This window comes from Myotis daubentonii, chromosome 5, assembly GCF_963259705.1.
Source record: "Myotis daubentonii chromosome 5, mMyoDau2.1, whole genome shotgun sequence".
Classification (NCBI taxonomy): domain Eukaryota; kingdom Metazoa; phylum Chordata; class Mammalia; order Chiroptera; family Vespertilionidae; genus Myotis; species Myotis daubentonii.
Window position 1 is genome coordinate 77,688,063 of NC_081844.1, and position 60,948 is coordinate 77,749,010.

Sequence of the window (60,948 nt, forward strand, 5' to 3'; positions counted from 1 at the left end):
CCACTGGATCTAGCATTTCCTGTTTTGTAGACCAAATACTGTATTAGTATGCTGCCCGGTTACTGCATCCCTCACAGCATTGTGATGCAGTAGTGATCACCCCAAATGTCCATGGTCCCAACACCCTGATTAACACACTGAATACGTGGGAAGGAGGAGGGAGAAGGGAAGAGGACAGGCACAATATTATTTGATTGTCACCAGTGTCACCTGACACTGGCATTTTCTGCCCATAACTGATGTTGAAAGCTGGTTTTCTCTAGACTTAACCTTCCTCTCATGAGTACTTCTTTGGATTCTTTAGAGACCCCCAACTTTGGAGCATTTGGTTGCATTTTCCTCTGGATGGTTATCTATTTCCTCTCTCCTTCAGTCTCTGGGAACTTGGGGGTCTGTCTGTCTGTAGGGTTGCCTCCCTCTTCTGGGCTATCTTTTTAGGCCAGTCCTCTGACCCTTGTGGTCCATATGTGGTCTATAAGAAAATCTATGTATCAGTGGCCTTGCTTTTGGCAAGAGCATGGTTTGGCTCCAAATGTCTCCTCTCTTCTCTTCTCCTCTCCTCTCTTCTCCTCTCCTCTCCTCTCCTGTCCTCTCCTCTCCTCTCCTCTCCTCTCCTCTCCTCTTCTCTCTCTCTCTCTCTTCCTGTCCTCTCCTCTCCAATCTTCTTCTCTCCTCTTCTCTTCCCACCCACCCCACTGCATCTCATGTTTACACTCTTCAGGTATATATCTGACACCAGCCCCCCAACTCCAGAGCCTCATCCAAGCCATCTTCCTGACACTCCTCTTGCTAGACTTGCATTTTTGGAGACCTCAGATGAAACGTGGGTAGAGAGCCCCCTTTCAACAACGTGTCACATTTGCATTTATGATCTACATGCACGAACTGTCGCTGGAAGGATACACAGAACAGTGCTTGTATCAGGGGAGAGGAAGTGGGATGCAGGCTTGGTTTTCACCATTTACTATTTTTGTACTGTTTGAATTAATTTCTCATGCATATGAGAAATTATGCTTTAGCAATTCAAAAAGCACAAATCAATTCACATTTTAAGTTAGATATGTTTGTAAGGTGACCTCCTTGGTTCTGATATCACTGGACTGTTCTCTCAAATATTTTCAGAGTCCCAGTTCAGAGGCTGTGTGGTCTTGCAGAAGGTGCTAGTGAACTATACTAGACACTATGGACTCGTTGTGAGACCCTGAGCAGATCCCTACACTTTCTGGCCTCAGTTTCCCCACCTGCTAGACATCTGCTTTGCCATCATCCTGCAATTCCAAGGACTCAATCTATCTGTCAGATCAAAGTGTGGTAGAACAGCTTGCTCAAGTCTGAAGGACAAAGCCATTCCTTCTTGTTCCTAAGACTGTGCAGGGTGGGTCGTGCTAGGTCCCTCCAATCAGGTGGGAGCCAGAGCTGGGCAGCAGATCAGAAACTGTCTCCAGCTCCTGAGCCAGCCTCTCCTGTGCCCCTTCCCCAAGTTTCTGGCTCAGCAACTTCCTCCCTGAAAGACCTTTGATTTAACCTCTCTATACCTCAAGTTCCCCATACATATGGGGGCATTATATACAGTATGTAAAATATATATAATATTACATATTATATACAGCAGTTACATAATGGGATCCTTATGGAAATTAAATTGGATAATCCACATAAAGAACCTAGCTAGTGTTAAAGCACTCAAAACTGCCAGTTTGTTTATTTGTTGTTGTTTTTTAATAATTGCTTTTATTTATTTATTTTTATTGATTTCAGAGAGAGGAAGGGAGAAGGAGAGAGATAGAAAAATCACTGATGAGAGAAAATCACTGATCGGCTGCCTCCTGCACACACACTCCCCATTGGGGACTGAGCCCGCAACCCAGGCATGTGCCCTTGACCAGAATTGAACCCGGAACCCTTCAGTCTGCAGGCCGACGCTCTATCCACTGAGCAAACCAGCGAGGGCTTGTTTGTTTTTTAACCAAAGCACACAAATGGCCCCAACTGACCTTCCAGGTCAGGAATCGGGGAACGTGGCCTCCTGGGCTGCAGCTCAGGCTCTGAGAGGCAAACTACTCAGAATGGATTCGGGGTGAGCGTGCACACACACGCACAGCTGCCTTGAACTTGGGAACTTTGTGCAGCGATGGTGGAGGCCTGGTTATGGGGGGGAGAGGCCTTGGATGGGGCATTGCCTTGGATGCGCAGACAACGGCTGACCCCTTCCCACTGGCTGCAGCGGGTGTATGGTTGGGAGGGCAGGGAATTAGTAGTCAGCAGCAGGATAGCGATTTCCTTTCTCAGGGGCCTAGAGAATGGGGGTGGGCTTTGGAGAAGCTACAAAGATAACTCGGAGCTGCTTTGAACATCTGAACCTAAAGCACTTCTGAAGCAGAGAGGCTGGGCGGCACCATCGATCTTTAGGTTCGTCAGAACTAATGCCTCCGACGGGGCTGTGCTGAGGACCCAGGATCTGCGCTCCTCACAGGAGTTCATCATGGAGATCTCTCAGCCTATCCTCTGGGGACCAGACACCAAAACTCCCCCCTAAAGTGAAGCATCAGCCTCAGAGTCCTGTTTTGGGGGTCATCTGTGTCTCTCAAAGGAAACCAGGTGCTAAGCTCCTGCGTGGAATCAGTGTGGTTAACTGCAGCCAAAACCATTTCTGCAAGTCATGCCTGCCCTTTGCCCTCCATGGAGTCAGTAAGTCATGCCTGCCCTTTGCCCTCCATGGAGTCAGTGGAACCCAGACTGAACATAGAGTGACTTTGAAGTTGGGACTGATGGACCCCAAGTGCCCGAGGCTGTGAGGAGGAGGGGCGATAGTTGTGCATCCTTTCACCCTCACTGTCTGTGGGGGCCTTGGACCCACTGTCCAAGCCAGAACCCTTCTTCCAGGATCCGCTGAAACGCCAAAGCTTCACGTTGTCTGAGAACATGGCTGGAGGAGGGTGCCCTTTATGGTGTAGTCACACTACCCCCTGCTGGCCAGAAGGCAGCATGACGGGGAGGCCAGCTGTGGCCAGCACTGGTAGACACTTGCCAAGAGCCTGCTGTGGGCAAGGCACCAGGCATACAGTAAGCGCTCAATACATGTTAGTTTTTGTGACTGTTTAGGTCAGTGATGGTGAACCTTTTGAGCTTGGCGTGTCAGCATTTTGAAAAACCCTAACTTAACTCTGGTGCCGTGTCACATATAGAAATTTTTTGATATTTGCAACCATAGTAAAACAAAGATTTATATTTTTGATATTTATTTTATATATTTAAATGCCATTTAACAAAGAAAAATCAACCAAAAAAATGAGTTCGCTTGTCACCTCTCACACGCGTGTCATAGGTTCACCATCACTGGTTTAGGTGGTGTCGGTGTTGTCATGCAGTTAGTATCACAGGAGGACATGTGGGCTGAGAAGAGTCAGGGAAGAAAGGAGTCTGAGACAGCACCAGGGGGTGATGAGCCGGAGCAGAACTGGGACATATGGAGGGGGGTAGTGGGACACACCCCACTTCCTGACTCTGCCTGGGGCTCGCTGTCTCCCAGGAAAATCACTTCTCAAAGTGTGAGCCGTGAGCAGAGGGTCCTTCTTCAAGGTCAGAGGGAAAGAAGCCACAGCAGCCCACCTCCTCCTTCCACAGAGGCCTGGCCCCAGCTGCCCAGGACAAGCCCCTGCAGGTCCCAGGTTCTCTCAGCCTGGGCTCCACTGGCACCGTCCGCGAACCTGCCCTTCCCGCACGCACACAGATGCGGGGCTGACCCAGCTTAACCAAGCCGCGCAGACCAAAACCTCAATCAGCTCACATGGCCTCACTCTTTTCATTTTCATCAAGATAGGAAAATGCCAAGATAAGTAATTGTCCGAGTTAATAATTTAACAATGCAATCGGCCTTATAATTAAAAATAAGCTGCAAGGGGGCCACAGAGTGATTGTAATAATGTCTCAAGAGCCAATTATAGAAAAGCTTCCTCTCACTGTGCCAGGAGAACAAAAGGAAGGAGTCAAACTCAGTGGGGCTTAGAGCAGTTCACGCATCACAAAACCCTCCTTCCAAGTCTGGGCTGTCGGGGGCTTTCGATACATATGGCCAATGCTGGCTCCCATCTCCATGTATTTTCCCTCTTTATCTGTCTGGGGGCCTTTGTTTGTTTGGTTTGCTTGATTCAGAAGTAACTATGAAGTCCTCCTTCTCTCCCTGCCCCTGCTCCTGGTCCTTCCGGTACATCCTGGAGAGTCCAAAGCTCCATTTCTCAGCCTTGGTCCCACTTCTCCCTGGTGAGCCTTGGTGAGCACTTGTTTTGTACGATAGCGCAGTTCATAGAAAAGTTTCCCCTTTCCTGACCAGCATTCACACCTGCTCTCCAGAGCACTGTAACCACCACCTGGGAACATCAGCTCTGATTTCTGACAGCCACTAATAGAGGTGACTAGGCTCCCCTCTGCTTCCGCTGGCTCAGCCTCCTGACTCGGCAATCCCATTCCAGCCCCAGAACACAGCATCCTACGTGGTCCACATATTTCCACGTACAGAACCTCTTCCAGGGTATCTTTTCCAGACCTAACTGTTTTCTTTTCTTTCTTTCTTTCTTTTAATATATTGTTATTGATTTCAGAGAGGAAGGGAGAGGGAGAGATAGAAACATCAATGATGAGAGCGTATCATTGATCGGCTACCTCCTGCATGCTCCCCACTGGGGATCAAATCCACAACCCAGACAAGTGCCCTTGGCTGGAATCGAACCCAAGACCCTTCAGTCTGCAGGCCGGTGCTCTATCTACTGAGCCAACCCAGCTAGGGCTGTTTTTTGTGTGTGTGTTTTTAATCAATAAGTAAATTCTGATCATACTATCATAGACTTTTCCTCCCTTAAGTGAAAATCTGTTTCCTCAAAAATCTAAGCATGTCCATGGAAGGACACGGTCATGTGAACATCCCCACCAAGCCAGTGACCATGGATAAAAGGAAGGAAGGGCTATGCGGCCTGATGGGCAGGTCAGAGGGGTTGGTGAAAGCAGGACAAGGAATGTGTTTCACACAAATGGCCTGAGGCCGAACCTGACCCCAAACTGGAGGCTTTATCCAGTGTGACAAAGAGGGCCCCAAACTATACCCAGCAGGGAACAGCCTGCCTGCCTTGGCTTATTCTAGGCCCCTAAACAGGAGGGCTCACGAGAACATGACTGAGAAAAGAAATCAGAGGTGAAACTAACAGAAAGGAAACCAGATACCATCTTTGAAAACCTAGAAGGTCTCTGAAGTCTTAGGACCATTATTAGGCCCTGCAGAGACCCTTCAACAGAAACTGGGTTTTCAGAGAAAACCCCGAGACTTTATTTGAGGGAGGTAGACTCACTTATCGGAAGAACACACAGCCCCAAATGTTCCCCAGCCATCAGTCTCCCTGCTGGAGAGTCCACTGCACCCCAAGCAGAAATTCCCCTTTTCTGCCTCCCAGGCTGAGGTGCCAGCACAAGGAGAGGTCCAGTCCGGGACCCCGGCCTGGAGGCCTGCCGTGTGGGGCAGGCGGCCTCACGCTCAGACATCCACCTCTTGGAGGAGGAGGAGGAAACCAGGAGCTCAGCCTCGAGGCCAGCACCACTCACGCCTCCGCTGTGGAGACACAACTAGGTATGTGTGGGTGTGGGAGACAGGCCAGCGGCTCCCCTGGAAGCAGTGCCCCAGCCTCCAAAAGGAAACCTCTGGGTCCTTTTCCAGAAAATACGTTCAGTTTGTAGGTTCTTATAGCCTAATAAAAATATGGAAAAATGAGCTCAGCGAAATTTTTTTCCTCAGTTTTCTTTGGAACCAAGATCCAACCCTAGGAGCCAACTCAAACATCATGCCTTTAATGACTCTTCCCCTCACCCCGCATCCCCAGAACCCAACAGGGCCTCCCTCAGTACCGGTAATCATTCAATGTCTGCTGAATGAATGAGTTGCCTGTGGGCTCCTGGAACGGGTGAGAGGCCAAGCTTCATATTCCTTTATAGGCGCAGCATATCTCAGAGTAACTTCTCTGTTTGGGTGTTTGGCTTGGCCGTGCCTCCTTCCTAATGGGGTGAAAGACAAAGACATCTCTTGTGTGTCTCCTCTGCTGGAACATGGCTTACTACATGGCTTTCTGCCAGCAGGCCCAAGGCCAGGAGTCTGGTCCATGCACTAGTGACTTACAGCAGCAAGGAATCCAAATAGACCTTTGAAAGTGTTATTTCCCACCCAATAACAACCAGGTAACATGACAACCATTTTAACTTCCTTGATGCAAGAGAGCAGGCTAATACAAGTAAGTCTGGGTTTTTAATGACAAATTCTCTATTTGTCAGCAACAATAAGGTGAATGACTTCCATGATCCAAGAGAATCAATGCTCATGTAGAAAAAGTCCCTTCGTTTGGAGTATACTAAGAACAGGGGGGTGCAAGGCATCACATCTATGCACTTGCAGAGCCTAACAAGTGATTTCTCTATTGCTAAAAGCAGGACTCAGAGTGGCTGGCTCCACCTGGCATCTGTTCCAACATCTTTGCCAACACATAATCCACTTCATCAAGATAGAAAGAGGGAAACTTCTGCCTCTAACTATGATGGAGTAGCTGGCACCAGTCTGGCTCTCCCATCATAAACAACTAAAAGCTAAAATACACACACATCTACATATGTACACATATACATATATGTGTACATTTACATGTGGCAACTTTTCAGGCAAGGGCAGTGGGCAGTATAAGACTATGATCCCTGAGAGAAGGGAAATTCATGAGGTAAGCTGCACAATCACTCAACCATCCAGCTCTCTGATTGAGGACAATTTCACACAATATATAAAGATGTTATTTGTAAAAGCAACAACATAAAGGAGAAGAGAATGGAGTTGTATAAGAGCAGAGTTTTAAAACAAACTGTTATAAGTGCAGGGTGTTAAATGTAACCCCATGGTAATCAAAAAGAAAATACCTATTGTGGGGAAGCACAGGACTTGGTTGGAAAGTTTGTAAGGTGGAATCTCCGAAAGGTCGGGGCCTCCAGAGTGAGCTGACTGAAGGCGGCCACCCCTGCCTTGACTTTTCCAAACAAGTCTGAGCCCCTGGGTGTTTTACTGGAATCTTTATGTTTAGTCTTTAGTCGCCCTTGCTTAAGGGACGCTGCAGATGCATGTGTCTTCTCAAGGATACTTACCCTGCTGATAGTATCTAGAAGTTAATTTTAGTTCAAGCTGTTATTACAATAAAAGCCTAAGGAGGCAGGCAAATGGGGTTGTTTGGTTTCTCAAGCCAAGCAGTCTCTTAGCCCTGTTTCACAGAAACATGTGTCAGAGTAATCATTCATCTGTCGCTCGGGGTCTGCTGGTCAGCCACGGCAATCTATAGAATGTATGCAGAAGGAAATGAGAATGGAATCAAGATGGTTCACTACAAAAACAAAAAACAAAAAAAAAACTAAACTAAACTCAAAAGATGGCAATAATGGAGGAATAATGGACAAAGAAAGTATAAAACATACAGAAAACTGATCACAAAATGGCAGAAGTCTTTTCTTATCAGTAATTATTTTAAATGTAAATGGATGAAACTCTCCAAGTAAGTGAAAAGGCAGATATTGACAGAATGGATTTTTAAAAGCATGATCTAATTATAGCTGCCCCTTGAATAACATGGGTTTGAACTTCATAGGTCCACTTATACACAGATTTTTTTCAATAAATACTATAAATTTATTTTCTCTTCCTTGTGATTTTCTTAATAAGACTTTCTTTTTCTAGATTACTTTAAGACTACAGTAGCAATAAGTCTAACATACAAGTAAAGAGATTGAATCAGTAATCAAAACCTCCAAACAAAAGTTCAGGACCAGACTTTACTGGTGAATTCAACCAAACAATTAAAGACTAATTAACATCAGTCCTTCTCAAACTCTTCCCAAAATAGAAGAGGTGATTGTAAAGCACATGAGAAATTAGTCACTAAGGAAATGCAAATGAAAACCACAGTAAGATACCACTTCACACCTTTTAGGATATAAATGAATGAATGAGTGAAAATAAGTGTTAGCAAAGATGTGGCATTAAAACCCTCTTAATGGTGCATTGGTGGTGGGAATATAAAAATGATGCGGTTGCTATGGTAGTTTGACAATTCCTCAAAAGCTAAACACAGCATTACTATATGACAAGTTCACTCCTAGGTATATACCCAAAATAACTGAAAATGAGGACTGGAACAGATATTTGTATGCCAATGTTAATTGCAGCAATATTTATAATAGCCAAAAAGGAAACAACCTACATGACCATATACTATAAGTAAATGGATAAACAAAATGTGGGTATAACAATGGAATATTACTCATCCATAAAAAAGGAATTAATTTCTGATACATGCTACAATATGAAACTATTATGCTAAGTGAAATAAGCCAGACACAAAACAAATATTGCCTGATTCCATTTATGCAAAATATTTACAATAGGCAAATTCATAGAGACAGAAAGATTAGAGGTTACAAAGTATGGGTAAGGAGGTTATTGCTTAATTATTGCAGGGTTTCTGTTGAAATGAAGTAAAAGTTTAGGAAACAGTGGCGATGGTTGCACAAGTGTGAATGCAATTAATGCCACTGAAGTGTACACTACAAATGGCTATAAGGTTAATTTTTATGTTATATTTTACCACAAAAAAGTCTTTTAAAAAACAATAGCAAAAAAGCAAACATTCCAATTACATTATAAGCAAAAAACATGGAGGTTCCACCAGAGGATATACAGATGACAAGTTTATGAAAAATATGTTAACCATCGTTATATATTATGGAAATACAAATTCAAACCATAATAAGACACCGCTATATATTTATCAAAATGGCTAAAGTGAAAAAAAATGACAGCAGTACATATTAGCAAATATGCAGGGAAACTGGATCACTCATATGTTGCTCATAGGAATGTAAAATAGTACAGTCACTCTGGAAAACACTTCAGCACTTCCTTAAAAAGTAAATATGCAACTACCGTAAAATCTAGCATCTGTACTCCTGGACATTTATCCCAGAGAAATGAAGATGTTCATACAAAAATCAGCCCACAAATGTTTGTAGATTTACTCATAATAGTTAAAAACTGGAGATAACCCCCAGACACCCCTGAAGAAGTAAGTGGTTAAAGAATATGTGGTCCGTCAGCACTCTGAATACCACTCAGCAATAAAAAGGAAGGAACTACTGACATTTGCAGCAACCTGTATGAAAAACTGATTGAACTTCAGAGGATTATGCTAAATGAAAAAAAAAAAACACTCTCAAAAGGTTATGTGCTGTATGATTCCATTTATATAACACTCTTGAAATGACCAAATAATACAAATGGAGAACAGATTAGCGATTTCCAAGGATTAAAGAGGGACTGAGGTGGGAGGGGAGTAGGCGACTAGTGGGTCCCTGTGTGATGGAAATGCTCTCCTGGTTTTAATATTGTACTATAGCCTTGCAAAATGTTATCAGTGGAAACTGGGTAAAGGATCTCTATATTATTTCCTATAGTTACATATTCTACAATCATCTTAAAATTAAAAATTTAATATATACTTAATATATTACTTATAAAATAGTATTAAATTATCAAAATGTATAATTAATGTATTTAATATATGTGTAAGACATTAAATCCATATATATGTCCATCAATAGAATGAATAAATTGTGGTCTATTAGGTCAATGAATACAAATGTCCATCAATAGAATGAATAAATTGTGGTCTATTAGGTCAATGAATATTGTTAAGCAATAGAAAGTAATGAACTGCTGATAATGCAACAATACAGGTGAATCTAGAAACAAAATATAAAAGCATATGTTGACCAAAAGAAGTCAGACACAAGAGAATTTATACAATGCACACTATGATTCAATTTGCATGAAAACTTACTAAATGATAGTGTTAGAGATATATACTTAGGTGGTAAATCTAAGAAGAAAAGTGAGGTAGTGATTACCATAAAGGGAAAATAATCGTCCCTATGGTTGGGAAGGGGAGCTTAGAGTGCCAGCAAAGTTTGGTTTCTCTGCCTGGGCAATGGCTACACAACCATTTGCTTTGTAATAATTTGTTAAGCTGTACATTTGTTTGATGCATTTTCACATAGTGTGTTACGTTATATTCATAATAAAAGCAACTTTAAAGGAAGAAAAAGAGATACCCCTCAATGTTTAGGGCCTAAGGGGAGAGAATCTTTGGATAATTTTCCTGCTTACCTTTCTGTAGCTTTCTCATAAAGAACAGGAAGTCTGGTGTCAGACCTTACCTTAATTCAAATCCCAGCTCTCTCTTATCAGCTATACGACCTCAGGCAAGTTGATTAATGGGAAACTTCTATTTCCTTACCTGAGAAATGGGGTAATACAGATACTCCTCAACTTATGATGAGGTTACACCCAGTAAACCCATCATGTTAAAAATGTCATAAGTGGAAAATGCATTTAATACACCTGACCTACTAAACACCATAGCTTAGCCTCACCTACCTTAAACATGCTCACAATACTTTTATTCATCTGCAGTTGGGCAAAATCATCTCACACAATGAATACACTATAGGTATTGGTTGTTTACCCTGGTGATATCATATCTGAATAGGAACATCAGCTCACTGCACCTAGTCTGAGAAAACATCATAATTCAAAATTCAAAGTACGTCTTCTACCCAATTTGTATCACCTTCACACCATCATAAAGTCGAAAACCCGTAAGTTAAAGCATCTTAAGTCAGGGACCATCTATATTGAGCAGGTGGGCACACAGAACAGTAAGTGCCCGTCCATCCTAAGCCCTCATCCTGTGTTGGCTGCTGTTGTCGTAAGTTTAAATTACCTTTACCATGAAGAAACAAACGTGAAATCCAGTTTTGGCTTATAAACATTCATCACACTTCACTGTGATTGCTTCATTCTTTCTCTTCTCTGCCTGACAGTGGGCACCGGGGGGCAGTCTGTGTTGACTTGCTGCGATCCTTAGCTCGCAGCTCAGAGCCTGAGTGAAAGGAGCCCAGGTGTTTTGCTTTTAATGCAATGCTGCGGTCATGGCAGAATGTGAACACCTGGAAGTGGAACTCAGCACCCACGCCCTGCCTCTATCCTTGCTCCCCCAGAGGAGCGAGCCCTATTAGCTCGGGCATGCTAAGTAGCCTAAATGTAGCTCTCTCTTAAGTCCTGGGTCCCACTGCCTCTGGGAAACAGCCCACAGCATGATGGGAAGGACCCTTTGGCCTTGTTTCAGAGGAAGGATGAGAATGGGGAACAAAGAACGGGGTTGTAAGGCTCCAAGGAAGCCCCATCTGACACCTAGCAGGCTGTCCATGCCTGGCTGGTTCTGGGTAAACCCAACTCTGATAAGCTGCAACATCAAGGGAGCCCCGGGGGAGCCAGGAAAGCAGTCCCAGGCCTGGGGGCATTCCCTGGGCCCTATGAGAGGCGTGCAGGAAGTGAAGGATTCCCAGAACATGGCATCTCTGGATTCCCCAGCAGAGAAATGAGACAGTGTAGGGGTTGTGAGAGACAGCAGCATAGGGTTTCAGAGCTGACATATTAGGATGCTAGGTACAGAGAGGCTTCCAAGGAGCAAGGCTTTTAAATCTGGAGCGTCATCACAGCGGCCAAAGGCTCTGGGACGCCTTAGGAGGCAGCTAGAAGACAGGTGGGCTTGGGGTTCATGGGGTAGAAGCTGCTACTTACTGGTCCAAAATCAGGCTTCCTAGAGTCACTTCAGTAGCCTAGACAATAGGTCACCACTGCACAGAGCTACTGAGATGACAGTCAGAAATGGCCCCAGCTCCATTTCCAGAATCTGCCCCTGCAACTTCCCCTCGTGTCAAAGTAAGTAAATACAGGTGAACACAATCCAGCTACAGCCTGACCTCAAACCACAGGACAGCCTCCTTTTCTGTTTCCTTGGAAGACACCTGGCCCTTGGAATACTTTTAACATCTAAAACAGTGGTTCTCAACCTTGGCTGCACATTAGAATCACCTGGGAATCTTTTTAAAATCCTGATTTCTGGGCCTCATCCTCCGGAAATTCTGTTTGTCATGGGGTGAGGCCACAACATTAGTAACAAAGAAACAGAATTTCCGGAGGATGAGGCCTAGAAGTCAGGATTTTAAAAAAGATTCCCAGGTGATTCTAATGTGCAGTCAAAGTTGAGAACCACTGCTCTGAACCTCTGCCGGAAAGGATGAGACTGCTCACTACAGAACCCAGAAGAGAGGTAAACTTGCACCACCAGACCAGACAGGGCAAAAGGCAGGCAGCCAAATGCCAGAGACAAGGCTGAAACACTTCGGCAGCGGTGAGAGCAGTAGCCTTCTCCACTCCCTCTGCCTCATGGGCAGCAGCTGCTCTGATGGGAACCTGGATTTAGGGGAAGGATGAGATCTCACAATTAATGTGGTCATTCAGATAAAGGTAACTCACCACATCCTGCATGCAGTTCTAGGTCCCAGACCTTGGTAGAATTAACTACATATTTATAGAATAACAGCTCAGGTGCCTCTGCAAGACTCTGGGAGCATTTTTAATCAATGCATTTTCTAAAAATTAGAGGCTATTTGGTTTTAGCATTGGACTTGGTATCAAAGACTGTGCCATCAGGAAGAACCCCAGAACCCTAGATCCACTAAAGAGGGGATGGATCCTCAGGACAGGGGTGCCTTCATCAGGGAAATAGGGAAGCCAGCATGCTAGAAGGCACACGTTGATTTAGCTGCTTTACTTTTCTTTACAATACTACTTCAGTACTTTGTGGTAAATTGGACCTAAAGTAGGATTTAGAAGTTCAGTGGAATTCAGAGGCAGAATTCTACTGTTAAAAGGAGCAATGCTCGGTCCCCAGTGGGGGGCACGCAGGACGCAGCCAATCAATGATTCTCTCTCAACATTGATGTTTCTATCTCTCTCCCTCTCCCTTCCTCTCTGAAATCAATAAAAATATATATTTTTTGAAAAGGGTACAAAAGCAAGCTAGTCAGTTTAGCTTCCCCCAGACATAGCACTTACCCTCTGTGACCAACCAAATGAAGGACCCATGCCATCATTAAAATAAAACACACTTATAAAGTCATGGGTTGATATCTTTGCCATTTATTTTTTAAAATCTTATTCAAAATATTAAATAATACAATTTCAGATATGAAAAAAATTACTGCAATAAAACAGTCCAGGTGTATTTCCATTGTGCTTCCCTTCCTGATTAGGACCATAAATTGTCCACCACGAGAAATGATGGGCTGCCCTTCTCCTCCCATCTCTACACAAAGCACACACCCACCTGCTCACCGGGCTTTGTGAGTGGGCGTTTGATGTACATTAGGGGTTATATGTTCTAAAAAGTTGGTATTGACACTTGTAAGTCAACCATGGTTCAAATCATATATTTACACATTGATCAATTCTTTATGATAGGCTAAAATAAAATCCAGGATTAGTTTCCAGTTGCTGTTAAAAATAATACAGTGAGAGGAAACATCAGTGTACACATATATCCTTTATGTATACAACTTCATTCAGGTTTAATTTTAATTTGAAAGGCCTAGATATAATATTATTTAAGTAATAATGGCCCCTAAAATTGATTCAAACTTACTATAAGATAATAAACAATATGAAAAAATCTGATATAATTTTAAACTCTGCCCCCTGCTGGAAAGCTTGGAGGAACCCGTGCTATAATCAATTGCTAACTAAAAGCAATTGTACATGTATTTATTATTTTACCACAATTTCTACCTCTAAATTTAATTCAGTAATTCTAACCAAAAAATGGTATCTCTATAACATTTTACCAAAATCCACTGCAAACTGCAGCATCTCTACTGCCAGAATTTCTAGAAACATTTATTAACTGAGCTAAAATTGTGGTCATATTGAGTAATATTATTATCTTAAATTATGTTTAAATTATCCAAAACAATTTTCCTGGAGAAGAAAAATGTTACCTATATGCAAACCTATGTATGTATTATTACATACATCCTTGTAGATTACAGTTTGGGAGCACAAAGAAATGTGCTTTTAAAGGAGTATTTGGAGGGCAGGAAGAGAATCTGAATCAACAGTACCGGATATGTTAGAATTTAGTTACAAGTTTTGGATCTTTTTTAAAAGTAGCATCACTAATACTTCCAGAAGTACAATAAAGAAATCTAAAACAATAAAAGGTAATGCTTAGCTCCACATTTTAGACACCTGACTGAATTCACCTCTGAAAGTGTAAAAAAATTATATATTCCTTGTTTGTGATATTTAATTTCCAAAGCACCAAGGCAAAATAAAGAGAGACCCACCCTCTCATTTAAATATCAATTGCCTATGGCAAAAATCTTCACGATATCATATAAAAAGTCAAGCAAATAATATTACATAATAAGCAAACTCAAATCACAATGCTTTAAAAAATATAATCATTGGTAATCTTCAGAGAAGGCATTGCCTCATTAACATTCTGGTCTAGACGATGATATTCCACCGTTTTGGAACAAAGACCATCACGCCATTTCCTGCTTTGAACCAGAAGGAAAATCTGGAATAAGACAAAATAAATTAGACATACAGAAGAAAAAATGGAGGAGATGCTAAAAGTTTTTATAACAAGTGAAATACCTCTTTCCTAGGTTCCCAAATATGAAAAGTAAAATATCAAAAACAGCAAAAAGGCTATTTTGTTTTCCATTTTATTGTACATAGAGTGCTTGTTAGAAACAGATTCCTGGGCTCTCTCTTCTAAACTGAGTTAGTAGACTGCGGTGGAATCCAGGAACCCACCTGTTTAACACATCCCTTAGGTGTTTATAATAGAGATGACCCAAATTAAACACCGGGATACAATACCCCTGGCATTCAAACTTTTGTCCACCTACAAGCATTTACAAAGCTAGTGACAGACCACTAAACCACAAATAACCGAAAGGATTTTAGAATCACTGACTCTCAAATATGGAAGGCATTTTGACATTATCTGGTCGTTTTGTCATTTCTCAGGTAAAAAAATCAAGGTCCCAAAGGGAAAGGTGGTTTGCCAGGAATCACAAAGCAAGTTACAATAAAGTCAAAATCTGAGACTTCCTGACCAGTAAGTATTAAAAAGGGCATTGTGTGTTGGATCTCCCTTTAATAAAATATTTGAAAAGCTTAACTATTCAGCTCTGGGACTAAGAGTGCCAAAATGCACCCTCACACTAAATTATTTATCCAGTCCTTTTTTTCTTTCTTTCTTTTTTTTAAATCTTCACCCAAGGATATGTTTATTGATTTTTAGAGAGAATAAGGGGGAAAGGGAGAAGAGAGGGGGGAGAAACATCGAAGTGAGAGAGAAACATCGATCAGTTGCCTCCTGTACGCACCCGTCCTTGCCCCAACTGGGATCAAACCCGCATCCTAGGTATGTGCCCTGACCAGGAATTGAACCTGCCACCTTTTGGTGTACAGGATGACACAAGGGCCATTCAGTCCTCTTTAAACGCCCTTTGCCTCATGGAATCTAACAAACCAATTCCAGTGCAGAAATGTTCGTCACATTATTTCTGAACTAAAAATTGGAAGTCATCTAAATGTTCAACTAGAAAACAGCTAAATAAAATATGTAGCTATTAAATCATGTTTTTAAAGAATATTAATGATAATGGAAAATGCTCATGATTTGTTAGGTAGAAAGCACAATACAAAACTCTGTATGAGATCAAATTCATTTAAAAATTATAACATACACATATATGTCTGAATTATATATATGTATACATGTGTGTGCATGTGTGTATATATATGTATGTGTGTGTATGTGTGTGTGTGTGTGTGTATATATATATATATATATATATACACCAGAAATATACCAAAATGGTAATAATGCTCAGCTTTGAGTGGTAGCCAAAATGTTCATTTCTATATTTTTCCATATTTTCTGAATTCCCTAAACTTTTACAACCAGGGAAAAAAGTTATTAAAATATCACTAAGTTCAATGCTTAATTAATTAAAAGTACTAAATTAACCATCTTTCTCCACAAGTATTCCCATTGAAAAAGCAATGCTAAATTAAGATATAAAACCTTTTTACTTTTTTTAATCACATGGTTTTGGCCCTGGCAAGGTAGCTCAATTGGTTAGAGCAATGTCCCGATATGTCAAAGCTGTTAGTTCAATCTTCAGTCAAGGCACATTCAAGAAGCAACCAATAAATATACATCAATAAGTGAAACAACAAATGAATGTTTCTCTCTCTTTCTCGCTCCCATCCCCTCCCCTCAAATCAATTTTTTAAAAATTCTTTTTCTTAGAAACACATGTAGTAAAACATTCTGACTATAGCTGTTACAATATATCAGTGATGGCAAACCTATGACATGCGTGTCAGAGGTGACACGCGAACTCATTTTTTTGGTTGATTTTTCTTTGTTAAATGGCATTTAAATATATAAAATAAATATCAAAAATATAAGTCTTTGTTTTACTATGGTTGCAAATATCAAAAAATTTCTATATGTGACAAGGCACCAGAGTTAAGTTAGGGTTTTTCAAAATGCTGACACGCCAAGCTCAAAAGGTTCGCCATCACTGAAATATATCATAGATTTATAAACTGATTAGGCATGTCCATGTTTTACCATTTTAAACTTGACTAAAGAAAAAAATCCTGAATCACCAAAAGCATTGATAAGAAGTATGATTCAGCCCTAGCTGGTTTGGCTCAGTGAATAAGAGCGTCGGCCTGCGGACAGAAAGGTCCCAGGTTTGATTCCGGCCAAGGGCACATACCTAGGTTGCGGGCTCGACCCCCAGTGGGGGGCGTGCAGGAGGCAGCCGATCAATGATTCTCTCTCATCATTGATGTTTCTATCTATCTATCCCTCTCCCTTCCTCTCTAAAATCAATAAACATACATTTTTTTAAAAAAAGAATGGGGTCCATATTTAAAAAAAAAAAAAAGTATGATTCAGATATTAAAGGACAACTAGAGGGCTAAAAAACCCAAACTTACCTTCCTTTTGTTGTGATATGTAATATAAACAACAGCAATGCAAAAAGCAAAAATAATAAGATGAAAAAAGAAATGGCTATCTTCCTCTTCTATATTTGAGGATGGGGTCTTAAAAGATCTCACTGACTGTTCAATTTCCATGTAGCCCCTGTTTTCTTCCAACGCCTCACTGGACTCATCATCCCTGGGGTTGGTGGTCCAGTCATAGTCTGGTTCTCCGTACTCTCCATTGTCCAGAGTATCTTTGGCGGTGGATGGAGAACTATTCAGTGTGAGAAGATCCTCCTCTTCTATGCTAGGATCTTCATTGTTATCAGCTTCCTCTTGGGACAGAGTAGCAGTAGGTGAAGAATGAGGGGGGACAGACGCCCTTCCACTTTTCTCTGTACTAGTTGTGGGAGGGAGAGTGGTGCTGATTTGGGAAATAGAAGGTTTGGTTTGTTCTTCAGGTTTTAAAACAGCACTCATATTTGGAGTAGAAACATCCGGGAGTGCAGTCTGGTTCAGTGAATCAGCCAGTGGTAGAGCTAAAGTAAATGAATAAAGAACATTAAATGAAAGCTCTAACTTTATATCCATTAAGCTAGAAGCATATTAACCTAAATTTTTCACTAAGCATTTCTCTTTGCTAAATTCCTATTATCTTGCTCTTGAGAATTAGTAAGTCTCAATAGGCAGCAATCAGTTAGTTTTCTTCTTAGGTCAATTATGCATCAGATAACAACTGTCTTGCCAGACAGCAACAACTTAAGCAACAAAGAAGACCTAGCCTACCAACAGAAGGGAAAAAGAAAGAATAAAGAGGAGTTTGACTTTAGGTCACAAGGGTGAAGTCCACACACAGCTCTCACCCATCTCCTCTGTTTTCACTTCACAAAGGGGTTGGACTTCAGTAATCTGCCCAGCCAGACTCCATCCCATGCCCAGAACAGAAAAACAGACGCTGATCCTCGTTCAAGGTCACAAACTACATAAGAAATTTGAACTTAAGTACTTTCCTTTAATATATATATGTTTTATTGATTTTAGAGAGAGAGGAAGGGAGAGGGAGAGAGAAAGAAACATTTATGTGAAACAGAAACATCAATTAGTTGCCTCCACACACACCCCGACCATGGAGCGAACCTGCAACCTGTGCATGTGCCCTGACCAGAAATCCAACTAGCAACCTTTCAGCGTACAGGACGTTGCTCAACCAACTGAACCACACCGGCCAAGGCTGAACTTAAGTACTTCCAATGCAGTACAACAAATTCAAGAGAAGCTAATGTAGACAGCATTTCTAAGTGCTACTAGAACTGGCAGATACCCCCCTCCCAAATTAAAAAAAAAAAAAAGTATTCTTAGGAAGAAGAAAGGGAAAACTCCTAAAGGAAAAGAATTGGAAACTGGAGCTTAAAAACAAAGTGTGAACTAGACTATTTGAAAGATTAAAGAAGGCAATCTGGATACAGGAATGACACCAAATACATACAAGCTCTTAACTCAGTATGATTTACTAAAGTAAAAGTTAAATTATTCACATCAGTAAGTCTACATACCAAAAGTTCAGAGGCATACCTGCTGAAATTTAACAGTTTCTAACTTAAAACCTAATGTATCTGTTGAACAACTTCAAGAATATCCATTACACTTGTTAAAAAATGCTTTAAAATGTCACATGAGATTTAAAAATACATAATATTTTTAAGTCTATCACAGTAAAGAAAAATATTTTATAGGGCTAAGATTAAACCAAATTACTCTTGGGCTTTGCAAAAGCAGGTGTGCCTGAACACAAATGAACAACCTAACAGCCAACTCTTCGTCTATGTGAATTCACTCTGGCTTGTGCATCATAGTTGACATACACTTTGTATAGAAAAAAAATGGACTGAATAGACTCTCAGAAAAAATAATTTAGTAAAATAGTAAAAAAATTAGTAAAACTCTCCTATAACAGTTGCAACAGTTGGTTTTTTGATTTGTCACTAGAAGAAAAAAATAAACAGGGACTACAAAAGTGTAGTGGATATTCTTGAAGTTGTTCACAGATACTACATTAGACTGTAAATTAGTTATTCAGAAAATTATTAAGAGGAATTTCTTAAAAGAATTTTGACATCACCTCAACTTGGTTATGATTCAAGCATTTAAAAATTGCTATTTCTCTGATATATTTAATTCCTGACAAAGTGTGGGAAAACATGTTTTAAAAGAAAATTGTAAAGCTGGAAGCCAACAAGCTAAACTTGACTTTTTAAATTTTTATTTTTCCATGCTTGACCTTTGGAATAGTCATGTATATGTAAAGGGACACAAGCTGACAGGGGTGGGAATTATTATAATCTGTCCCCATCTCCAAGCCCCTCCATGTCCGAAAACCCTCCACCATGCACTCTAGAATCCAGTCACCAGCAAATCCTTTCTATGATCTTTCACTTTCTTGTTTAACTGAAACCTGAATCTCCCTTCAGGTCATACTTTTCCTGCAGCCTTTTTAATTAATAGCTCTTGTTTTCTCCCACATTCTTGTGCTGGAAAAGGGATAGAGCCCCTTCCAGACCATTCTCCCATTTCCTTCCCTAAATGCCCCCAGTCTTGATTCTCCTTGTCATCAGCTATCACCCACTAACCTTTGTCCCCGAACTCCCCGTTAGGATCCCTAATTCTCAATGATTTTAGCTTCTGGCTCGAGTTCACTCTACCCAAATACTCCTGTCTTGATTTCAAAAACCTTGACCCTCCTCTCTTCGGATGAGGCAGCCCTTAACTTCTCATTCCCATGGTCATTATCTACCATCACAACTCTTCCAGAATCTCAACTTCATGCATCCCACTCACTGACATGACCTCCTATCCTTTGAATTCATTCCCTGATATTCTGAATCCATCAGGACCATAATTCTCTGAACCTACCACTTTTTTACTCCCTCGCCCAATACACTCTCATCCCTCTTTACCCAGAGTCAAGTCTGTGGTCAGACACCATCCCTCTCACATATACCTCTAATTTCCTTCCCCCTTGCTCACTTTGTCCCACTTACATGAGGAGGCTATATCCCAAGTTAAATCAAACTCTCTGACTAGTCCCCATTTGCACCAAGCAGCTGAGCATGACTGAAAATAAATGTACAACCATGCCATTGTTTTTCTGTCATCTTAAATTTAATGCCAAAACTTCAGGTGTACATGTAATGCTGTTGGCAATTACATATTTTCCTAGTCCATCCACCCTCCTGCTCCCTTAGGAGACCATTCACATTTCCCTGTCCTCAAACTTCCAACACCTTCTCTATTGTACTCACTTTCAACTGATGGTATCACTTCCTAACTTCTCTGAGAAAAATGCAGTGATTAGAAGAGAACTTCCACGAATTACCAGAACTCTAGACTCATAAATCCAACTGCCTGCTTGAAATCTCTTAGATGTCTGACCTTCAAAGTAATATGTTCCAAATGAATTATGATTTTGGCCTCCAGGAAGATGAAGTAAACATACTTTTCCTTGTTCCTCCCTCTAAACACAACTAAAATCCTGCATAATATATATAACATAACACAAGAAGACTCCGCAAGGTGGAGAGAATAGGCAAAGCAGTTAGAGACCTTAGGACCTGAGAAATGACCCAGTGGTGACTTCCCTGAATTTTGTTTTGTATCTCAGGTGTTGCAAACTTGGAACTGAAGAAAGCAGCAATGGAAACACCAAAGGGTACAGACAGAAAGGGCTCCAGAAAAAGCCTGCTCTCTCTAGCTAAATCAAGAGAGAGGCAGCCTAGCAAGAAAGAAAGCTTTTAGACAATGGCTGCTCTTCTCCAGGCAAACACCACTCACATCCACACCAGCAAAGGCCATGTGGGGAGCCTACATTTCCACGCTTCCCAGCCTGTAACAAGGTGTCCCTGCCCCTTCAAATGGGATGATGTCAGAGGCGGCCCAGGGAAGAGTCAAGCAGTAACCAGGCTACCCCCACCACTATGTCAGTGGAGACCATGAGGGGAGCCAGAACTCCCACACTTGGCCAGAAGTAACAAATGGAGATTTCTATCTCTATATGGCAGTAATGTGCAGCAACCCTCTCCTACCCTGCCAGTGCAAAGTCATAAAAAGCCAAGTAAAAGAGCCCTAGCCGGTTTGGCTCAGTGGATAGAGCATCAGCCTGCAGATGGAAGGGTGCCATGTTCAATTCTAGTCAAGGCCACGTACCTCGGTTGCAGGCTTCTCCCCAGCCTGAGCCCTGGTTGGGGCTCATGCAGGAGGCAACCAATCAATGTGTTTCTCCCACATCAATATTTCTGTCTTTCCCTCTCTCTTCCACTCTCTAAAAATCAATGGAAAAATATCCTCAGATGAGGATTTTTTCTAAAAAGCCAAGTAAAAGAGAAAGTTTAAGACCAGAGTCTTAAAAACATAAACTACCACAGCTTACCCAATATGAAATACATTATCTGAAAAGCTCTATAACTATTAAAATTAAATTCTTGATTTTAAAACTCCCCAAAAATAAATCTCTTGGCCCAGATGGCTCACTAGCGAATCCTACCAAATGTTTAAAGAATTAACACCAGACCTCGCTGGTTTGGCTCAGTGGATAGAGCATCGGCCTGCGGACTAAAGGGTCCCGAGTTCGATTCCAGTCAAGGGAAACATGCCCGGGTTGCAGGCTCGATACCCAGTGGGGGGATGTGCAGGAGGCAGCCAATCAATGATTCTCTCTCATCATTGATGTTTCTTTCTCTCTCTCCCCCACTTCTTCTCTGAAATCAATAAAAAAAATATATTTTTTAAAAAAAGAATTAACACCAGTTCTACACAATCCCTTTCACAGAACAGAAAAAGAGGGAACATTTCTCAGTGCATTTTATGAAACTAATATTATCATCCTGATATCAAAACCAAAGATACTACAGAAAAAGAAAACTAAACACTGATATCTTTCATGAATATGGATGTAAAAATCCTTAACAAAATATTAGCAAATAGCATGGCCTGTGTGGCTCAGTGGTTCCATTCCTGGTCAGGGCACATGCTCAGGTTGCCTGGGTTGCAGGCTCGATCCCAGTAGGGGACATACAGGAGGCAGCTGATCAAGGATTCTCTCTCATCATTGATGTTTCTATCTCTCTCTCTCCCTTCCTATCTGAAATCAATGAAAATATATTTTTAAAAATAAATAAACAAAATATTAGCAAATAGAAAACAGCAATATATGCCCTGACCGATGTGGCTCAGTTGGTTGAGCATTGTCCCGTACACCAAAAAGTCAGAGCAGTTCAATTCCCAGTCAGGGCACATGTCCAGGTTATAGGTTCAGTCCCCAGTCAGGGTGTGTACGGGAGGCAACTGATTGATGTTTACCTCTCACATCAATATTTCTTTCTCTCTCTCCTGCTCCCCCCCACCTCTCTCCCAACCCCTTGCTCTCTCTCTCGCTCTCTCTCTCTTCTCTAAAATCAATAAAAACATTAAAACTATGAGCCCTTTAAAAAAACACACACAAGACAATACGAAATGCTGGCAAGGATGAAACTCACATATTGCTGGTGGTAATGTAAAATAGGACAGCTATGCCAGAAAACAGTTTGGCAATTTCTTAAAAAGCAAATGTGCCACTATCGTATAACCCAACAATTGCACTCCTGGGCATTTATCCCAGAGAAATCAAAACCTATGTTCACACAAAAATCTGAATGTTTGTAACAGCTTTATTCATAATAGCCAAAAACTGGAAACAACACAGATGTCCCTCAACAGATGAATGGTTGAACAAAGTGTAGTACACATCCATACCATAGAATATTATTCAGCAATAAAAAGGAACAAACTATTGAGATGAGAAACAACTTGGATGAATCTTCAAAGAATTATACTAGGTGAAAAAGCCAATCCCAAAAAATTATATACCATCTGATTCCATTTGTATCACAGTCTCAAAATGACAAAATTATAAAACTAAAAAACAGATTGCCAGGATTTCAGGAGGGAGTGTGGATAGAAGGGAAGTGGGGGGACAGTAAAGGACAACACAAAAGGTCCTAATGGTGATGAAAACACTCTGTATCTTGACTGTATCAATGTCAGTGTGCTGATTGTGGTATTATTCTACAGTTTTGCAAGATATTACCAATGGGGAAAACTGGGTAAATGGTTACACAGGAAATCTGTATTATTTCTTGCAACTGCAAGTGAATCTACAATTATTTCAAAATTAAAAGTTTAATTTAAAAATGCATTATTTCCTACTCCAAAAAGAAAAAACAGAAACTTGTTCTACCTACAGTTTCCCTCTTGCTTAATGGCAACTCCATTTTCATAGTTACTCAAGCCAAAAACCTTGGAATCATCTTCTTAATACCTACATCGAATCTGTTACTCTACCTTCAAAATATATGCAGAATTTGAAGACTTTTCACCCCTCCACTGCTACTGCCTAGTCCAAGTCACCATCATCTCATCTGGATTACTGGAGTGGCCTTCTAAATGATCTGCCTGCTTCTACCCTAACCCCTACTGTTCACTCCCCACAACAGCCAGAGTCACCGTGTACAAACTTAAGTAGGATGGTGTTACTCCTCTGCTTAAAGCCTTCTGGGAGCTCTCCTAGCACAGCATAGAGTATAGTCAATAATCCTATGTAATAAAAGCCTAATATGCTAAGTGTCCAATCGTCCGTTCAACCAAACAAAACGTAATATGCTAATGATATGCTAAGGCTGCTCAACCACTCGCTATGATGTGCACTGACCACCAGGGGTCAGGCACTCTGACCAGTAGGTTAGATTGGCTGGGGTCCGGCCAATCAGGACTGAGCGAGATGGGCCGGACACTCCCTGGAGCCCTCCCTCCTTCCTCCCAGGCCCCGATCATACACCAGTGGGGTCCCTCAGCCTAGTCTGCACCCTCTCACAATCTGGGACCCCTCGGGGGATGTCAGAGAGCCAATTTCAGCCCGATCCCACAGATCAGGCCAAGGGACCCCACTGGTGCATGAATTCATGCACTGGGCCTCCAGAAGTGTAATAACTATGTATGGTGCCAGATGGGTCCTGGAAATATCAGGGGCATCACTTTGTAAAGTATATGATTGTCTAACCACTATGCTGTACATCTGTAACTAATACAAAATAATACTGATTGTAAACTGTGTTTGGGAAAAAAATTTTAAACCCTCTGGGAGCTCTCCATTTCTCTCAAAAATAAAATTCCAAGTCTTTATAATATCCCACAAGATCCTATATGATCTGGTTCCGTTATTTCAATCTCATTATCTACTATCTCCCTAACTACTCTGTCCCCACTGCCTACTTAACAGATAGTCGGCATTGAATATTTAGTGACCACCTTCTTGACCCAACTCTCATCACACCACTCCCCAAGGTGCATCTTTGTACTGATTGTACCCTCTGAAAAACCTTTCCCAGAGTTCTCAGCCAGGCAAAAACTCACTCATTCTTCTAAGGATATTTCCATTGTCTCTCTATTTGTTGTTGCGACACCAAGTAGGAGGAGAATTAATAGGTATTGTTCAAGGACTAAAAACTTGTAATACACAAAACAACAAACTAAGAACTCATCTAAAACATTTTATGCAAATTAGATCAACCTCCTAGAATTCCACTCCTTCAAAATAGAGTTAATTCAATTAAATAAGAAGAGCATTCATAATAAATTGATAATTCTGACTTTATGGGTTTAATTGTTGAGCTTCTACAAACATATATATTACTTTAGACTTCTAAATGTTCCATTTCTACCCTTTCCTATTTGATATTACCTCTCTAGTTAAAATTTAACTTTTTTTTAAAAATATATTTCTTATTGATTTTTTTTTACAGAGAGGAAGGGAGAGAGATAGAGAGTCAGAAACATCGATGAGAGAGAAACATCGATCAGCTGCCTCCTGCACATCTCCTACTGGGGATGTGCCCACAACCCAGGTACATGCCCTTGACCGGAATCGAACCCGGGACCCTTCAGTCCGCAGGCCGACGCTCTATCCACTGAGCCAAACCGGTTTCGGCAAAATTTAACATTTTAAAAATAAAGCTTCCTAAATTTAATTCTCTTCTACTAGTCCCTTTTAAAAACTGATTAAAATAAACTATGTCATCCTGCCGGTAATTCAGTTGGTTAGAGTGTTGTCCCAATATGTCAAGGATATGGGCCCAATCCCTGGTCAGGGCATATGCAAGAAGCAACCAATGAATGAATAAATAAGTGGAACAATAAATCTCTCTCTCTCTTTCTCTCTCTTAAAATAAATAAGACTACCGCTAAAAATAATAATTTAAAAAAACAGAAAATAAACTATATCAACATTTTTCAAATAAGAATGCAGAGGACCTTGAGAATTCATTCACACACTTTACCTTAAAAATTTAAATACATTGCACGTTAAAGTTAGGTGATCATTTGGGGGCAATGAGGGAAAATGTAAAAAGCAGACACTTCTGAAATGGCATGGCAAGACTTGGTCATAAAGTGATCATCCATCCAGTGATCCAAAACAATGCTTATATATTAATATTTTAGACCTTATCAAAACATAAAACTTAAAAAATCTTACCAATTGCCAAGAATATATCCAAGCACTGAAATTTTAAGAAACTTAATATGGAATAAGTTCAAATAAATCTGATGTGGTAACTTTCTAACTTCCTATGCTTACTTGAAGTTTGGAACTCAATACATTCTATCTAGACTTTAATTCTCGTATTACAAGAGTAATACTTTGAAATAACTCTACCATTAGGCATGTTTATAAAAACACTAATATTTAGCTAAAGCTTTATAAATGCTACACTATACTGCAATCGAGCTGTTTCCCTATTAAAAGCATATATGTTAGTTTCATTTATTTTCAGTAGGGAATAATTTGAATTTAAAGTGTGTGGGGGGGGGGGGGGGAGAGAATATGCATTAAAAAAAAGAAGAAAAAGAATCCCTGAGATGTCCCAATATAGTTGGAGCAATAGTGTTGGGGTTCTAATAAATAAAAATCTACACCAAGGATACCTTACTTCTCGACACTCCCCCTCACATGATTTCCAGCTATCTCTTGGGGGGAAAGTTGGTTCTGAAACTAGTTACTAGCCATATATCTTAAGCATTCCAGCAAGAAATGTACATGTTTAGATGTCAGTTTTTTCTTAGATGACTAACTGATCAAAACCATCACGGCACTTAAGTGATTTCGGAGCACAACTATCTGCATCTGCCAAGGAAATCCTCATTATATTCTACTAATGATGAAAGGGCCTTGGGAAATGGGGCGTCCTCCCCACAGACTTACAAACACTTCAGGGGTTGGGGGTGTCCAGTGGCCCTACCCTCAGCGCTGCTGGGAACCCTCAGTCACCACAGCCCTTTAGGAGGAGAATGAATGACTACACAGCCCTCCTTGGCAAATAAGAGAACACTATCCCTTTCACGCTGTTTTTCACCTGAAAACTCAAAAAGATTTAGGGAGAAAAGCAGGACTGTTTCTTGGCCTGAAAGAAAAAGGGAACTACTACCAAAAAACTGCTTAATCATTGTAAGTTCTTATGAGTGGATTTGTTCGCCCTACGCCTCAGGCCCTGGTTTACAGATTTCCTCATTTCTCAATGACGCCTTCAGTAGCTTGATTCACGATGTAACATTTCTAAGAAAATCGATAGTTAATCATGCAGCATTATTTACAACAGCCAAAATATGGAAATGATGGGAGTACCCATCAATGGATGAGTGAATAAGGATGCTAGATATATAAACATGGAATGATACTCAGCCATAAAAAAGAATGGAATCTTGCATTTGGGACAGCATGTATGGACCTTGAGGGCTCTATGCAGAGAACGACAAATAACATATGATTTCACTTATATGTGGAATCTTAAAATAAAATAAATCAAAACAAGACAAAGAAAAAAGGCCAAACTGAAGATACAAGGAGCAGATGGCTGGTTTGTGGAGGGGGGGGCGAAGGATCGGTAAAGGGAGTCAAAAGGTACAAATTTCCAGTCACAAAATAAGTCACAGGGATGTGATGGACAGCATGGTGACTGTAGCTAATAAAACTGGATTGAATACTTGAAAGTTGTTAAGAGTACATTGTAAAAGTTCTCATTACAAGATAAAAAAAATTTTAACTATGTCTGAGAACATATGGTAACTAGACTTCTTGTGGTGATCAGTCTGCAGTGTATACAAATATCGAATCACTATGCTGTACGCCTGGAACTAATACAATATTATATGTCAATTTCACCTCCATAAAAATAATAACCATTTTTAAATGAAGTCCTTAAATCCTACGGATCCATGAAAATAAAGCAGGGGTGTCCTGTTAACCCAGGACACAGGGAAGGGGGCCACGCTTACAAAGACTCTCCTTGTCCCGGACTCCTCTCCTCTTCCCAGGCCCCTGTAAGCTGGCTCTTCACCAAACACAGAACCAGAACCGGACCTCCCGGACCCCAGCGCCGACGGCCGCTCTTTCGCCTTCACCTCGGAAATACCCCGCAGCTCAGTGCGGTCACGGCTCCTGCCCGCCCCGGTCTCTACCCTGGGTGCCCCCACCACCTCCCCCCGGGGACCCCGGTAGACACCACAGCTCCTAGCCGCGGCCGTCGCCTCAGCACCGGTCTCCTCCGCCTCCTCCTATGGCACAGAATCTACACCCTCCTGAGACCCTCGCCCCACCACCATTCCCCGGGCCACCCGTTCATGCCGACTCCGACCTCACCACCGCTCCCCCGCCCCGCCCCTCCAACCCCGCCCCCTGCTCCCCGCGTCGGCGCCTCTCAGGCCTCGCAGGGACCCCACTTCCTAGACCCCTTCAGACAGCCACTCTCTCCCTGACCAGCAGAGCCCCCGCCCCGTCTAGACCCTGGCTTCTCGGAGGCGCCCTTTCCCTGGCTCCGCCGGGCCCCCTCCCGGCCCGCGCCCGGGTCCTCGGGTCGCCCGCAACCGCCCCGCCGCCGCGCCCCTTTACCACTGGACACTGTGGCGCACGCAAGCAGGAGCGTCAGGACCAGCAGCCGCTCCAAACCCGCGGGGGCCTGGGTGCCCGGTCTGGGCGGCAGCTTCGCGCGCACAGCCCCACTCATCTTCCTCAGGGCGACAGCGGCCATAACGGACTCTGCCCGGAACCTGCGCGGTAGCTGGGCTCTGCGTCATGACGTCAGGCCCTGCGTCAGGCGTCAGGGCCCGGAGCCCCTGCGTCCCAGCGTGGTGACGTTGCAGCCGGCAGCCGGGCGCGGGCTCTGGAAAGGGAAATGAGGAGGAGGGGTGGTGGGAGCTGGGCAAAGGGGAGCCCCCGCCCCCGACTGGGCTGCGGGCCAAGGAGGTGATGGGTCCGGTGTGGGGAGGGTCAGGAGCGGGCCTCTGCCTGCCTCCCGGTGATGGGAAACGCACAGCTAATAAAAGCGCTTTAAAACGTCTGTGAATATATAATAACTTAATTAAAAAAATAAAGAAAACTTCAAAAACAAAAAGGTCTGTGAATGGAGGAGCCAACTGTGGCATAGGCTGGTCCCCAAAGGAAGGTAACTGCCTCTTCCCTCCCAAAGGCGAAGGAAACGGATGTGAACAGGGCAATGTCTGGGTGGAATTACAGGTAAATGCTTTTACCTTTCATCTGTACCCATAATCACTCACCACTTCCGCAAACATTTAGCCTCTGCATACTTCAGTATACAGCGGGGAACAGGACAAAACCCGACTTTTGTGGTGTTTATTTTCTTGTGAGGGAGACCATAGTGTAAAATATACACTGTATGCGATGGAAAAGGCAGTATGGAGGAAAGCCGGGAAGCGGGCTAAGAAATAGAGGGGCAAAGGGCTTCCACATTCCCTGCAATAAGCTGCCGTTACTTTTTAAATCTTGAAACTTCAAGTTCCCAGCATCTGAAAATGCAAACTTAGAAGCATCCACACAGGTCCCTTAAGGCAGCGGTTCTCAACCTGTGGGTCGCGACCCCTTTGGGGGTTGAACGACCCTTTCACAGGGGTCACCTAAGATCATCGGAAAACACATATATAATTACATATTGTTTTTGTGATTAATCACTATGCTTTAGTTATGTTCAATTTGTAACAATGAAAATACATCCTGCATATCAGATATTTACATTACAATTCATAACTAGCAAAATTAGTTATGAAGTAGCAACGAAAATAATTTTATGGCTGGGGGTCACCACCACATGAGGAACTGTATTAAAGGGTCGCGGCATTAGGAAGGTTGAGAACCACTGCCTTAAGGCCTTAGGCACAACGGTTTGATCTGTATGTTCTGTGAATGTTTCCTTAATAAACATCTATAGGCTTCAGATAAAAGTCCCATTGGGTCAGTTTTCAGGAAAATCAGCATGTCAGGAAAGATGTTTATTGTACCCACCACTTCCCCTCTCTGGGCTCCGAGATTCCCTCGGAAGATTGCTGCCACCCCACCCCCAAACACACACACACACACACACACACACACACACACACACACACACACACACAGCTGAGCTGCCTCTGAGAGAAGGGCCTGTGTTCTCCTGAATCTGGTTTCCCTTAACATTTATCTGGCCCTGGCGACAGCTCTGAGACACACACACTACGCGGTTAAGAAAACTGAGAAGTCATTCATCGGCTCACTTCCCTAAGCCCACCACAAGCCTACACAGACTGAATGGTGCCCTCATCGCAAAGCTTCCAGGGCAGCCAGGGCACACGTCTTCCCAAGTTCCCCTGGAGCTCCCCTCTGAATGCAGAAACCACCGCTCAGTTTCATGAATAAGCTTCATTCTAGCTTCTGCTTGTTGGGAGTGACTTAAACAGGCCTTTTTCTGTAACAAATACACTTCAACCCTCTCCTTTGTCTTTGTCCTGATTGTTTATTCTCTTACTGGTGAGCTGTTATGAACTCAAAGCACTTTACACAATCTTCTGTGATGCTGCATACAATAGGCACATATTTAACTTAAAATGGGGAGGAAAATAGTCCCTCATACTCCAAGGGCACTTTGTACATTTCAAAATACCAGTACTGTACCTGACATCTGACTGGTTGTACCCAGTATCCATTCTATGCCAAAACCTCTAGACCAGTGGTCGGCAAACTCATTAGTCAATAGAGCCAAATATCAACAGTACTTCTTCAAAATAGACTCGCCCTCATCGCTTCTCGGCCTTTTCGCTAAGATCAAGTGCAAAATAGACTCGCCCAGGCCAAAAACCGACTTCTGCACAAGGGCCACAAAGTTTCAATCGCACTGTACGTGCGCCTGCACGTGGTATTTTGTGGAAGAGCCACACTCAAGGGGCCAAAGAGCCGCATGTGGCTCGAGAGCCACAGTTTGCTGACCACGGCCCTAGACAAATCCAACAAAGTTCATTTTGAAATGGCTGCACATAATTATAAACCTGATGAAGACAGCATGGCAAATACTGAGGCCAGGAGGTATGGGGTGATCAGTTACACAAAACGCTAGAAATAAACCTGATACTTTGGAATTGTCACTTCCAGATATCCATAAAAAGAAATTTTGCCTAAAAATGTTATCATTGAGTGAGAAAAAATGTTCATGTTTGTTGATACTGGGTAATGTATATGTAGTTTGTTACTATTCTACTTTGTGAGTGTTGGAAGTTTTCACCGTTATTTTTAAAATTATAAACTTATGGCAGAATTCTAAAACAGCCCCAATGACCCATGCCTTTTTATGATTCCCTGCCCTTGAGTGTGGGAGAAATCAGTGAGTATATCACTTCTGTGATTAGGCTGTTATATGGCACAACTGACTTTGAAAATGGGAGATTATCCTCAGTGGGCCTGGCCTAATCAGGTGAGGCCTTGAAAGGGTGGAGCAGTTATCAATAAGTTATGGGGCCGAGACCGGTTTGGCTCAGTGGATAGAGCGTCGGCCTGCGGACTGAGAGGTCCCGGGTTCGATTCCGGTCAAGGGCATGTACCTGGGTTGCGGGCATATCCCCAGTGGGAGGTGTGCAGGAGGCAGCTGGTCGATGATTCTCTCATCGATGTTTCTAACTCTCTATCTCTCTCCCTTCCTCTCTGTAAAAAATCAATAAAAATATATATTTAAAAAAAAAAAAAAAAGTTATGGGGATGTAATATACAACATGGTGGCTACTAGGCTGTATATTTGAAAGTCGCTGCCAGAATAGATCTTAAAAGTTCTTATCAGAAGAAAAAGTTGTAACTACGTGTGGTGATAGGTGTTAACTACACTTATTGCAAATATTGAATCGTTATGTTGTACACTGAAACTATAAATATAATGTCAATTTTATCTCAAAAATAAAAATAATTTTAAAGCGAGGGTGGGTCTACTCCTGGAGATTTAAAGTGTGAAAGGGATTTGGCAGTGAATGTTCTGTCCCAGCTTTGAAGATGAAGGGGGCCACGTGGCAATGCATGCAGGTGGCCTCCATTAGCTGGGAGTGGCCCTCGCTGGTGGCCAGCAAGGAAATAGAGACAACTATCCTACAACCAAAAGGAACTGAACTTTGCCATGTAAGCCCGGAAAAGGACCCCAAACTCCAGCTGAGAACACAGTCTGGCTGACATCCTAACTTCAGCATTGTGAGAACTTTCAGGGAGACCCCAACCACAACATCCTTGGATTTCTGAACTATAGACATGTGAAATAAATAAATGAGTGTTGTTTTAGAAACCAAATTTGTGGTAATTTGTTATGCAGCAACAGAAAACTAAAAATATCACACACACACAGACACACACACACACACAGAACAGGGGCCAAAGAACAAGACCAAATGCCCTGTTTATTTACACTCTTTTATTAATAAAAACAACAGAAGGAAGACGAGGTTTCAATATTTTATTCAAGTTTTATTTTAAGTGATGTTAATTACAGCATTTGAAAGGGATGTTCTAATTCCACACAATGGAAGACTCTAAAATGTACCCATTAAACTGCTAAAAAACCGAGTGTTGTCACCATGTGATTACAGTCACAGACTCTTCCCAGCTTGCAGCTGGAGCTCTTGGAAGCTATTTCATACTCTGGTGCAAGGGCAAAAACCACAACATGAGAGGGAATTAAGTCCTGAATTTATTGGCTTCATCACATCCACCTTCTCCACCCCAAAATGGCACAAAGACACTACCACACCCTGCAGACTACTTTTGGTGCAAAAGAGGTGATGGACCGGGGTGGAAACAGGTCTAAAAAAGTCCCATCAGATGAGTTTGTACACACCATCAAATAGTGAGCCTCTCTCACTGAGGGTAGGAAATCAAGATTCAATTCTCAGGAAGTCATAATTTCATACATTTACGCAATACAAATTTACAAAGTGCTTACAAATCATCATCAGCTTCCACTTGCAGCCATTTCTCGATAAAAAAGAAACCTGACATCTTAGAGGGGCTGCCAAGTTCCCCCAAGTCTACAGCTGTGAGGACCTGCTTTGGAATCGGGTTTCTTCTGTACCTCTGAAAGGGTAACACCTTAAAGCTGAATCATCTTTAACCTGGAGGTCTAACATGATATTTAGCAATACTTGCATCCCAGACATACAACATTAAAAGGTACACTAAATTCTGAAGGTAGCTATACTGCAAAATAGTTTAAAATTAAACAACTGAACAGTCTTCGTTTATGCTTGAAATTCCAGTCCTAGACCAAGCTTGTGGCCACCAGCATTGACATTCTTGCCATCCATCAGAGCTGACAGCGTCAGTTTGATACCTGTAGGGGAAAATCCGGGAGATGAAAGGGGAGGGATGAAGAAAAGAAGAGAGAAGAAAAGTTAACACACGGAGGAATGTTGGAGTGTCCTGGCAAAACCACACCAAATTCAAAACCTGTTCCAGCTGCGTGATCAGGGGCAAAACCACATGGCCCTTCAGTTACTCAATGCCATCTGCCTAATTAACAGCCTGGAATAAGCTTATTCAACAATCACTATGATTCCACGGCCTACCTAATCCACTCTATGGACTCCACTTTCCTTTTTCCTTTCATCGTCTCCTGCTACCACTCAATCTCTACCATTGGCACCATGTAGTAAGCTTCTTCAGCAATAGCCCCTTGAAATGAAACCCCTTTCATGAACCAGACACCGAGGTCTTACACTCATACACACACACACACAATACTGGTATTTTCCCTAGAACAGCTTGATTCTGACATCATGTTATCTTAGATTTCCAGGGTTCAAAGGCCCAACCTCTTCAAATTAACCCCAAGGGGCTGGCCTAGCCAACTGTGCAGAGGAAACCTGCAAACCAGTTTTACCATGATGACTTAGAGGCTAGTTTTAAGAACCTCCTGGAAATTAGTATCAAGTATTATGTACACTGAAAGAAAAAAGGATGGAAGAAAACAACAAAAATTGTAACATGTTAGCTTTGCTCTTCTCTCCTACTTACTACTTCTCCTATTCTCCAAATCTATATTAATAAAAGGGTAATATGCTAATTAGACTGGACATCTTATAGACAAAGCCACGGTGGTGGGGGCCAAGGCAGAGGCGGTTAGGGTCAATCAGGTCAGCAGGGGAGAGCAGTTAGAGGCGGTCAAGCCAGCAGGGAAGGGCAGTTAGGAGCGATCAGGCCGGCAAGGGAGCAGTTAGGGGGCGATCAGGCCGGCAGGGGAGCAGCTAGGGGCATCAGGCTGGCAGGAGGAGGCAGTTAGGGGCAATCAGGCAGGCAGGCAGGGGAGCAGTTAGGAGCCAGCAGTCCTGGATTGGAGAGGGTGCAGGCTGGACTGAGGACCCACCCCGCCTCCATGCACAAATTTCGTGCACCGGGCCTCTAGTGTTTTATAATGACTGCACACCTCTATAAACATTTCATTATAAAATTTTATAGACACTCATTTGCAATGTACTATGCAGGCATTTTGTAAGCAATAACATAAAGCAGCAAACAGGAACCACAATATTTTTTAAGACAAAGAACTAATTTCACATACAACACATACCTGGCTTTAGTGTCTGGGTGTATCCTAACCCTATCAGGCTGGAGTTGTTCACTTTAGCCTAGTCAAGGAAAACAGAAGACACAGTAAGAGCTTTTTAATCAACCAACTCTAAACTTCAGAATCATATTCTCTTTTTTCGTGACTACTTTGTTTATGGGGTTCATTAAATTCACCAGGAAATGTATCAAATTTAGGGAGACTGGTCTCAGAAGGGAAACTCAAAGAGTCAACGTGATTTTCAATGAAAAGGACGCTATTATTTACATTTAATTCCTGAAGGTATGAATGCCTAATTTCACCTATACAAGTAGGTCTGTAGTCAAGTTGTAACAGGTGAGGACACTTTCATTTATGGGCCCTGAGATAACAGGCTCTCTTAAAATGGGAGACTCTTCAAGATTTATTTGTTGGAATGAGGAAAATCAGCAAATGTGAGATGGGGGTTTTTGAGGCTTTTTTTTAGGCAGAAAACACCATTAGAATTTTTCTCAAAAAAAAAAAAAATTTTTTTCTTCATGAAAAAGAGAAACAAAAATCTACTGACAATGAAGAAAGTTCAGCACTGACAAGCCTGAGTGTAAAATGGAGATTGGAGTAAAAGAATGACCTAGCCAATCACTTCAATGTCAGCAATTAGTGAATGCTCATTAATAACTAAGTTCAGTAAAGCAGTGAGTCCATAACGATTTTGCCCTCATTCCTCTGCCTGAGTTGTGGGGAAGTCCGGGCCTCTCCCTGACCCCTTTCTCTAAAAGAAGGAGGGGTCAGGGGCAGAGCAAGCTCAAGCCATGAGAACACCGAGTCCTGGTAAAAGCTGGTGCATATTTTCCTGTTCGAAGGCTATTTTCAGACCTGACATCTCCCGTCAGAAAGGGCAGAGCAGGGAAAGGAAGGCCTCCGGGCAGTCAGTGCCCGTCTAGCTGCTCCTTTTTGCTCATGTCATCCAAAGAACAAGGCCTCCTTCCTTTGTTTTTATCTTTTTTCTTCTTCTCCTTTCCCCCCCACCCCCTTTGTTTTTGCATGCCTAACACAAAAGGAGCCAAATTCAGTTCCTATTTCAAGAGACTTGAAATGGGCTGTCTGCAATTTATACAAACCAGCCCAGAAACCACCCTGCAACATCCTGAAACCACTCAGAAGGGGGTGCCGCCAGCAGTGCCCTGTGACAACAGAGATGGAGCTCGACAGGATTTAATGTGAAAACTGCAGCAACCAAGAGCCCCTGAGCAATGCTACAGGGTCTGCAAGGTAAGATGCCCACTGCCCAGCACCAGGGCCTGTCTTCATAATGTGCAATATGGGAGCTGGGCAAGAGAATGACAAACGAGGAGGGAAATGAGCACTTAAAGCCTTAGTGTTCAAGGGAACCCCTTTCTAGTCTGCAGCATGGAACCGGAACTGGTTAGAGGAGGAAGCACCTTAGCCAGCCAGCCTGGGTCAAGCCCAGGCCCCCGCACTTACCCAATGTCTGCCCTTGGGCAAGTTACTCAACTTCTCACTTGATCTTGGCCAAAAGTCCCAGAAACCATTACTTACTCGACTTCCCTAAGCTCCCAGTTCCTCCTTTGTGATAACAGGGATGGCATGGTTTCTGAAAAAGGCACCTACTTCAAAGGGGCTGTGTGAGAATTAAACACAGTAACCCACCTACAAGGGGCTCACACAGCGCCTGGCATCCACAGTAAGTACTATTACGGGTAGCGGTTTCCTTATTTCGAACTCTTTTCACAGCGAGAAAATCTCTAGCCAGTGCATCGAACCCCAACAGTCGGGAATGACTCCAACCTAAGGTCAGGTGGTGCCTAGGTGATGCACGATTCCACAGGTACCCACCGAGAAGCAGGCTTCAGGGTCGATCTGATACTTGGCTGCTATTCCAAAGCGAGTGTTACTATTTCCTGCTGTCCAGGCGAGATTAACGGCGGTCTCCAACTTCTTATTCACCTTCTGATAAATGGAGCCACCAAACTCCGTCCCGTCGTTCCTGCAAACAAGCACAGCACGGATGCCGAGACGCCCAGGAAGGCAGGCTGGCGCGGGGCAGAGCTGCCCACGTCAAACCGAGGGCAGGGAGGCTGTAAAAGGACTCACCTGCTCACAAAACAAGTACCAAATTACAGGAAGCCTGACAGGAATGGAACGGACACCAGAGTCGGGGGGTTCGGAGCAAGGGCGGCTATTTCAACCATCACTGGGAACACCCAACAGCAGCTCAGTCAAGTACCCAGGCCCCACTGAACCTGAAGTTTGCTTCTAAAATACCCTTTAAAAATAGATGCAGCAACTAGGGCATTGGGATTCGGGATTCTGAGTGATTTCCCTTCTGCTGCTAAAGTTATTACTTTTTTAAAGGCTTCTATCATAAAAATGGTAAGGGAGGGGGAGCAAATGAGACAAGAACACAGCCAGAAGGGGCAAGCAAGGCTGGGCCGGGGTTCCTCAGAAGTGAGGTTACATAGCCTTTAGCACCACCAGCTACAGCCACTGCTCGGGGACACAGCCAGAACTGAGCCAGCCCCTTGGAAGAGAAGCGACTGCAAGAGCTCAACCTCTGGTTCAGACTGGTCCACCTGTGCATCCTGCTGGTCCATGCAGCAACATCTACGATCCTGGTGGGATTTGGAAAAGAGCTACTTGCTACTGACAGAATGCTTCTGGTCTTTCAAGATGGAATGAAGCCCCATTGGCTAGACTCCTTCCTCTCTTCCAAACACTCCATACTGACTCCCGCCTCTGGCAATAGACCCTTCCCCTCCCTGACATTTTCAACATAAATAAACACTGTCACATTTCTGCCTCATCATCTCGGATGTTTCCAGTGGAAATGACATTGGGAACTGTTAAGGCAGAGCCCATGTGCTTTAGAATCCAGAGCTTAGAACTCACTAACCCAGGAATAAATTGCTACTCTTTCATTGCGAACTCTGCTTTTCACCAATACACTCTCCCTAAAGTAGGTGCTCATTAAATACATTCTAAATTCTTACGTTTTCCCCTGAAATTCAGAATTGTTACTTCCAGAAACAACAGGAACCACCTGACTTGAAACCCTGACTTCTTCAGGAAGTCCGAGCATACTGCAAAACAGCAGCTTGTCAAAAGTAACAGATGTGAGTGGCTTTGGTATAACTCAAAAGGGGATATTTTCTTGGTCTTAAATGTTTTCCAAAAAGTGTCATGTTTTTCTATATATTCTAAAACCAGTAACACAGCCTTCCCTTACTGAGTTCTCGAAACCATAAAGAAAGGGAACTCATTCAAATTCATCTCTATGAAGCACAAAGAGTGTCAGTTACACGTCTGGGGCTCTGTAAGCACAGGGTACCCAGGCTGGCTGTGTCAGCTGATCCCATGCCAGGTCCCAAAATAAACCACGTCCACTTCTTAAAAATCGTGAAGTTCAGGTACATGGGGAAAACAGCAAACAACCATTGTCCTTCCTAACCTGGTGCCAATTCCCAATTCCAAACCAAGGGACCACTTTCCATTTCAGTCAAAACGGTAAATTAAAAAACACTTCTATGCTTGTGGTATTTTCCTATTTTTTGTATGTTACCTTTTTAAATGTATGTAACCTTTTTGCCCCTTCGTTGGTATACATTTCTATGAGTTTTATCACATGTACAGACTCACGTGACCACCATCACAATCAGGATACAAAACAGTCCCATCAACCCAAACTCCCTCGTGGCACCTATTCGTCGTCACAACCTTCCCCAGCCTCTGACCCCCTGACCGAACACCTCTATAGTTTTCCTGTGACTTTTTAGTTTTAAAAGACTCAAAATTTATGAATAATATTCATTTATTATATTACATTACTTAATTATAAGCAATTCCCTCAAAAAATGAATTAATGGAAATGTGATTCCTTTAGACCAGGGGTCCTCAAACTTTTTAAACAGGGGGCCAGTTCACTGTCCCTCAGACCGCTGGAGAGCTGGATTATAGTTTTAAAAAAAACTATGAACAAATTCCTATGCACACTGCACATATCTTATTTTGAAGTAAAAAAAAACAAAACGGGAACAAATACAATATTTGTATTTGCATGTGGCCCGCAGGCCATAGTTTGAGGACCCCTGCTTTAGACACTAATACCATTTACTTGTGTTTAAGTTTCAGAAGTCTCTTCTTGAGTGACCTCTAGTGGAGAGAAAGAAATTTAGTAAAGTTGCACCCGACTTGTGCTGCAGGTTAGCTCCTCACGTCCCACCGGGATGTTATGGATGAAATATTTGTTTCCCTTAACCTAAATCAGCACTGCAACTCTCAAGTGTGATGACAAAGGGCTCTCTCTAATCCAACCCGTAATTTCCTCTTCCCTTCACTCTACTGTCCAGAAATTAGTAAACTTTCCAATGCTCCACAATGCAGAGGACACTCTGTATTTAACTGAGAAAACCATCTCCTCATTTGTCTCCCATCCTGATCCTCACAGGCAACATGCGGAGAAAGAGAGAGCTGCACCTTTCCCCCACTTTAACTAAAACCGAAAGGCCCGCCAATGCCCGTAAAGCTGCAGGGAAGGGCAGGCCTCTGGACTGACATCACACCCTTGATCCGTCCTTCTGTGTACCAGCGACAGCATTTACTGTTCACTGAACACAAAGGCCCTAAGTCAGGTCAGGAAATGGGTAGGTGGGAAACAGTCCACTTGGCTCATCTGATTACAACAAACTCACTGTACAGTGACTAAAAATTGAGCTTAGGAGTCATCATGAAGAGCAATCCCCCCGCTGCACACACTCGCACGCCCACACTCACATGACTTACACATTAGTGTGAAGCTGGAATTCATCGGTCTTGTAGCCAACCGCAAAGTTGCTCTGGGTCACTCGAGACTTCGCCGTCTCAAAATTCATCTGGTAGCCAGCCAGCCAGCCCTCATAGCCCAGCACCAGGGCACCCCGGATCGAAGGCCCGGCCATGTCGAAGTCCACGTCGCAGCCCAGGTTGATGTGCTCCCGCTTGTACCCTGTCTTGATTTTAGCGTTTTTTTTCCTAAAGGAAAAGAGATTGTATTAAAATCAGGAGCTAACTCTCCTTGTGACAACCATGCCGAAAAATTAAAAATTAAAAAAAAAATCCCAGTTTAAATGGACCAGAATCGAACCCCAGACCCTTCAATCCCCAGGCTGACGCTCTATCCACGAAGCCAAACCGGCTACGGCTAAACAGCAGCTCTTTAAGGAGATGGTCTGGTCATCTTCTTACTTGGTGGCTCACTTAAGCAAAAAAGAAACAAACACTAGATCTTGTCTAAGTAAATACAACAGCTTTTAATCAGTATTCATGAGACGGCAAGGAGAACTCGGCACAGGTACAGAACCTAGGGCCCTGCAGTCACAGGGCCAGGAAGGCCCAGGTCTAGTCTGCTGATTCCAGGCTAGTGTAGGCCCAGGTCAGTGCCGCCCCTGCCTATGATTCAAGACCCAGCACCCCTCAGGACGGGCAGGTGAGTTGTGTCACCTGCAAATATATTGTCACCAGGCCTTTTACCAAAAGTCAACACTGAAGACAAGATCACATCTATCAAACAATATTTATACTCTTTACACCTGACTGTTTCTGTCACTGAGCTACAAAATGGACATCTCTCATGGACAGCAAGCTGCATTCTCAGCAGAGATCAGGGGAGAAACCAGATCTGTCAGAGGCCCAAGGACTTCCCAGCCCTGTCCACCCCAGAGTCATTCACACTGAGACTGAAGCCTCCCCAGCATCTGGCCTCTGGGTCCTAAATATCATTCCCTCCTAAAAGGAACCAGTGCTCCTCAGAGAAATAGTCGATTATCGGTTGCAGGAAATGTGCAAGGTGAGCTTGAGGCATCTATCAAAGCCTCAAGGACACTGAGGCTGGGGCCAAAGGACTTGAGAGACTCCCAAGGGCTTACACATGGGGCAATGGGAGCATTGTAAAAAGTAATATCGGCAGCCCTGGCCAGTGTTGTTACGTGGTTAGAGATCTGGCTCGTGCACAGAAGGATCAGAGGTTTGATTTCCGGTCAAGGGCATACCTGGGTTGCAGGTTCTTGATCCCCGGCCCCAGCAACCAATTGATGTGTCTCTCTCACATCTCTCTCTCTTTCTTCCCCTTCCCTCGTTCCCTTCCACTCTCTCTTAAAAAAAAAAAAAAAAAAAAAAGTAATCTCAGCAATACATTGAAATATATCAAATATGTTTAAATCTATTAATTCATAACAACAAAACACACACATTAGTCAGCCTTAGAGGCTAGAGAACCAATTTGTAATTTTGAAAAGATTAAATAAAAAAAGGAATTAAACATTTCATATAGTAACTATATCTCAAATAGTAACTATAACTAAATAGTTGATGAGAAGTTTCTCTTTAATAAAATATTCTAGCTACAAATGAAGAAGGAATTATCACCAATTTGCAACCCTTAATGAGTGGGTTGGCAAAATATGAAATTCATAATGCCACTGAATTGTACACTTAAAGATGGTTGAGATGAATGACGCCAACATGCACGAGAAAACAGGCCTTCTTTGTGCATCCCAATGGAATCTCTAGAGCACCGTGTATTTTAGTACCACCCCCCATCTACACTAATAAAAGAGAAAAATGGTAATTGGCGTACGAGCTACCCTTTTCATTGGCTAATCAGGGCTATATGCAAATTAACTGCCAACTATGATTGGCAGTTAACTGCCAACTAAGATTGGCAGTTAACTGCCAACAAGATGGCGGTTAATTTGCATATGTAGGCACAATGCAGGGAGGCGAAAGGGAAAGCAGGAAGAAGCCCTCTGCCACTAACAGTGATTGGAAACCCAGGGGGGAGCTAAGAGCTGGGGGGCAGGGCAAAGGCCGCCTTTGCCCTGCCCCCCAGCCATGATCGGAGAATCAGGTGCCTTTTCTGCCCTGGCCAGTGATAGCAGGAAGTAGGGGTGGAGCCAGCGATGGGAGCTGGGCACGGTCGAAGCTGGCAGTCCCAGGAGCTAGGGGTCCCTTGCCTGGGCCTAAGGCAAAGCCCACGATCGTGGGGCCGCTGCAGCCGCGGGTCCCCGCTGCCCGGGCCGGACGCCTCAGCCAGAGGCGTCAGGCCTGGGCAAGGGGCCGATCCTGTGATTGGAGGGTGATGGGGGTCAACACCTGAGGGCTCCCAGTATGTGAGAGGGGGCAGGCTGGGCTGAGGGACACTCCCCCCCACACACACACCCAGTGCACAAATTTCGTGCACCGGGCCCCTAGTGGAATATAAACATGATGAAGCCTCTAGACCAGTGGTTCTCAACCTTCCTAATGCCACGACCCTTTAACACAGTTCCTCATGTTGTGGTGACCCCCAACCATAAAATTATTTTCGTTGCTACCTTATAACTGTAATTTTGCTACTGTTATGAATCGTAATGTGAATATCTGATATGCAGGATGTATTTTCATTGTTACAAATTAAACATAATTAAAGCATAGTGATTAATCACAAAACAGTATGTAATTATATATGTTTTCCGATGGTCTTAGGCGACCCCTGTGAAAGGGTTGTTCGACCCCCAAAGGGGTCGCGACCCACAGGTTGAGAACCGCTGCTCTAGACTTACAGGAAATAGGGGGAATATCTAGTTTCAACAAATAAATTGCAAGGGGTGCCACTTATTAAAAAAATAAATAAATAAAATAAATTGCAAGGGGAAAAACAGAGAGGAGAATCCAAAATTAGGAGCCATATAAACCAATTTTTGCAATTTTGCATGGACAATTTTTGATTCTATAAAAATTATGCAGCCGTAGCCTGTTTGGCTCAGTGGATAGAGCGTCGGCCTGCGGACTGAAAGGTCCCAGGTTCGATTCCGGTCAAGGGCATGTACCTTGGTTGCGGGCACAACCCCAGTAGGGGGTGTGCAGGAGGCAGCTGATCGATGTTTCTCTCCCATAAATGTTTCTAACTCTCTATCTCTCTCCCTTCCGCTCTGTAAAAAATCAATAAAATATATTTTTAAAAAATTATGCAATTTGAACAGAATGGAGATTTGCCCATATTAAGGAATTGTGATTTTTTTTAATTTTTAATAAATCTTTATTGTTCAGATTATTACAGATGTTCCTCTTTTTTTCCCCCATATCTCTCCTCCACCTGGTTCCCATCCCACCCCATGCCCTTACCCCCTGCCACTGTCCTCATTCATAGGTGTAAGATTTTTGTCCAATCTCTTCCCGCCTCCCCCACACCCCCTTCCCCCCAAGAATTGTCAGTCCACTCCCTTTCTATGCCCCTGCTTCTATTATGTTCACCAGTTTATTCTGACTTAATTTTTAGGTTCACTTGTTAATAGGTATTTATTTGTTGTCACTTTGTTGTTCATAATTTTTATCTTTACCTTTTTCTTCTTCTTCATCTTCTTAAAGAATATCCTTTAGCATTTCATATATTCCTGGTTTGGTGGTGATAACTCCTTAAGCTTTTTCTTGTCTGTGGAGCTCTTTATCTGACCTTCAATTCTACATGATAGCTTTGCTGGATATAGTAATCTTGGTTGTAGGTTCTTTCTATTCATCACTTTGAATATTTCTTGCCACTCCCTTCTAGCCTGCATGGTTTCTGTTGAGAAATCAGCTGACAGTCGTATGGGTACTCCCTTGTAGGTAACTGTTTTTCTCTTGCTGCTTTTAAGATTCTCTCTTTGTCTTTTGCTCTTGGCATTTTAATTATGATGTGTCTTGGTGTGGTCCTCTTTGGATTCCTCTTGTTTGGGGTTCTCTGCGCTTCCTGGACTTGTAAGTCTATTTCTTTCATCAGGTAGGGGAAGTTTTCTGTCATGATTTCTTCTAATATGCTTTCAGTATCTTGCTCTCTCTCTTCTGGCACCCCTATAATTCGGATGTTGGTACGTTTGAAGTTGTCCCAGAGGCTCCTTACACTATCTTCATATTTTTGGATTCTTTTTTTATTTTGCTTTTCTGGATGGGTGTTTTTTGCTTCTTTGTTACTTGGCTGGGTTGCATCTTTGACTTGATTCTTGGGATCCTCTAGTCTGCTGTTGGATCTCTGTATTTTATTTTTAATTTCAGTCAGTGTATGTTTAATTTCTGACTGGTCCTTTTCCATTTTTTTGGCATTCTCATTAAGATCCTTGAAGGTCGCCGAAACCGGTTTGGCTCAGTGGATAGAGTGTCGGCCTGCGGACTGAAAGGTCCCGGGTTCGATTCCGGTCAAGGACATGTACCTGGGTTGCGGGCACATCCCCAGTGGGGGATGTGCAGGAGGCGGCTGATCGATGTTTCTCTCTCATCGATGTTTCTGACTCTCTATCTCTCTCCCTTCCTCTCTGTAAAAAAATCAATAAAATATATTAAAAAAAAAAATCCTTGAAGGTCTCACTAAGTTCCGCAGATGTTTGTAGAAGATTCTTGAGTAACCTTATAACTGTGGTTTTGAACTCTATGTCCTCCATTAGTTTGCTTTCCTCCATTTCTTTCATTTGTTGACATGTTTGTCTCCGCATTTTGGCTGACTGCGAGGACCCGCTGTGTCTATAGTGGAAGAACTGCTGTGCTGGAGACACCATTATGGGGTAGGACTTGCTTCAGTGGGGCTTTGGTGCTCACTGAGTCTGCTTCTTGAGTGTGTCCCTTATGGATGTGAGGAGTTGAAATCTGGTATCTAACCAAGGGTACCCTGGCTCCTGGATCTCCAAGTCGACCACTGTGTGAGTCCACCCAGCAGGAGCTACAGCGATATCAACAGATTTCTCCTCTTTGTTTGGGGTTTGGAAGTTTTGAAGCTCTCTGACCCAGCTGTTGTTTGTAGAATAGGCTGCAAAAACGCAGGTGATTCCTTGCGCCACGGGCACAGCTTGGGCAGGGATGTAAATTGAGTGAGGTGGGGTCTCAGAGAATCACCAGGGCGGAGCAAACAGCAATGGTTGTCGTCAGCGTCTCCGCGACTCCGACTCCGCGTCTCTGCGTCCCTGAGTCCCACGCCCCCACGGCAACAATGATCCCAGCGAGCAGCTCTGCGAGAAAGCAACCCTCGCTTTCTGACCTGCTGCAAGACAGTCCAGTTTCTCCCCGTAGGAGTCTGGGACCTCAGAATCTCGCCTTAAACGAGCTCAATGCATTCGAGAGCTTGTATCCCTTTCCGATTGAAAAAAACCGTGCATCCAGTTGCAGCCCGCCTCGCATGCGCCCCCGTACCTCTGTTCTTGGTGCCTCTGCAGCTCCTACTCAGTCTCAATGCGCTTCTTTCTTTCCTTCTAGTTGTAGAACTTCCACTCGGCCAGCTTTCCCGTGGTTCTGGATGATAGCTGTTTTGTCTTACAGTTGTAATTTCAGTGTTTTTGTGGGAGGCAGCACGCACAGGTTTATACCTTACGCCGGCATCTTGGTTCTCCCCTTGTGATTTTTTTTTTTACAATGTGATGATATTATAGTTATGCTTTTGTAAAAAGGAATCTTAATAAAAGTGTAACATGCTAATTAGACCGGATGTCCTTTCAGACAACCTTCTGGACAAAGCTCGGGCTGTGAGGGAAGCCCGGGTCCCAGGTGCCAAAGGGAAGCCAGTGCCAGCAGACGGGGGAAGGAAGGCCTGCTCTTGCACAAATTTCGTGCATCGGGCCTCTAGTATTAAAATATTTACAAATGAAATTGTATGATATATTATTTGCTTCAAAATAATCTGCAGGTGGGAGGGATTAATTATGGATGCATAAAGAAAACATGGGTTGATGATTCTTAAAGCTGGGTGATAGGAACATGATAAGGGTTTAATATAGTTTTCTGCATTCTTTTGTGTGTTTAAATTTTTTCATAATAAAAAAAAATGTGAAGGTTAAACGTCCCAAGTCCTCAATGAGACAAGAATTCCAGAGGTCATCGTTGAAAATAAGGCCAAGACCCTTCCCAAGGGACACTGACACCTGCAACTTTCATACAAGTTGCTTCTGCACATTTTCACAAACTTTGAAGGAAAGGCATAACCACCAAACCAATTATCTCTCGATCAGAAAAGCTCAAACCTGTTTTGGTGTGTCTGCTCTTTGGGGGAAGAAACCTGGATTTGGGCCAAGCATCTATCTGGCACCAGGCTGGGTAGGATGATTAATGAAAAGACAGCTGCTCAGGGGCTGACATTTAGATAGAGAGGGAGGCCAAGAAATGTAAAAAGTGGGCATCTCATAACGACTAGGTGAAAAGCTGCTGCTGACCACAAAGTGTGAGGCCTGGGCAGGGCCTCTGACCACTGGTGTGCTCCAGCTGCCCTGACCGTGTACACAGCACCTCCAGTGTCACCCTGGGTTCTGGCCAAGGACACGAGGTCCCCGGAGAATGGGCAGTGCTGGGGTAGTGACTCAGGTTTCTCTCCAGGCTTCTGATCTAAGGAAGCATTCCACTGCTCGCTCTTTAAACAGTGGTGCTAATTTGACAAGCACCTGAGAGGGGCATGACTCTGATTTGTGGTTAACGAGCTGGCTGTACCTGTGTCAGGTACTCAGTGTGGGTGCTGGTCCCTAGATGAAGTCTGTAGCCTCATCCAGATGTGGTCTACACTCCGCTCCTCATGGAAGCCAGGATGCTTTCCCAGACCATAACCCTCAGGCACTCTGGAAAGCCAGCTTCATTTCCAATCTACATGCTTGTCATCAAAACTTTCCTCGGATACCCAGTAGAACGTGTACACCTTGCGCCCACAATCTTGGTTTCAAAACACCCTTCTTCAATTAAAGAAACCAAGGGTTTTTGGAGAAATGGTTGACAGCAAGGCTAGGGAAGAGCAAGAAGCAGCTGAGTCTGGAATATCTTCTGAAGAAGTACTCAAAAAAAAAAAATGATAGAGGCTTGTCCAAAATACATAGGATGTCAACTTGAAGGTGCTCCCAATGGCCATATCTGGGGGCAATATGGGTAATAAAATAACAGTAATGGATTATAACCCATAGAATAAAATTTCACGAACCCATATTGATATAAATAAATAATTGGTAAAATAAATAAATGGAAAAGAAAGAAAAGCTCTTCCTTACAGTAGAATCCCAATTAATCAATGCAGACGGGATGATGGGAACAGGAAATCACCATATGATGCTTGCCAACCGTAACTGTTGCAGGCAAGCATCACCAATTGATACTAATATTTGTGAGTCAAAGTGTAAGAAACAGAACGTTAGCATAGTCTCAAAGTATCTCCCCACAAGATACTTACTATTTACCAAGAAAAAAATAGTATCTTGATAGAAAAACCAGGCAAACACCACTTTAACTAAGTGATGCAAGTCCGTGCCGTGTCACCAGTAGTGACTCATACTGACATACGTAAACCTCCTGATATCACACAACACAGCAGCACTTCTATGGTTGTCAAAACTGCAGAACCTGAGGTTAACTACGAGGAAACATCAGACAAATCCAAGTTGAAGAATTCTATAAAACAACTGGCTAGTCCTCTTTAAAAGTGTCAAGGTCACGAAAGACAAAGAAAGACTGTTCCAGATTAGAAGAGACAAGGGAGACTTGACAACTAGATGCAATGCAGTTCCCTAAACTGGATCACGGACCTCAAATAAGGCACCAGGTAGTTAGCAGCAACATAATTTCCTGGTTCTGGTCATTATGGATAGGTAAGATGCTAACATTAGGAGAAGCTGGGTGAAGAGTATAAGAATATACATTTTTGTATATGTTAACTATAAAATATTTTGAAAAAAAAGTTAAATAAAAACCTTCCCTCTTATGTGTATTACTGCAGGACCCAGAAACTCTGCAAAACTCCCAAAGGTAGTAGGAAATCCCTTATAAATTCCAAAGTGTGCCACCTAGGGCAGGGGCAAAGTCCTAGGCAGCAAAGTCAAGCCTGTGGGCAGGTCCAGCAGCCTCTTATCCTATCAGAGGCTTCCTCTGGGCACCTTCTCCCATCAGGGCAGGGTGCAGAGACAGGAAGTGGGCCGGCAGGAAGCCAATACTCCTGCAGGAGAAACTCCAGCAAAGATAAGAACAAGAGTCAACTCAGCTCCTAACCAACGGTCTTCAGATCATCCATAACCAACTTATAAGAAGACTATGACCCCCCGAGGCAGGAGCCCTGTCCACCCAGCCCCTTGTAGTCATCCTCCACCCTGTACAGTGTCTCAACTCAGCCGATTCTCCCTCTAATAAACACCTGTCAAGGGGTTGTGGGTAGTAAAGGGTAAAGGGGGCCAAATATATAGACACAGAAAATGATTTGACTTGGGGTGTGGGCACACAATGCAATATATAGATCATGTATCATAGAAATGTACACCTGAAACCTAAATAACCTTACTAACCAATGTCACCCCAATACATTTAATATTTAAAAAAAAACACCACTTGTCAGAGGGAAAGGAAGAGAAGAAGAAAGGAGAAAATAAAATGGAATGGCAAGCTGTGGCTAGTGCAGCTCAGTTGGTCGGGCATCATCCCATGCACTGAAAGGTTGCTAGTTCGATTCCTGGTCAGGGCACATGCCCAGGTTGCAGGCTTGATCCCCAGTAGGGGGCATGGAGGAGACAGCCAATTGATGTTTTGCTCTCAAACGGGTTTTTCTCTCTTTCCCTCTCCCTACCTCTCTCTCTAAAAATCAATTTTTTAAATAAAGAAATTATAAATTAAAATTTTTAAAAAAAGATGGAATGGCAAAAAATGAAATTCAGAATGCCACTGAATTGTACACGTAAAGATGGTTGAGATGGTAAATTTTGTAAGCATATTTTACCACAATTTTTTAAAACTAAAATATGAAATTCAGTACATGCCCTTGAGCCTGCTATCAGCACGCAAAATCCCCTTCCCCAGGTTTGGGAGACCTGCTGCCCGGGGCAGGAAAAACAAGGGTGTGTTCTAGAAGAGAGCGATTCCAGCCACTGTGAAAAGTGCCCAGCAGGTGAGGCCGACCAACACACCATCTTGCCTCCTGATGTGCCCAGTGACCATCAAGCCTAATCTGTTTGTGGCTGGAGAGCCTGGGGCAAAAAGTGTAGCCTCAGGAGCCACCTTGCAGTTAAGCCCACACACCGTGTGTCCGTAGGACGTGGGGAGAGGGCCCAGGCCTGAAAAATGGGGCTGGCACCAGAGATCAGTTAGCCCTGCATCCAGATGTCGCCCACTGCCCTGAGCCTCGGCCACATGCATTACCAGCAGCCTCACTGGCAGGAACCGGAGTGTAACTAGACCAGAAATCCTTCAGCCTCTGCGGCTGAGGCCAGAACGATTACAGTGCAGAATCTTACTATAAAACACAGCCAAGTGTCCTTGCAGAGAAAACAGATGAGATTCTTACCCAGTGTTTGGGGAGAAGGATGAATCAAAGGTCAGCTTCAGTCCACGTGCAAGCTGAACGGAAAAGAAATTCGCCAGTAGGTTTAGTCACGAGGCAGGCTAGCAGATGCCAATTAACAACACTGTCTTTTCGCAGGTTACCTGGTCTTCCACAGTAATCTCCGTGCCTAGTGTGTTGTCCGTGTTCCATTTCTCCGTAAATGTCAGACCATATTCAGTCCACCTGTACTTGGTTTCCAGACTGCCTGCCACTTTGGTGGTCTCGGTGTTGGCTGAACCTGAGCTTGTAAATTCCTTTGAAGGAGAGAGAGAGTCACAACCTGCGTATCAGCACTTCACTTTACATCCTTCCAACCCTAAACAGGCTGTGCTCCCTTTATGCAGGAGGGGACAGCCTGCATGTGTGGGGCTAAAGGTAATGCTCTAACTCGTTTAGATATGTAAGGAACAGAGGGGGCTAAAGGAACCTGCTAAGGAAGAGAACCTATGGGCGATTCCTTATCAGCAGACAGCGTCCTTCCTCCCCAGTAACTCGGTCTGTACAGCAAGCATGTCAAACTCAAAGGCTAACACGGGCCAAATACACAAGGCATGCAGCCTGCAGGCCACGAGTTTGACATGCTTGCTGTGCAGGAAGGCACTGCTCCTTCCATCCTGCCTGCAGCCTCGTAAAGCAAGAAAGCACTGAGCTAACGCTGACGGTGCAGTAATTCAACCCCAAAACGTCTTCCTTCCAGCAACTACCACAAGCACAATCTAAAACAGGCTCCTAAGATTTTTTGAAATAATTATGTGGCATTAAATACAGATCAATTTTAAAATAAAACTGACACCTGCCCCATATACCTGGGAGTGTTAACAGCTGCCAAACTAAGGACCTATTAGTACGGTTCCCCTGGGCCACCCATTCCACAGAGGATGCAGTAAGTGTGACAACTACAAACTGCCACAAACGAAAAAGTCCCTTCATTGGACTCTGCACCCAGAACACAGCAGTTATATATTGATCTACAATAAACACCCATGCTCCATGAGGGTCAGACAACTTACCAGTCCACTCTCAGATTTTGTTTTCAACTCAAGCTTTATTAAGCCAAATCCTAAAGAAAGAAGATGGTAACTGTTAATAGGTTAGCTAAGTAACCGAGAGCAGCATCTCTGCCTCCCTTATGCTATTTTAAAATGGCGTGAGTGCCGAGGGCGCCTGTCTGCATGGCCGCCTGCCTGAGTGCAGAGCTCAGCTGCCATGGCGCAGCGGCAGGCAGACAGGCACACACCTGGCCCCCACCTGCGCTGCCAGCAGAGTCGGAGAAGAAGGTGCATGACCGCGTGGGCACATGCCTAAGGATGGGCTAAATTTAGAACTCGCTCTCCACTGCGGCAGCATCCACAGCTGCTGCACACCTGGGAGAGAGAACAAGCATGTCCACCTGTCTGCAGCAGCTCATGAGGCTGCCCCTACTGGGTGCACCACCGAAACTGCCTTCCTAGCCACAGGGAGCTGATCTTTTTTCCGGGGTGTGAGAGATCTGAGAGCTGACTGACCCAGGTCTCTCTATGATGGGCAAAATCCCAAACATGCCCATCCAGTCTGTGAGCTGGGAGGCCGCCCCACGCAATACTCACCATAGCCCTTGGTGAAGACGTCCCTGGCGGACTTGCCAAGATCAATATACGTGGGAGGCACAGCCATCTTCTGCTACAATAAAAGAACCACCAGAATAAATGCATTGATAATTATGGAAATTAGTTGTCCATTAATAAAATTATTAGATATAATGAACCACCAATAAAAAGCACCAGCGCCGAATTCCAGGTGCCTTGTTCTCTCAGGTGGACAGAAGCCGGTGCTGTCTCATGCTCCTTTTTGTGGCCAGAGTGTGAGACACCCAGTAGGCATTTGTTGACAGCAGATAGCCTGACTTCAGACCCCTTCTCCTCGGCAGCCCAGCCGAGCACAGGCCCAGCGTATAGTAGGAGTCAGTAAATATTTGCTGAATGAATTAATTGTCATGAGCCAGCTACTTTACTGAATTGCAGATCTCTTGCCAATAAAAGATATCGTCTTACAAAATTTCAGCTGCTAGAGCATTAAATCCCCAGAATAGAAATCAGAGCTTTTCATGGCAACCTATTTTCGATATGGGTCTTGATTTCCTTAATTCAACCAATATTTTTTTAATATATTTTCACTCATTTCAGAGAGAAAGGGAGAGGGAGAGATAGAAACATCAATGATGAGAGAGAATCATTGATCAGCTGCCTCCTGCACGCTCCCCACTGGGGATCGAGCCCGCAACCCAGGCATGTGCCCTCAACCGGAATCGAACCGGGGACCCCTCAGTCCGCAGGCCGACACTCTATCCACTGAGTCAAACAGGCTAGGGCTCAACAAATATTTATAGTGTATCTAATATGTGCCAGGATGGACCCAACTTTTCACAAAACTTTTGCACTTTAGAGGAACCCACTTTTAGAGTATCAGACTCCTCACAGAGAACAGAGTGAACCTTAGGCAACTCTTCACATGAAAGGCCATGCAAGCCCATCTCCCCCAAAATTTTAATTCAAACATTTAGTGAGCACCAACGTGACTTTATTTTTTAAAACCAACTATCAAAGTACTAGTTGGGATTGTTGCTTATCACGAAGTCAGTCGACAAGCATTTATTTATTAGGCACCATGGTATTTAAGGAAGGCAAGTCATTCAAACAGTCCTTGCCCCACAGACCACACCACATGCCTAAAAGGACACACTGTGTACACAGAATTAAATGCCTAGCGCCAAACAGCATCATCTTCCGCATCTTCTCCCTCCCCAAAGCCTTTAGCCAGAAACTTAATTAACCAGAGGATGGTTCCATTAATCTGTGAAATGCAGAGTACCTAAATAACCGACTGCTGCATGCACCCCATCTGAACCCACATTCACTCACACAAATGAACACCGACATGGCACATTCCTGGTAAGGGGGACCCCCAGGAAACAATGTCACAATCGAAGTCCCATTCCTGACCAAGGCCACTGCAAACACCTTGCAGAGAGCCCACAAAACCAATGAGCACTTTGCAAAAGAAACAACTATATAGACTTACAAAGTAAAATTGTGGTCCAGGTCCTATGTTACTCTCTTCAGAGGTTCTGCTCATTCTGTCAGAACCCAGTTTGCTGTCAGAGCAGAGAGCAGCCCAGTGAGCTGCTTACACTATCCCATTCTTGTTGCTGTTACTTCTTACACATGATCAGTCCGGAACCATGGGCAGCTCAGTCCACATTAGGGTCAGGGCACAAAGAACCCGGGAGAAGAGCCATTCCAGGCCTTCCCCACAGGCTCGTTCAAGTCTGGAGACTCCCCTTCCACCCCAAACAAACCCCATAGGCATGCCCACACCAGGGACAGACCAGGAAACTATGCCCCAGGTCCTCCAAAATACCCCAGCCTGAAGCATATGGCCCAGCATGGCCCCTCCCAGGAGCAATGAGACAGCCCTGGACACATCTCGGCGAGGTCTCCACCAGAGCATTCTCCACCCCCAGCAGCACTACCAGGTACCAGTGGACTGAGCACCCCTCTTCAGTGCTGCCTCCTCCCCAACTGGGCCCCAAACTCAGCCCCGGGATGAAGGGGAGAGCAGTCCAGTGGCCTGAGCTCTGGGTCAGCTAAGACCTCCCTGTGCCCCAGGGCCAGGGCCTTCCCAAGCACCGCCCCCGGTTCCAGGACCAGCCTCATAGACACCGCGTCTTTCACATCTGGACAGGCCCGTCCCCCATGGAAAAGGCAAACACTCACCATTTAATGTTCCCCAAATGCCCTCTTATCACTCATCTCCAGAAACAAACAGGCAAAGCCACCTGTCAAAAAAACACTCCACGCACAGCAAACATCACCCTAAGGACAGGGCCACGAAGGGGATAACCCTCCAAGGACAAGGGAGCTGGGTTAGCAGAGGAGGCTCTGATGAGGCCAGGCTCTCCTGGCTCCAGCTCAGCACCAAACTCACCCCTGGACCAGAGGGCACACCCACCAAGGGGGCAGGGGGATGGCTTCCCCTCACTAAGGCCCCCCCAGCTGCCTAGGTTGTAGCTTCCCCTTCTTTTTGTGCAGTCTTCCTTCACCCTGTCTCCTGCTGCATTTATCTGAGGGAAGGCCCAAGGCCACTCTGCCTCTGAGAAACTCAGCCTTTTTACAACTGCAAACGGCCAGAAAATGCCATTGAACACAGTTCTCAGCACCCACTTCAAGAACAATTTTATGGTAGAAATAATGATTCCATTCATGTTTTCCAGGCCAGCGCTGGAGGAAAGGGAATCCAGCATTCTGCTTTCTCATTTAATTCCCTGCCTGCGCTAACTTGAGGCTGAACCCTGGCCCTGGGCCCTCCCTCCACCCCAATCAGCTCACCATCTGTCCCCACAGCATCCACCACGTGTTTTCAGAAGCCCGGCCTCCAGAGGCTGAGCCGGAAGCAGAGCACTCAACATGGGCAAAGCAGGCAGCCCTGGACAGGCGGAAGTCAGAAGGCTGTGGGGGAAGGCAGGACCCAGGTCTGTGCCTGGTGATGGCTTCAAGGCACGGCCTGAGGAGCACAGTTGCCCAGGAGAAGTGGGAAGTGAGGGATGGGCAGGGCCAGCTGAGCAGACCTGGCTGCAGTCACTGATGACTTTGAGAAGGACCAATAAATCATACCAAGAGACAGGAGTCCCTGGTTCCCCTCCATTGCCTGCCAGCCTACCTACCCAACCATTCCCTGGCTGACCTTGAACAATTATGCAAGCTCTACTCCAGCTCAGGAATGAAAATCCAGCCCATACTAGAAGCTCAGAGGGGAAAGATAGTATACCACCCAGCATGTGTAACATTTACATAACCTCCGGCTTGCGGGGCATTTCCTCCTTGACTTGGCAACTGCATGACAGTGACAGCTGCTCTGCTCCCAGCCCCTCCAATACCCCTACAAATGCACACCTACCCCCCAAATCGCACCCTTGAACTCAAAGCATCCCAGAGCCTGTAGTGCATAAATTTATCCAAAACATGGAAAAAACTATGAGTACAAAGATGCCAAGGCCTGGCACATAGTAGGTGTAAATGCACAATGAGCATCAAAGTGTTTTTATAGGAGGAAAAAAAAAAGACACTAAATATCTGGCAACAGGGACTAAGTAGGTGACAATACAACTAGGAAGCAGGAGCTCCCACTGCAGCACCACCAGGGCTAAGGGATGGGGAGACCCACAACGAGCATCCCTACCCCCACCTTGGCCTGAGGAGAGCTGAACTCAGGCTGAGACCAAGAAAGAGCCTTCAGAAGTGAGCACCGCCACTCTGACCTCAGAACCAAGCATGGACTTTATTCTAAGGGCCTTGGGGAACCACGTTAGAGGGAATGACACACCTGTGTCTGGGAAGCTCACTCAACCAACACGCTAACAAAACTACTGGTATGGAAAACAGTCACTCCCATTCACGCCAAATGGGAGTGCTAGGTACAGCACAACCCTCCTGGAGCCAAGTACTGGCAGTGCCACTTAATGGAGGCATGCATTACCCCGCGGGGCAATCCACCGCCAGGGACTCACCCACCATAGTCCCCAAAGCAAGCAAAGATGAGGATGCTCACTGCAGTGTTATTTGTAACACAAAACCCAGAAGCAATCTGAATGTCCATCAATAGGCAAAGGAACGAATAAAAATTAAGGTGCTCGCAAACTAAGGAGCACCATGTGGTAAGCAAAACGAATGAGGTGAATGTATGCGTGGTGGCACAGAAAGCTATCCAGGATATAGTTAAATGAAAAAAGGAAGTCACAGAAAACTTGTAGTTCCATGGGATTAGAGCAGGGGTCCTCAAACTTTTTAAACAGGGGGCCAGTTCACTGTCCCTCAGACCAATGGAGGGCCGGACTGTAGTTTAAAAAAAAACTATGAACAAATTCCCATGCACACTGCACATCTCTTATTTTGAAGTAAAAAAACAAATGTTTTCGGCAGGCCGCGTGTGGCCCGCGGGCTGTAGTTTGAGGACCCCTGGATTAGAGGATCGCCTTTTCACACACACATCTGTACATGCTCACGCATTTGTGAGTGAACGGAGCGCCTGGGGAAGGATCGAGCCCATCTGCAAATGGGGCTGCCTCAGAGCTGCTTCTGGAAAGGAAAGGGGGTTTAAGGGGGGAGTGGAGTTAAAATAAGATTTTCATTTTTTATTCTACTTCAATATTTAAGTTGTTTCCATATATTGATTTTTTTTCAAGTTAAGGACAGAAAATCTAAAATTTCAACCAATGTGTCTGCAACGGAGGCACGCTGCCCTTGCAAGGCCGCCAGTCACATTCATTCTGAAAGTCTGTTGCAGCAGGAGCGCCAGGAGGAAAAGCCACCTACCAGATTCATCCACACTGAGATGCAGGGTTAACAAGCAAGGCCTATAGGGGGCTCGTTCTACTCCCAGGTGAACGCCTGCGCTTTGGCCACCCTGCCCGGAGGCAGCAGGGCAGAGCTCCCTGACTTCAGCGAGCGTGAGGACTGCCGGATGCACTTGTTCAAAAGCCTCCCTCTCAGCCTTTCGCTGCCTAACAGGCAGGACAGCCTGCAGGCGCCACTGAGAAGAGTGGGCTGCTTGCTCCCTGCACCGAGCACCCCAGGACTCCCAAGGGAAGTACGCTCCTTTCTCTGCAGAGGAGCCATCAGGTAGCAGAGCCTTCGTGCCCTCAAAGAGCCACAACCACTGCCATGGCTGACACAGGGAGCAAGTGGCCAAGGCCCCAAAGCTCAGTCCGGAACAGCTGGGAGGAAAAGTCTTCCGAACACAGGTAACACCCAATGGGCTGAAAGACCATATTATCTTCAAGAGCAAGGGTATCCCAGGACTAGGACTAAACACCAGGAGCCAGCCTGCCACAGCATTCCCCAGCCCATCGGGGTGCCCGGGCAGCAGGACACAGTGACGGCGGGAAGGGGTAGGAGCCTGCAGAGGTTCTAGGCCGCGCTGGCCTTCCCTAGCTGTGTCACTTTGGACAAGCCACTGGTAACGTATATTCCCAGGGTCTCGTTTTGCTCATCTATAACATGGAGCAAACAATAGTAGCTCTAGGCCGGAGTTGCTGCAAGCAAAGGCAGAGCACGCAGAAATGTCCGGCACACGAGCACTCAATAAATGGTAGTGGTAACCGCGATCCATTATTCTGGTCGTTGTCTGCCCATCCAGATCCACTCCTCCTCCATCCTGCTCTGTGCCCCAAGACCCGGTCATTACGGACTGCTATCCATGGGCTACGGCTGGGTTTGGCCAACAGGAGGCATCAGCAGAAAGTGGGAGTGAGGCTGGGGCACTCATGCCCAGGCTCGGACCTCAGGTGGGCAGTGACTACTTTCCACTACCCAAGCCCACAGTTCCTGCCAAGGGGCCCCTCCCCGTTCCAAAGGACCCCTGGGGCCACGGCCCTTGTCTGGTGTCCCACCTTCTACCCACACCTTTGCAAATGATCCCTTCGTTATGCTTTTTATTGCCCTGTGTGAGTGTGTATCGGATTCCTGCGAGGTCCATGACCTACAAGGCAATCATCACCATCACCATCACCATCACCATCACTAACCTAGATTTCCCTTGGGAAGGGAGAGCTGCAGGAATGCCTTTGGCTCCGCTTTTTCTCTAACACTATTATTCCAGGTGGTTTGTCAGGGCAGAACTGCGCCAGCCTATCGGAGGAACTTCGGACCGAGCAGGGATTAGTGCAAAAGCAGAAAAGCAACTTCCCAAGCCGGAGGCTAGCCCAGCTCTGAAAGCCAGTCTGTGGGGCCAACACCATCGGGAGCCTCCTTACATACTCTACCCCATACTTTCTCACCAGAAAGAGGCAGGCCGGAACAGCCCCTGGCTGGGACTCCAGGGTGCTGGCAAAGCCGGTGTCCCATGCTCTGGGAGCAGGTCTGTGTTTTCAGTGCAGCTGTCTTCCCCTCCCCCTTCCACATCAGGCTCTAGCGGGGGCAGCAAAGCTGTTGCTTCTATTTTAAAACATGCTGGGAGCTGGGCCACCACCAGCACAGCCTTCCACCAGCCTCAAGAGGATGTAGCTGACATGGGGGCAGCCTGCCCACCCACCCACCAAGGAGGCCTGGGCAGGCACACAGCATGCCCAGGTCTGGGTCCCAGCCACACCCAGGGCTTCTGCCTGCTCCCGAGTTCCCTGGAGCCTCACACCTGGCTTGACCCGCCCGGGTTAAAATAGACGGTGGCTAGGCAGGTGGACTTCGGAGTCAAGCAGCCCTGAGTTCCGGTCCCACTCTACCTCTCTCTAGGTACGTGACCACCCGCAAGTCACAACCTGGCCGCACCTCCCTGCTGGCTGGATGGAGGGATGGAGGGATGGAGGGCCGGAGGGCGCCGCAGGGGGTCCCTCAGACCTGCACCTCAATTTTTCTCCAGCTCTAACATGGGGAAAGAGCATCACTGTGAGGACTAAATTAGATGAATATAAAGCACTTAGTATAGTGGGTGGCGCCTGACAGGTATGCAACAAACACAGGTATTTTATCACTTTCATTTTCTGTATTTCTTATGATAATTAGGGCTGCTGTGCAGGTTGCTGAAAGGTCACCCTGAACCACAGGGTCCAGAATCCTCCCCGGCCATAAAGAGGCATTGTTTAGCTGAACAGTCCAGCATCCCAGGAAGACCGACCCTTCTGAACGACTCTCCGTGCCACTGACCTTGCGACAGAGGGGTAACTGCACTGACCGCTGCCCACTGACAGCTGGCCTGCACCCAGCTATGGACCTGCTCACTCCGATCAGTGTACAACAGCGGTTCTCAACCTGTGGGTCGCAACCCCTTTGGGGGTTGAACGACCCTTTCACAGGGGTCACCTAAGACCATCGGAAAACACATATATAATTACATATCGTTTTTATGATTAATCACTATGCTTTAATTATGTTCACTGTTAACAATGAAAATACATCCTGCATATCAGATATTTACATTACGATTCATAACAGTAGCAAAATTACAGTTATGAAGTAGCCACGAAAATAATTTTATGGTTGGGGGTCACCACAACATGAGGAACTGTATTAAAGGGTCACGGCATTAGGAAGGTTGAGAACCACTGGTGTAAAAGAATAACTTCCCCTCTGAACAGCAAATTCTACTTTTAAAAGGTGTTCACACTGATTAGGTCCTCACCATGGCCCCTGGAATGACAACTGTGGTGGGAAAGCACCAGCATGGGGGCGGGGGAGGGGGAGGGTCTAGAGCCAGACAGGCCGGACCCCAGCCCCACTCCTGCTGAGCTGTGTGACCTTGGGTGGTTACCTCGCTTCTCAGCGCTCAAGCTTCCTGACCTGACATGATAACCATACTCTACCCCCCTGCCCCCACCCCCCCACTTGTAAGATGGTGGATTCGTGTCACACATCATAAGTCAAGGCCCCAGGGCTCTGCTTAGCAGGCCCTCAATAAACAATGACTGATGATGGATCCCACTTTTACAGTGGAGAGATCAGACCTGTACTAGACTCTCGGACCCCTGTCAGAGCTGTGTGCTGAGCTCAGGCTGTCTGCAGAACTCTCCAGCACAGTTCTGGTTAAAGGGCCTACATTCCCATTCACCCTCACGCCTGAGAGCAGGCAGGAAAAGGGAGCGCTGTGCTCAGGCCTGCGGGAAGAGTCCACTGCTCACCTTTCTTCAGGGGCTACCAGAGCCGTCTAGGGGGAGCCCAAGGCCACAGACCCTCTGGGCACTGAGGGCCCGTCTTCAGGCCTGGCTGGCCCTCAGCCGCACACATGCCTCTCTGTCACGACCACCAAAGATGTCACATCGACCACCAAAGATGTCACATCGTGAGAAATGCCGTCAAGGGCAAAGAGGACTGCGGTGCCTCGGAGCATTTTACCGGTAAAGGTGGGGGTGAATGAAGCCCATTACTACCAGCTTGGAGGTCGCGGTCCACACCTGCCTAGTGTTCAGCAGGACCGTAGGCCCACCAGCAACTCCTCACCATACGGCCTCCTGAGCCCCTATGTTTGTGCCTACGGAATCGCAGAAATAAAACTGCATACCGTAATCAACTGAGAGCAGCCCAGCTCCCCAGCCAACTCCAGCAGAAGCCATCAGAGAGGGAAAAGGCACCAGGCCCGAAGCCTCTGGGAGAATTCCCGTTCACCCATGTTACCCCCCCACCCCCTTCCGCAAGCCCAGAAACACCAGTCCAACAAGTTTCCACAGGACTCAGGGAGTCACAGCATGAAGATAACATGTTTAACGCAGTTATTTCAAATAAGAAACAGTTTTGCCTCTCACTGCTCCAGGGCTGTACATACTGTTGCAGCTCCTTAAATACTGTGTGTGGCTCTCTGCTAAGCAAGGCTGTCTTCTGGAAGTGAGTGAGATGCACGTGTCCCTCACAAAGGATATGCAGGATCCAGGGCCTGTGGTCTGGGTCTATGGCCACTGCATACATCCAGTCAACAATGCCACAAATACTCAATGAGCTACTGTACGTCACGTGCTGGAACAGCAAAAACCATCCTCTCAATGAGGGTGAGCAGACCCTTAAATAAAAAGCAAGTGTATGTACCTCACAGACCCTTCTCAAGTGCCCACTGTGCGCCAGGTGGCACCAACCCAGGCACTGAAAACAAAGCCGCCTGGGGCTTAGCCCTGCCGGTGCAGGAACTCCGTCCACAACTGGGATGGAGAGAAGGAAGACAGGCCCTGGGCTGCCTGCCCTGGCCTTGCCAACAGCATATGAGGCAAAGGAGCCATCTCCGTATCTTCTCTGGAGAGAATGGTCAAGCAGACAGGGGCCTCGGATGACACCGGCCTAGGCTTAGCCCAGGTCCGCACCTACATTCAACTTCCTGCTCCAGCCTGACCCTGCCTGTCTTAAAGGATTTTTCATGAATATCCTGAAAATTACTCAATACCTGGCACACAAATGCTTAATAATACCTAATGTTTAAAATAACAGGGGTTATGTGTGTCTTTTTAATGTTTTTTTTTTTTAGAAAGAGAAACATCAATGTGACAAACATCAATCGGTTGCCTCTGCCATGAACCCCCACCCGATTGAACCTGCAACCTGGGTATGTGCCCTGACCAAGAATCCAGCCGCCACCGACCTTGGCGTGCACTGGGCGACGCTCAACCAACGGAGCCACACCAGTCAGGGCAACAGGGGCTGCGTCCATTGAACCCTGGATTTCCAGAACAACACGTGGAGCAAACCCGGCTACTGGGGAAGGGTCAGGTCCTCCTAAAAAAGCCTCAAGGGTAAGGGTCATGGCTTCTAAGGAGGCCCTCCCCTTGCCAGGCACTGTTCTGGAGGCTTCATGTGCATCGATGCATTTTATTCTTCCCAAAAACCCAACGAAGGAGGTGTAATTACTCCCATTCCACGAATGGGAAAACTGATGTGTGGTGCCCTCCCAGCTGTGTGACCTTGGACAAGTCGCTGAGGCTTCGGGCCTCTAACCCAAAGGGTTCTGAACCGGCTTCCTAAGGGCACCGCCACATTTGATTAATGAATGAGAGACCGAAACAGGGATCCGGCGGCACACGGAGAGGCCACATGGCTCCGGGGCCGCCTTTTCCCAGGCCTGACCTCCGGCCATGGCCCCAGCCCCGGCCCCGGCGGCCTAAGTCGACTCTCCAGTTCCGCCCCGCTGGCGCTGGCACACGCGGACAGTGCAAGGCGCCAGCTTCTCCGGGCGTGGGTCGGGCAGGGCGCGAGGGGCTGGGGGCGCGGGCCACGGTCGTCACAGGAGCTCACCCCCGCGGCGACAACGTGGCCCCCACCTGCCCGTGGGCTCGGCCCGGCGAGCGTGGGTGGCGGGCGGGTGCCTGGCCGACTCGCTCTGGCTGGATCGAGGGCCAGAGGGCGCCGCCGGAGAAGGTCACCTAGACCTGCAGCCGACCGGGCCTCCAGGCGCCGGCCGTGCCCCTCCGCCAGCACGTCCCCGCGGGCCTGGCCGCAGCCGCCGGCGCCTCCGATGTCCGGCCTCCCGCTCCCCGACCCGGGCCGCTCGCACACGCCCGCGCGGCCTGCTCTGCCCGCCGCTGACCCTGCAGGCCCGAGAGGGCCGCTCCCGCTCCCGCCGCGCCCTCGCCCAGACCTCCCCACCTCCTCCCCCTCGGCTCCCCCGGGGCCCGGCGCACGGCCCGGGGCGCAGGCAGAGCCCAGGCCCCTCTCCGCGGCGCCTACCTCAGGCTGTGGCGGCGGGTTCGGCAGCGGGTACGGCGGGGGCTGCGGCGCGAGGAACCCAGCGAGCGGCGGGACCCAGGGCGGGGCGGCGCGGACGGCGGCGACGCGGACCCGCCCCGACCCTGCCGGTCCCGCCCAGCGCGCTCCGCCCCAGGGCCCGCCCAGGGACACCGCCCCGGCCCGGTCCTGGCTGCTGGTTCCGCTCCCGAGCCGCGCGGCGTGTGCGGGCTCGCGGGAACGCCTGCGTGCGCTCGGGCACGGGTTGGCGGGGCTGATGTGCGCGCGGTGAGTGCGTGCGCCCGGACAGGCGTGCGGACCGCCAGCGCCATGCAGTCTCTGCAGGAAATTCCGCGGGGCTTGAAGCCTCCGAGGCGGGGAGTGTCCGGGTTGGCTGAGCGGTAGCCGGGATGCCCTGCACTAAGGCCGACTGCCGGGTCCTGGTCCGCCTGCTCCGCCTCGCCACCCCAGCCCCTCTCCCCCGGGAGCTGATGTGGCGGTGACACTGGGCCGTGGAGACCTAGGCTGGGTGGACGAGGTGACCCCGGATGCCCC

The 60,948-nt window shown here is 45.4% G+C and overlaps 2 protein-coding genes across 4 annotated transcripts; both read right to left on the reverse strand.

Moving 5' to 3' along the window:
• Positions 1 to 13,088: 13,088 nt before the first annotated feature.
• On the reverse strand, positions 13,089 to 28,136 carry C5H5orf15 (chromosome 5 C5orf15 homolog). Its single transcript, XM_059698387.1, has 3 exons — positions 27,957 to 28,136; positions 17,000 to 17,526; positions 13,089 to 14,546 (listed from the first exon to the last, which is right to left on the reverse strand). Exons 1-3 carry the CDS (start codon positions 28,093 to 28,095, stop codon positions 14,415 to 14,417), a joined length of 798 nt encoding a protein of 265 aa, XP_059554370.1. The 5' UTR covers positions 28,096 to 28,136; the 3' UTR covers positions 13,089 to 14,414.
• Positions 28,137 to 31,798: 3,662 nt separating this feature from the next.
• On the reverse strand, positions 31,799 to 60,549 carry VDAC1 (voltage dependent anion channel 1). 3 transcript variants are annotated; one of them, XM_059698388.1, is made up of 9 exons: positions 60,397 to 60,549; positions 49,816 to 49,888; positions 49,240 to 49,289; positions 48,331 to 48,483; positions 48,191 to 48,243; positions 38,701 to 38,928; positions 35,758 to 35,908; positions 33,925 to 33,982; positions 31,799 to 32,688 (listed from the first exon to the last, which is right to left on the reverse strand). In XM_059698388.1, the coding sequence occupies exons 2-9, from the start codon at positions 49,880 to 49,882 to the stop codon at positions 32,597 to 32,599; spliced, it is 852 nt and encodes a 283-aa protein (XP_059554371.1). In that variant the 5' UTR covers positions 49,883 to 49,888; positions 60,397 to 60,549; the 3' UTR covers positions 31,799 to 32,596. The 3 variants fall into 3 exon arrangements, with proteins under 3 accessions (XP_059554371.1, XP_059554373.1, XP_059554372.1); XM_059698390.1 differs by having other exon boundaries at positions 49,816 to 49,885; positions 60,397 to 60,471; XM_059698389.1 differs by lacking the exon at positions 60,397 to 60,549 and adding an exon at positions 55,788 to 55,890.
• Between the last annotated feature and the right edge of the window lie 399 nt (positions 60,550 to 60,948).

What these genes read in the sequence shown, in the direction of transcription:
- VDAC1 (XM_059698388.1), bottom strand. Translation starts at nt 49,882, where the DNA reads ATGGCTGTGCCTCCCACGTATATTGATCTTGGCAAGTCCGCCAGGGAC. An exon ending in CAAAATCTGAGAGTGGACTG is followed by an intron (nt 48,484 to 49,239) that starts GTAAGTTGTCTG and finishes TCTCCTTCAAAG; the next exon opens with GAATTTACAAGCTCAGGTTC. An exon ending in AGATTACTGTGGAAGACCAG is followed by an intron (nt 48,244 to 48,330) that starts GTAACCTGCGAA and finishes TTTTCCGTTCAG; the next exon opens with CTTGCACGTGGACTGAAGCT.
- C5H5orf15 (XM_059698387.1), bottom strand. Translation starts at nt 28,095, where the DNA reads ATGGCCGCTGTCGCCCTGAGGAAGATGAGTGGGGCTGTGCGCGCGAAG. An exon ending in GTGCGCCACAGTGTCCAGTG is followed by an intron (nt 17,527 to 27,956) that starts GTAAAGGGGCGC and finishes CATTTACTTTAG; the next exon opens with CTCTACCACTGGCTGATTCA. An exon ending in CATATCACAACAAAAGGAAG is followed by an intron (nt 14,547 to 16,999) that starts GTAAGTTTGGGT and finishes GTCTTATTCCAG; the next exon opens with ATTTTCCTTCTGGTTCAAAG.